General features: G+C 43.3%; 1 protein-coding gene across 3 annotated transcripts; it reads left to right on the top strand.

The window, feature by feature from the left end:
- Positions 1-31,428: 31,428 nt before the first annotated feature.
- MINAR1 (membrane integral NOTCH2 associated receptor 1) lies at positions 31,429-52,749 on the top strand. Of its 3 annotated transcripts, XM_074966456.1 has the most exons (5): positions 31,431-31,816; positions 37,617-37,769; positions 39,214-41,562; positions 43,132-43,386; positions 49,902-52,749. In XM_074966456.1, the coding sequence occupies exons 3-5, from the start codon at positions 39,265-39,267 to the stop codon at positions 50,097-50,099; spliced, it is 2,751 nt and encodes a 916-aa protein (XP_074822557.1). In that variant the 5' UTR covers positions 31,431-31,816; positions 37,617-37,769; positions 39,214-39,264; the 3' UTR covers positions 50,100-52,749. The 3 variants fall into 3 exon arrangements, with proteins under 3 accessions (XP_074822558.1, XP_074822557.1, XP_074822556.1); XM_074966455.1 differs by lacking the exon at positions 37,617-37,769 and having other exon boundaries at positions 31,432-31,816; XM_074966457.1 differs by lacking the exons at positions 37,617-37,769; positions 43,132-43,386 and having other exon boundaries at positions 31,429-31,816.
- The last annotated feature ends 19,340 nt before the right edge of the window (positions 52,750-72,089 follow it).

The raw sequence follows: 72,089 nt of genomic DNA, 5'->3' as shown, positions 1-72,089 counted from the left end.
GAGGCCTCATCTGGAGTACTGTGTCCAGTTTTGGGCCCCACACTACAAGAAGGATGTGGATAAATTGGAGAGAGTCCAGCGAAGGGCAACAAAAATGATTAGGGGTCTAGAGCACATGACTTATGAAGAGAGGCTGAGGGAGCTGGGATTGTTTAGTCTGCAGAAGAGAAGAATGAGGGGGGATTTGATAGCTGCTTTCAACTACCTGAAAGGGGGTTCCAAAGAGGATGACTCTAGACTGTTCTCAATGGTAGCAGATGACAGAACGAGGAGTAATGGTCTCAAGTTGCAATGGGGGAGGTTTAGATTGGATATTAGGAAAAACTTTTTCACTAAGAGGGTGGTGAAACACTGGAATGCGTTACCTAGGGAGGTGGTAGAATCTCCTTCCTTAGAGGTTTTTAAGGTCAGGCTTGACAAAGCCCTGGCTGGGATGATTTAACTGGGAATTGGTCCTGCTTCGAGCAGGGGGTTGGACTAGATGACCTTCTGGGGTCCCTTCCAACCCTGATATTCTATGATTCTATGATTCTATGAAGGAGGGTGCAGGTAGCTGCTGTTAAATGGATTGAGCTTGGGGCTAGAAGTCAGAAGACTTGGGTTTTATTCCTGACTGCCACTGACTCACTGTATAACCTTGATCAAGTCATTTAAAGTAACCTCCCTGTGCCTCGGTTTCACCATCTGTATTCAAATCAGCAGGGCTGGATGCTATTCACCCCAGGCTGCTAATGGAATTACCTGAAGAAATCTCAGCATCACTGGCAATAATATTTGCAAACTCCTGGATGACAGGAGAGGTCCCAGAAGACTGGAGAAGGGCTAACACTATGCCCAACTTTAAACAGGGGGGAAAGGAGGAGCCGGGGAAACTATAGACCAGTTAGCCTGATCTCGATACCTGGGTAGTTACCAGAGCAATGTATAAAACATTCAATTTGCAAATACCTGGAGGATGAAGGGGTGATCACTAGCAGCCAGCATGGATTTACCAGGAACAAATCATGCCAAACCAGCTTGATTTCCTTCTTTGACAAGGTAACTAGTTTGGTGGATAAGGGGAATACGGTGGACACAGTATACCTGGACTTTAGCCAGGCTTTTGACACAGTCCCACGTGACATTCTCATAAGTAAGCTGGAGAAATGCAGGATCAGTAGTATTACCATTAAGTGGATACATAATTGGTTAAACAACCACAAAGAAAGAATAATTATGAATGGAATGATGTCAGGAATCTGTTCTGGGTCCAGTGTTATTTAACATCTGTATTAATGACCTGGGTGTAGGAATAGAGAACATATTGATCACATTTTCAGATGGCACAACGTTGGGATGAGGGCTGCAAACACTTTGGAGGATAGAGCTAAATTTTTTGATAAATTGGAGAACTGGGCTATAGACCCAACTGGGCTATAGAAATTCAACAAAGACCAATGTCAGGCGCTACACTTAGGGAAGAAAAACCAAATGCACAAATACAGACTGGGGGATAACTGGCTTGGCAGCAGCACTGCTGAGAAGGATCTAGGAGTTGTGGTGAATCACAGCCTCAGCATGAGTCAACAATGCAATGCTGTTGCAAACAAACAAACAAACAAACAAAAAGCAAATACAGTTCTGGTTGCATTAACAGAGGCATAGCATGCAAGTCACTTAAGGTGGAGGGGGAGGGATATTTCAGTGGTTTGAGCTTTGGCCTGCTAAACCCAGGGTTGTGAGTTCAATCCTTGAAGGGGCCATTGAGGGATCTGGGCCAAAAATTGGGGATTGGTCCTGCTTTGAGCAGGGGGTTGGACTAGATGACCTCCTGAGGTCCCTTCCAACCCTGATATTCTATGATAGTACCACTCTACTCAGTGCTGCTTAGGCCTCAGCTGGAGTATTGTGTCCAATTTTGGTCACCACTTGTGACCTCTGTTGGGTGCACACAAACCTGAACTCACCTCTCTCTCTTTTCGTGGTGCCCCCTGTCAGCGGTTGTCTTCATTGGCTCAGCCCTCCAGCTAAGTTACATATGGTCTAAATGCATGAAGGAACCCCATCTGGGGTGACAAAAGTCCAATAGGGCCTATCACTGTATCCTGGTTCGTAGCTGCAGCCCTGTCTCTGGGCTCAGTTCTCAGCCCCTTCTGGCCTAGCTTCAAGTCCATCCCTGTCCTGGTATGAAGCAGTGCTCTCAGGGCTTTCTCCCTGGAGACTCTTTACCTTATTAGTTCTTCTCACCCCAGGTCTCCAGCCATGTTACTCATTCAAGGTTGATCCCCTTCCCAGGATAACAAAGTTCAACAAATGGTTGGCCCTCTGCAGGGTCTTCACCCCCATCCTGGAGCCTTTAAACCAGTGGTTCCCAAACTAGGGGTGCCGCTTGTTCAGGGAAAGCCCCTGGAGGGCCGGGCTGGTTTGTTTACCTGCCGCGTCCACAGGTTCGGCCCTGAGATAAGGGTACTCCACAAAAACCATCTCAACTGGCAGTAGCATCCTTTCTGAGCATGTCAGCAGAGATGCTGAGCAGTGAAGGCACAACAAGAGTAAAGCTCATCTGTGCAGGAGACAGAACCTTCCCTGAGGATGGTCCGTGACAGAGGAATGAACTCCCCCAAAAAGTAACGACTATTACAAACCTCACCACTTTCTGTTCCAAGTGCAAGGTGAATTTCTTTGACCGCGTCTTTTTTAATATAAACACACAACAACAGGTATATTAATATAAATACATTTTAAAAAAACCCCTACCAAACAAGACAATCCATTCCACATGCTTCTCCCTCTGGGGAGAGGATGACAGAACAACCAACACAAGACAGATGTGTAGTCACATTGTGTAATACACAACTGGAAGGCACTCAGATACTACAGCGATGAGCGCAGTATACAAGTGTATATAGAATAGACGTGTGCAAGGAAAGTGGCCTCCCATCTTGCTATGAGGGAGGTCCCTCCATGTCACGCTTGGAGCATATGGGGGGGAAGGATGGCAGTATATGGGAAGCCTGACCTGCCACTTACCCATTATGGCTTACCTGAGGATTTTCATCTCCAAGGCTCTCATTCTGGCACTGGTCAAGAGGGCTTCACTGAAAAAGGAATGAAAAAATAAAGTCACTTAAGTAGAGCAGGTGCTTTGACTCTAATAAAAACCAGCAACATGGTGCCAAGATGGAGTAGATCCAAAACCTGTAAAAACCAAGCCAGAGCCAAGATCAATGTCTTTGACGTTCTACTCCTTTCAGCATGGAATCACACAGGACATTCAGTTAACAGGATAAAATGAGGTTAAAATGACTAGCTGAGAAAATAATGAGGTAATTTGCAATTTTTTAAAATCCAAATTCAATTTTTCCTGCTGCGAAGGCTCTTAGTGTTGTTAACATCTGACCAAGGGCCTGGGACTGAACAGTTGCTATGTAAGACACAGATGCTCTACGAGGCCAAACTCAGAAAGGAGCCTAGGGGTCAGATTTTCTTGTTAAGCCACTGTCTTTTCAGCTCCCTTATCCTGAGGCCACTAGCAGTATGTCCACACTGCACCTGAGAGTAAGCCTCCCAGCTCAGATAGACAGATTTGCGCTAGCCACCCGAGCACAAGCCCACTCAATCCCCTAGGCTTGAGTTTGGGTGGCGAGACTGAGTCTTTGCTGGAGCCTCAGTGTCCACACAGCTATTTTTAGCATGCTAGCTTGAGCCCTGTTAGCATGAGTCTGTCCACCCGGAGTGGAAGGCTCGCTTTCAGCTTCAGTGTAGACATATACTGAAGGGTTGGTTTGGCCCCTGGTGCAATTTAAAGAAGACTCAGGGCCATTCTGACTTATGCTCAGTTGCCTGAGTCCCATGAGGGCTGTTCTGGTGTCCGAGGAATGGGATCACCAGATTGTAGCAGTGGTCGGGCCATGGACCCTTTTCTTCCATCATGCCCCCTTTGCTGGGGGGATTATAGGGGAAAATTGAAGTTTAAGATGGTGTAATTCATACATTTTTCTGGCCTTGTCATCATGTAAATTACACTCAGACTCTCTTAGACTCTCACCAGCTTGCCATCATGTAACTTGCACCTTCTTCCAGTCCCCATAGTATGTAATTTATACCAATTTAGGCTCCATTATAAGCCACATTCAGAGGTGATAAGCAAGAGAGTGTAAGCTACTCACCTCTCAATTTGGACCATATTCTTTAAATCATACTGACCCCTACCAAATCTATATTATTTTAACATTGCAATAGTCCTTCAAAGAAAGAGTTACTTAGAAATACTATACATGCCACCATTTACCTGCTACCCTGAGTCACTTAGTAACTTTTGCATTAACTTTAAATGGCATTTCCTTTGATGGAAATCACTGAGGATATGTCTTAATTTTTGTGAGGAGCAAGCCTTGATATCACAAACATTCTGAATAATCAGTGGAAGCATATAACAAAACACCAATACTAAGAGTAAAATTCACATAAGCATAATGTCTCCAATCCATGGTACTGTACGAACGAACCAATACATTTGTAATCTATTGAAATAAAATAGCAGCTAATTAAGCCATGCACACAAAATACATCTGAATATGCCTAGAAATGGGCCTTCATATGGTGGTGGATTCTTCATATCTTGAAGTCAAGATTGGATAACTTTCTGAAAGATATACAAGCTACTAGGCTCAATAGTGGAGTAAGTGGATGAAATTCTATGGCCTGTGTTATACATGAGGTCAGATTAGATTATATAATGATCCCTTCTGGCCTTAAAATCTATGAATCTATGGATATCTCCATCTAATCAAGCCATGTTTTGTCAGTAATAAGATATTTTTCCACAAACAGTCATAAGGGATTTAGGTTTGGAAGTTTCTCAATTTTCACTAAGCATCTACTATTTAAGTTATCTGGTTGCAGTTTACCTGAATTTATCCAAAACCTCAGTGATCTGGGAATCTCAGAAGAACAGACTTTCAAGAGAGTTAAAGTAGTCACAGGCATTTTAGGGTCTAATAGAATGGGAACAGTTTTTCTTATGGTATTGCAATATTTACATGTCCAAAAAGAAGTTAGCAAAGAAAAACCTATACAATTTCAGCTCATTTTTTCCTCAAACCTCATAAAAAATTGGGGATTTGGTTCAAATATTGGTCAAAGTTCAGCACTGGTTATTATTTTATCTGAATAGCTGAAGTTCCAAACCATTGTTCTTCAGTACTGATGACATGACTGCACCTTGCAGGGCAAACAATATGTAGTAGTGTCAGATTTCTAGTTCACTGTACTGTATTTACGAGTCCAAATGGAAACTAGACCTGAACATCCTCAGATTTTCAGAGATGTTTGAAATACTAATCCAGATCCGGGTGTGAATTTGCAAATGGCCTCAAGTGAGAGAGCGAACCAGAAAGCTAGCGCTACAGTTTGCTTGGCATTGCTTGCTTCACATGCCTTAAACCTCTTTCGTTACATTTATACCAGGTTGTAAAAAAGGATGTTTAAATTAATGCACTGCCTCATTAAAAATACTCCTTTTGTCCCATGTGATAGTCACCAATATAATCCACAATTGGTTTTCAGTGATTTTTGAGTGTGCCTTACTGCTTTGATTGTGGCTAATCTCTTTTACTCCAAAATAACAGGTTTCTTTTGAGCGATCTTTCAGTCACATTATACATTTAAGAACAAAATTGTTCCAACAACATATTGCAAACCCAGCTGAATTCTCTAATATTGCTTCCATATTGTATCTTTTCTCTCAGTTTAACAGCTGTTTCTTCATCCTTGTGAAATGTTTACCCAAGAGAGAGAACCTTTGTAAGAACCACCCAGACTTCGTTCATTTCAAGGTTTTATTAACCCCTTCACTGCCTTTGAATCTGCAGTGTCCACTGAAAGGTAATGTGGCAAATCCTTGTAGTTTTATACCTGCTTACCTCTCTGCTCTCACGTCTTCCTACTCCATGCTCTGCGTCATCCTCTTTTGTAAGGGTTACTCCTTTCCCCACACTAATTCTTGCCCTCTCTTGTGCTGTCCTGTTAGGCTTCAAACATCCTCTAATTCTTCTCCACCAAATGCCCTCCCTTTACTCCTTCAAATCCACGCCCTTTGTGAAGCCTACCAAACATGGATAGCGTGCTCCTCACAGCCATCCCTGTCCCCATGCCTGTTCTGTGTTTCTATCTGTTACATTTGATTTAGGCTGTAAACATGCATCTTGAACCCCAGCTGAGGATCTGGGCCCATGTCTCTTATAAAGTGTAAAGCACTATGTGTGCATGATACTCCATTAGCAATAATAGCTTTGCAGACAATTAACTCGTTTATGTTAATAAAATGTGAGCAATCCCTCCAGAGGTAATAATCTCTGGTGGTTTCCCTCAATCAGTTTGTAAAGAAATATTATAGACACCACAAGCTACTGAGACACCCTTACTTTCAGCATAGGGGCTACATCTGTGTGAGGTAGAGAAGGCAGCTAGAGCTATTCTAGTGAGTTGTAGTAAAAGAGCAAAATGCCATTACTGGCTGTTTCAGGGAGACAATTATTTATCAGGCAACAAGTTGTATGGGTCTTGATGTAACCAGCCATCAGCATGCAATGGGTAATGTTTTCAAAAGTACCTGAGGGACTTAGCAGCCAAAGGTGCATGGGACTTGCAAGTGCCTAAGTCACCTGAAAATGGGACTTAGGTGTTTTTGAAAATGTTATCCTGCAACTAGTAGTTTAGATATCTGGCTGTGGCTACAGAAGCAGCAAAGCATCTTGGCTTCATTCGAATGCAGGGATGGCCTCTTCCAGAAGGGCCAAAGACTATCTGGAGAAAACGGCACTGGTAGCCTTGACTTTCTTTGTGCGGTTTAGATATGCTCACTTTTGGTCTGTTTGTCGAGGGTGCGTCTTAAAGGAGCGAGAGGAACAATTGCACATATGTGACAAATTGAGCTTTGACAGGCTCAGCCATCATATAAGAATGATTTGTGACTTGTGTGTGTATAGAAGTGCTCTGGACTTGAGCTGGCGGCTGGGAGTTCTGTTTACTACTGTCAGCTGAATAGTTTATGAGAAAATGGGTGTGTGTGTGTGTGAGTGAGAGAGAGAGAGAGAGAGAGAGACACACACACACACACAGAGACAGACAGAAAGCTCTTCTCTCTCTCTCAAAGTGGACTGAGAATCTGTTAATGACAGGTTTAATCACAATGGGAAAAGTGGCAGTATATATACCAGCTTCGTGCTAGCTCTCTTCCCAGGCTTGGCTGGAGTTGGTAGAGCATCTTATAAGAAAACATACTGGAGGCCAAAGGAGACAGATGGCCCAAATCCAGTAACAGGTTCTGATAACAGAACTCCTAAAATCATTTTGTTGAATAAAAATTGATTATTTTTCGTTCCAAGTGAAACAGAGAGAACAATAGAAAATGAGCCCTTGCTCCCACAAATCCTTTGCAAAGGAACAGTACAGTGTGTATTGGTCCTTTTTAAAAACTTTAAATATATCATTCTAATGATCATTTTAGACAGATCTATATTTATTCTGAATTCACATTATTTTTTCCTTTAAGGTGCTGACATAATTTTTCCCTTTAATAGAACCTTTATATCATGCAAGGGGAAGAGAAGAAAGAGCCAGTAATCCCCAAGTGGCATCTCACTTACATTACACACCCTTGTTTTCTATACCATGGATTCCCATTATAACAAAGTCATTTTTTCCCCCACAGTACAACCACATTGAGCTTTTCATTTTGCAGTGTATTGGGGAAATAATGAGGACCTGGATTTGTTATACTTGCTTTCAGCTTCATTCTCAAATGAACGTCTCTATGTCCAATTTCCCTATGGGTCAGATCTTGGCCCCCACTTAGATCAATAGCAAGACTTCTCTTGGCTTTGTGGAAGAAGCAGCAGGTCCTTTAATCAGGTTCCAATGTATTCCATGACAACGGAAACTTTTAGTGCTCTGACTATGAGCCAGGCATTCTAGGGTGGGATTTTCAGAAGGGCTATCCGTGCTTTGAAGTCAATGGGAGTTTTGCCCACGTCAGTGACAATAGAATTAGGCCAATAATGGGCACTTTGGAAAATCTCAACCAGCGTATTCTGGGCTCCAGTGTTAGCTGCGTTAGCATCAGTGATATTTGTTATTTTCTTGCTTTGCTCAGTTTGGTGATACCAGAATAAAAGATTTGTGTGTGTGTGTGTGTGTGTATTTTGTTTGCTTGGTGACTTCAGTTCTTGTCAACGGGCACTGCCCATGTGAATTGAGAGCAATATATGGCATTGCAATTTCCACTTTGCTCACTGCATTCCCTCATTCTACAATTAGATCTAGAAGGAAACTCCAGACACTTTGGATCTTTTGGATTCCCTACTGTCTGCTGACACATGGCAGCATTGCTGCATATCTTGAGGCATCAGACACTACGTATTTAGCATATTTAATCATTAACCAAGATGCCCATCATGTATCCTATGTGTCAGAGAGTAAGATCAAAGGGCAAAAGTTTTGGAACAAATATCCTGCCCATTTTCTCCTTTCTTTACATAGAATAATGTGCATTTTGATGCCCAGAGTAGGTGTTTTAATGGATATATTCCTTTTCCAAGTGTTTGTTAAGTGCACAAATAAAATCTGCTTTCATACACAGGAAATCTGGAGGGTTTCAATTGAAAATTAGTTGTGTTTTCTGAAACACAGTATGATTTTGCATAGAAATGCACTGGGAAAGATCACGATCTGCATAAAACACCATACAGTTAGAAACATCAGATGCAGATTCATTGACTGGCAAAAATATAAATGTTACCCTTGATTTATTCTTGGGATAAGATTAATAAAGATCAGTTATGGTCTGTATTAAAGGAAATGGCTCAGCTGGTGCAAATAAAAATAAACTTAATGATAGAAATGGTAATATCAACCCGAAAGATGATACAAACAGTAGGAAGCTATACAGAAATTAATTGTTAATGTCCAGACTAGAGGACTACATTTCCTATGCACATTTAGGACTATGTAATTTCATTTAGATATGCAGCAGAGTTCTCATGCAAGATTTAAAATAAGATTAATGAGACTTATGCTACTATCACCCCATTCTCTGAAATGGCAATACACCCCAAAGTTTGTGCTTATAAGGTTGGCTCATTCATTGCCAGCAGATCAGAAGATGTTACCCAGCTCGTGATGTTCAAGAAATTAAATGCACATATCTCAGGAGTTATGCATCTAATTTTACCACAAATTGCAATGAAAATGGAAATACAAAATCCTGCATTTATCACGTGTCACTGAATCAACTCTGTTCCAATAATGGAAAAATACCCCAGAACATGACGCGATTGTCCCAAGAAAAAGCTGTTCAGGGAAGAGAAGATGATTAAATACATTGTCTGACAAAGAAGGAGATTTTTAGCACTCAGTGATAATTTGCTGTGCTGAAAGCTTTAGAACCACTTTAGACTAAAAAAAACAAAACAAAAAAAAATGACTTCCCGGACTGTTGTGGTAACCCACAGGGAGGCAGTGTGGTCTAGTGGTTAGAATAAGGACATGCTGAATCAGGAGATATGGAGTCTATTCTTGGCTCTGCCACTAATTTGCTGTGTGACCTTGAGCAAATCCCTTAAGTCGCAGCCCTGTAAATCTTCAACAAAACAACCCAACTGAGTAACAATTACTAACATCCACGGTGCAGAACAAGGGCCATCCGCTTTCTTGCGCCTCAGTTTCCCAAGAATTAGCACTGTGGTAAGAATTGTGTACTTTTGTAAAGTGCTTTGAAATTCTCATATGAATGGTGCTATATAAGGGCACCTTTGCTTATAATGTTGCAGAACATAGGGGAACCTCAAAAAACATTCCTGAAATGTAGGGTTCAAAGGGCTTCATGCAGAATGATTTCCGAAGTAGCAGCAAGAGGAATTACACCCATTAAACATGGGGCTGGACTATATCTTCCCGTGATCATAGTTTAACAAGGCTAACAAATACGTTCAAGTCATCAGGCCTTTTATAACACTGCAGGCAGATACCACAACAGCTGCAGTGCTTGTTGTTTTCCAAGCTGCATAGATGTAGCATAGCTTCAGTATATAGTGTAGGACGGAGTCTCAGTGGTTGCACACACTGCCACCTTGAAAAACAATCCTGGAGGGTATTATACAAAAGCATAGCTAGTAGAATGCCTGCAGCAGGGTTTGCTGTAAGCCAGCACAGAGTAGTTTTGTATCACTGAGAGGACTTGTAATTAAAGTGGAGTATCCACCGTGTACATACCAACTTGCATCATTCTTCAAAAGCTGAGAGGCAACAACTGAACTAGTGTGATAGATGACTGCATTAGAATTGAATTAGCTGGGAAGTGTTGACTTTTTGATGTATAATGCCTCTGAATGTGAACAACAAATACAAACTAAGGCTTTTATGAATTTGCTGCGTGAGTGAGTCATCAACTGACTCATGATAAATAAGACATTGTACATTCCACTAAATAGAAAACATGTTTGCAGGCTTTACGGTCAATTTTCTGAAAACTTTAAAATTAGCTCCATTGGAATGCATTGCCCATTAGCATGGGGAGACTTGGTGTGGTTTGTACATACTGAGCCTGGATCCGAACACCAAGTCAGAGCCTCAGAGGACATTACACTTCCTAGATAATGATAAGTTGAGCAGCAAGTGTCCCCTTTTAATTGTTTGCTTCCTTACTGTGCGGCCATATTAGCTGACAGTCACCTGACGAGCCTTCTGCTCTTCCTATAACACCTCTTCTTGTCAGAGTGGATGTAAATCAATAGATGTTAGCTTCTCAAGCAATGGAAGAAATGTAATTAGATGAGAAATATAATTAAAGGAGATTAAGGCATCTTCAAAGCATTCATGCTGTCGTTGTTACACTAAGTGGTTCTACTTCCTGGTTTATTTAGTTTAGAGAATGGTGAAGGGAAAAATTACTCTTTGCAGTTGGTTTATCTTCTATTTCAATTCAGATTTGACAGAAAAACTACTGTAGCTCTTGTGGGACATTATTGTTAGTGTTTATTTGACTATGAATCCACATCATGCTGCTGGCCACTGGAGCAAAAACAAATAATGTCCAGATGGACTGGGTGGGTGGGTGTCAGTGCCTTTTACCTCCTGGGTACGGAGTTCAATATGCCCCTGTTCAGAAAAGCCTAGACTGAATGACATCTGTTAGGTGGTCTCATGCAAAATGAATTGTTGCATCTCAGCCCAGGTCCTTGTGGCTAGAGATCCACCTCCTGAAAGCCTCTATCACAATCAGCACACAGAGGCATATGCGCAGAGCAAAGAGGTCCCCGTGTTCATGCTACTCCTTGTGACCTCTTAAACTTTTCCCATGACATCAGCAAACTGTAGCCAGCAAATTTATGGCACCTTTGGGAACTGGTGCCTTCAAAGCACTGCTCCAGCCTAGGTCCCTTTTTACGCACACCCTGCTTCTGCGCTCCTTCCACTTCTCTCACCAGATCTCAGAGGTTCCTTTCCTCTGAGACCATACCTCAGAGTTGGAGGTAATAATTCCACTATTATCTTCAATACAACCTGTTTTAGTCAGGTTAGAGGAGAGAGAGAAAATCAAAGTGAGTGGTATAAGCACATATCTAGTCTAAGGCCTGGCTAAGAGTCTCACGCACAGGGTGGCATCTTGTAGTTATATTGATTTAGGCAAAAGTATAAGAATTACAGTCTTACAGCATGAATCTGTCTGTCTTTACCTGACAGTTTCTCCCTCCATGGGAATCAATTACCTTCTTATTCTTAAAGGTGGAATCCAGAATCTGAGGCCTGCTGGTGGGTCACTGGAAGACAGGAAGTGCCAGAATGGACCATCTAGACTAGTACCTTGTCAGCAGCCTTGGCCAGTAGCAGATGTTTCAGAGGAAAGTACAAGAAACAATTATAGGAAGAAAGTTCCACTTTAATTCCCCCAAAGTTAGAGGTTGACTTAAGCCATGAAGCATTTGAAGGGGTTATAGCTAGATTTACAAAGGTATTTAGGCTCCTAAAATGCAGATAGGCACCTAGTAGGATTGACAAAAGTGCCTATGTGAGTTAGGTACATAACACCCATTGACTTTCACTATCAGACTCATGGCCTTGGCTATATATTGTGGCAATGAGTTCCACAGGCCAGTTGTTCAATGGTGTGGGGAAGTTTGCACTGCTGATGTCTGTGCTGTCACTGGAGAACTTATGTCTCCAAGGTAGTCTTTCGGAGCCCTTTCACAAGCTCTACATCCAGTTAAAAGATTTAAAAATCTCTCTCTAATACACAACTACAAATTTAGGGGCAGACTGTGCCTGGCCCTTAGTGTGGGTATGTAGTGTGGTGGGGCAAGTAGGGAGCATTCCTCTCTAGTGCAGCCCGCACGTAGGTTAGGCAGAGTAGCAGCCCTTGTGCTCAAGGCAGCATAAGGAATGTTCTCTTCCTGCTCAGTCAGGCCCAAAAGGAAGGAAGGAGGTGGGACCATAGCTCTGACTCTCCTAGCCAGCACCAATGGAAGAGGGTGGGGCTATGGCTCTTTCCCACACAGCCAGCCCTGGTGGAGCAATAGCAATTTACAGTGATGCCCATGGAGTATCATCTGTCAGGAGCAATATTTTGCTCCATGTAGCTAATATGGCCCTGATCCTGCAATCAGCTACATGCAGGTAGCCCCCTGCAATGTATCCATACGGAGATCATTTCCTATATGGAGATCATTACAGGATGGGGCCTAAATATAGTCACATACAGGCACGTCAGATCCAACAGAAAGCAGTGGGATTTTGCCGTTCTTTGTTTGTACAGAACTTGATGACAGTGAGCTCATTAAATATCATTTCTTTCCAGCCAAATGTGCCAGAACATTTTGTGTCAAAGCTGTCATCCAAAAGATGGTTATACAAGGTCCCTATTGATAAAGCAATTATGGAAGAGCTGTACACTTCAGTGTGTTTTATCTTCAAAGGGCATTTAATTCTCCAGATATTAAAGGAAGAGTTGTAAGAATTTAAAATAACCCACCTGGGGAGCAAACCTTGCAAGTACAATTAAATTCAGCAGAGATACAGATAGAAGAAAGGTCCATTGATAACAGGGGTAGGTGGTGGAGGAAAGGGAAAGGAAAGACTAACTTTGGAAAGGCTCTCAGCTACTTATATGACATATTGTACAATAATCTGTTTATTACATACTACCCTGGTGATCTATATTAAGTAAACAAAACTTTATTTATATAAAGCATATGGTTTCATGACACTTATTGTATTGTTTAATGTATCAAGCAACAGCTAGGTCAGGGCTATAACACAGCAGGAAAGAATACTAGAGAAAGAAAATTCAGGATGAAATTCTATAGCCCGTGTTATGCAGGAGGAAGCCAGACCAGATGATTATGATTGTCCCTTCTGGCCTTAAAGTCTTTGAGTGAAATTCTGACCCTAGTGAAGTCAATGGGAGTTATGCCATTGACTTCAATGGAGCCAGGATCTCACTCTATGAATCTATGAAAATCCTTTTAAAATTGCTAACTCCTTCCAAATGCTATGACATGGGATTTAGGATTTCTCCATCCTGCATCAGATTATTGGACAATCTGGTCTAGCATCCTGTCTTGGACAGTGGCCAGCACCAGCTGCTACAGAGGAAGGTACAAGATGGTCTGAAGTAAGCAGTTATGGAATAACTTGCCCACAGGGTAGGTTCTTCCTAATTTCCATTATTAATTATTGTCTTATGTCCTGCAGCATGAAGGTACATATCCCTTCAAAAACACCTTGAGGCAGATCCTCGACAGCTTATTTGAAGTCAATGGAACTATACCGATCTATGTAAACTGAGGATCTAGTCCTTGCATTCCCTTCCCCCGCCTCCCCAGGCTTTACTATTGTAATGCAAGAGCAAGAGTAATCTGCAAGGAGAAGGAGAAAAATTGGTCTCAGGCAGATCCAGAGGTTGCTGTTAAAACATTATTATTTGCATAGTGATAGTGCCTAGGAACCCCAGCCATGGACCATGACCCCATTGTGCTAAGTGCTGTAGAAACACAGAACAAAAAGAGAGTCCATGCCCTAAAGAGTCTACAGTCTAAGAAGCATATGGGTCATGCCCCCAAGTCCGTTACACTACCCTAAATCACCCCTCAGTGACTCACTGGGCAGAAGGTCAGCAGAATGTCACCCCTGCAGGAAGGCTTGGCATAACAGCCATGTGCCACATTTCCTTTTGACTATCTTTTTCCCCCCTTGAATGATACATGATGGAGCCATCTGGACTGTGGCCTTTAATCAGGGAGAGCCTGATATCTATTCTAGGGCATCTGGGTGATGCATGAGGTGGATTCCCACAGGTTTAGATGCAGATGATGATGCAGGAAAGGTTATAAATAAAATCAAGGAAGCTAGAAGACTGATCTTAAATGATGAAGATTGGCAGGAGCATCCCTGTTCGCAATCATTTATGAGAGGCCCAATTATACAGAGATGGGGGACAGGCTTTCTCCTGCAGCACCCTGCAAGTGAATGGTAGGGAGGGTATCAGGAAACTGTTATGGCTCCCTGATTCTGAGGGCCAGTTTGCATTGGCCCCCATCTGCCATAGAGCTGCCAAGGGGCTGCTCTGACTGATGACAACAACACATGGTCCCATGCCAGCTGAACAGCAGTGTGGTAAAGCAGATGTCTACCCCGCCTCTTCCTTCCCCCTATGCTGTGGGGGGTAGTTAGTGCAGGCAGACCCTACTTTGCAGCTAAGTCACCCCATCCCCAACTAGGGGAATTCTCAGCTAGCCAGTTATGGCCAGAACCGGACTCCTGTGCACTACCCGGGTGGCACAAGGGGGATAGACCCTAACCGAGAGTCTGGCCCAATATCTCTAGAAACAGTGTAACCTCCGAAGCACATGGCTGAAGGTATCTGGAGGGGTGCGAACCAGTTTATATTTAACAGGTTTTAAAGACAGTTCTGAAGAATTGGCAAGATCTGTTTCAAGGAGGGAGTATCATTCCCAGACTGGGGTGTCAGCTGTGGTCTTGTCCAGCCTGCAATATACAGAAAGATGATCAATAAGTGATACTAACACTTGGCCCTTCTATCATGCCTTTCAACTACAGATCTCAGGGGATGACCAATTAGTTTTATTCACAAACACTGTTAATGAATTGAAGTAAGACTGAACACTACTATATTGTAAGTATCACTGTCCACATCTTTCGAGATGGGGGAATTGAGGCACATGGGCCTGTGTCTGAGTGGTCACATAGGAGGCTTGTGTCTGAGGTGGGACTAGAATCCAGCTCTCCTAACTCCTTGTGCTTCAGCAGCAAGATGAGCTTCCTGCCAATGACAGAGAGGGGAGAGGAGCCCACAGACAAGCAAGAAAGCAACCCTGGGAAAAATCATGGTGACTACCATATTCATCTGCTCATTTGCAAAGACATTTTCTCATCTACTTAAAGGCAGGACTTAAATCAGGTGGAAAGGAGCCTGGCACTCATGTCAGCAATTGCAGAATAATCCCAAACTTTTCAGTGCTGTCATGTGAAGCCTAATTTTGAAGACATAACTCTGAGAGAACACAGAGTAGTAATGCGTCTGTTAGCTATTGGAGCCTGTCATGGGGTTCACTCACTGGTGGTGCCTCATGCTGACTGTCATGGGGATTAGTTTGCTCAGCCAGCATGCCCCCTCCTGGTGGTGCCTCACCCATCCTTATCACCATCTGCAGACTCACCTCAGTCCAAGTACTGCAGCATCCTCTTCATGACATAGTCTTCTGGCCACATCACTGTCCATGTTTTCCCCCCTTCGGGGGGGGGGGAAAGAGAGGGAGAAGTATCTTCCAGTCCATCCACTTTCACAGTGGCAAGTGGGGGAGACCCAGGCCTACTCACTAATATGGGTCCCAGTCCAGGGACCCTGTAGCTAGCAGCTCCTGCTGCTTCTTCTTAACTTCTCCACTAGTGCTGCTTGAAGTTCCCTGGGCCATTTCCCTACAGCCCCAGCACATTCTTCACCCTATTCTCAGGTCCTCAACCTGCAAGTCACAGCAGCCAGCCAGGAGCTCTCTCTAGCTCCCCTGGTCCCTGTTAGCAGCTTCCCTGTCCAAGGTGCAACCTTCCTGCAGCCCACTAGGAGCCCAGTCCTCTCCCTTGGGCTCCCTACTGTAACTGACTATATCTGGCCCCACAGCTCCCTTTTATATTAGCCACTGTGCCCTGATTGGCTGCTCCATGCAGCCTCTCTCCAATTGGCTGCCCCCTGAGCAGCCACCCTAGGCTGCTTTTAAACTCTTCCTTGCTGGAGTAGGGTAAAAATCCTATCACAGAGCCCATCAATGGAGTGGTTATATCAGTTTGAATATTTGGGGTATTCTGTGGTAAATATATTTCATTTTTAACCATGAAGTTGCTTAACCAGTAGAACAAACTACCAAGGAATGTGATGGATTCACCAAGTCTTGATGACTTCAAATCAAACCTGGACGCCTTTCTGGAGTATATACTTCAGTCACACACAAATTATTGGTCTCAACAGTGGGGTAACTGGATGAAATTGTATAGCCTGAGTTATATACATGGGATCAGATAGATGATCTACAGGTCCCTTCTGGTGTTAAAATCTATAACTCTTGATGATCATCTTAAGGTAATTCTATAAAAAGTTCCCAATAAATGATTAAAACAGGGCAGAAAAAGATCAAGATGTTTGTAAGGTTCTAGGAGACCACAGGGCCTTAGAAAACTATTTACTGGTAGCTCCTTTATGTGGTTGTAATGCAGTAACATGCATTTGGGGCCTCAAGTGGCTCTCCCACACGCTGCTGTAGTTCACAGGATGAGCCTCAGATTTCTTAGGGGTGATCCTACATATGGCAGCTGAATTATAAGTGGCATTAACAGGCTCTGAAGGGGCTGTAATCCAGTCCTCCTTAAATGGTTGATGACCATAGGGCCTGATCTTAAGTCCACTGAAGTCAATGGAAAGACTCCCATAGATTTCAATAGACATTGGCTCATCCTCATAGGGCAGACAATTATGGGAGGGATGAAGGTGTGGGGATGATGAACATTTCATCTGCGGCATGGAGGACTTTCCTGGAAGTAGTTGCTTCCTTCATATTTTAACTTTCAGTGGACTGTTATTTTTATTTTCTTTTAGAAGATCTTGATGTGTAGTATTTGGCAATGAGTCAGGAAGCCACCGGGAGACAGATTGCAACAAAAATTCACCTGAAATCAACTTCTACTTTACACAGGTTAGAAATATCTTCTCTCTCCAGTCCCCAATATGGAGGTAATACCCTCCAAAGTCCTAACAAGAAACAAATATGTCTGTTTCAAAGTAACAGCCGTGTTAGTCTGTATTCGCAAAAAGAAAAGGAGTACTTGTGGCACCTTAGAGACTAACCAATTTATTTGAGCATAAGCTTTCGTGAGCTACAGCTCACTTCATCGGATGCATACTGTGGAAAGTATAGAAGATCTTTTTATACACACAAAGCATGAAAAAATGGGTGTTTACCACTACAAAAGGTTTTCTCTCCCCCCACCCCACTCTCCTGCTGGTTATAGCTTATCTAAAGTGATCACTCTCCTTACAATGTGTATGATAATCAAGGTGGGCCATTTCCAGCACAAATCCAGGGTTTAACAAGGACGTCTGAGGAGGGGGGGTAGGAAAAAACAAGGGGAAATAGGTTACCTTGCATAATGACTTAGCCACTCCCAGTCTCTATTCAAGCCTAAGTTAATTGTATCCAATTTGCAAATGAATTCCAATTCAACAGTCTCTCGCTGGAGTCTGGTTTTGAAGTTTTTTTGTTGTAATATCGCAATTTTCATGTCTGTAAGCGCGTGACCAGAGAGATTGAAGTGTTCTCCGACTGGTTTATGAATGTTATAATTCTTGACATCTGATTTGTGTCCATTTATTCTTTTACATAGAGACTGTCAGGTCTGGCCAATGTACATGGTAGAGGGGCATTGCTGGCACATGATGGCAAATATCACATTGGTGGATGTGCAGGTGAACGAGCCTCTGATAGTGTGGCTGATGTTATTAGGCCCTGTGATTGTGTCCCCTGAATAGATATGTAGGCACAGTTGGCAACGGGCTTTGTTGCAAGGATAGGTTCCTGGGTTAGTGGTTCTGTTGTGTGGTATGTGGTTGCTGGTGAGTATTTGCTTCAGGTTGGGGGGCTGTTTGTAGGCAAGGACTGGCCTGTCTCCCAAGATTTGTGAGAGTGTTGGATCATCCTTCAGGATAGGTTGTAGATCCTTAATAATGCGTTGGAGGGGTTTTAGTTGGGGGCTGAAGGTGACGGCTAGTGGCGTTCTGTTATTTTCTTTGTTAGGCCTGTCCTGTAGTAGGTGACTTCTGGGAACTCTTCTGGCTCTATCAATCTGTTTCTTCACTTCCGCAGGTGGGTATTGTAGTTGTAAGAATGCTTAATAGAGATCTTGTAGGTGTTTGTCTTTGTCTGAGGGGTTGGAGCAAATGCGGTTGTATCGCAGAGCTTGGCTGTAGACAATGGATCGTGTGGTGTGGTCAGGGTGAAAGCTGGAGGCATGTAGGTAGGAATCGCGGTCAGTAGGTTTCCGGTATAGGGTGGTGTTTATGTGACCATCGTTTATTAGCACTGTAGTGTCCAGGAAGTGGATCTCTTGTGTGGACTGGACCAGGCTGAGGTTGATGGTGGGATGGAAATTGTTGAAATCATGGTGGAATTCCTCAAGGACTTCTTTTCCATGGGTCCAGATGATGAAGATGTCATCAATATAGCGCAAGTAGAGTAGGGGCGTTAGGGGACGAGAGCTGAGGAAGCATTGTTCTAAGTCAGCCATAAAAATGTTGGCATACTGTGGGGCCATGCGGGTACCCATAGCAGTGCTGCTGATTTGAAGCTATACATTGTCCCCAAATGTAAAATAGTTATGGGTAAGGACAAAGTCACAAAGTTCAGCCACCAGGTTAGCCATGACATTATCGGGGATCGTGTTCTTGATGGCTTGTAGTCCATCTTTGTGTGGAATGTTGGTGTAGAGGGCTTCTACATCCATAGTGGCCAGGATGGTGTTATCAGGAAGATCACCGATGGATTGTAGTTTCCTCAGGAAGTCAGTGGTGTCTCGAAGGTAGCTGGGAGTGCTGGTAGCGTAGGGCCTGAGGAGGGAGTCTACATAGCCAGATAATCCTGCTGTCAGGGTGCCAATGCCTGAGATGATGGGGCACCCAGGATTTCCAGGTTTATGGATCTTGGGTAGTAGATAGAATATCCCAGGTTGCGGTTCCAGGGGTGTGTCTGTGCGGATTTGATCTTGTGCTTTTTCAGGGAGTTTCTTGAGCAAATGCTGTAGTTTCTTTTGGTAACTCTCAGTGGGATCAGAGGGTAATGGCTTGTAGAAAGTGGTGTTGGAGAGCTGCCGAGCAGCCTCTTGTTCATATTCCGACCTATTCATGATGACAACAGCACCTCCTTTGTCAGCCTTTTTGATTATGAAGAGTTGTTTCTGAGGCTGTGGATGGCATTGTGTTCCGCACGGCTGAGGTTGTGGGGCAAGTGATGCTGCTTTTCAACAATTTCAGCCCGTGCACGTCGGTGGAAGCACTCTACGTAGAAGTCCAGTCTGCTGTCTCGACCTTCAGGAGGAGTCCACCTAGAATCCTTCTTTTTGTAGTGTTGGTAGGGAGGTCTCTGTGGATTAGTATGTTGTTCAGAGGTGTGTTGGAAATATTCCTTGAGTCGGAGACGTCGAAAATAGGATTCTAGGTCACCACAGAACTGTATCATGTTCGTGGGGGTGGAGGGGCAGAAGGAGAGGCCTCGAGATAGGACAGCTGCTTCTGCTGGGCTAAGAGTACAGTTGGATAGGTTAACAATATTGCTGGGTGGGTTGAGGGAACCATTGCTGTGGCCCCTTGTGGCATGTAGTAGTTTAGAAAGTTTAGTGTCCTTTTTCTTTTGTAGAGAAGCAAAGTGTGTGTTGTAAATGGCTTGTCTAGTTTTAGTAAAGTCCAGCCACGAGGAAGTTTGTGTGGAACGCATTATTAAGGATCTATAACCTATCCTGAAGGATGACCCAACACTCTCACAAATCTTGGGAGACAGGCCAGCCCAGGGGAGAAAACCTGGATTTGTGCTGGAAATGGCCCAACTTGATTTTCATACACATTGTAAGGAGAGTGATCACTTTAGATAAGCTATTACCAGCAGGAGAGTGGGGTGGGGGGAGAGAAAACCTTTTGTAGTGGTAAACACTCATTTTTTCATGCTTTGTGTGTATAAAAAGATCTTCTATACTTTCCACAGTATGCATCTGATGAAGTGAGCTGTAGCTCACGAAAGCTTATGCTCAAATAAATTGGTTAGTCTCTAAGGTGCCACAAGTACTCCTTTTCTTTTTGCAAATATATCTGTGGCACTGAGGCTCAAGATTTTATACAGCTTGCTGTTCAGCTGTGGTCAAATAAATCTTGCAAATGGTTACCTGTCACTCTAGCCACTGATTTCACCCATCAGTCTAAGAGGAACCAATGTCTAACCACATAAAGCAATGTCTAAACAGATAAATGTGAAACAGCATTCCTTTGTCTGGGCAGCTTTTCAGTATTCAGCTAGACTCTCATTCCCTCACAAGGGCTGAGTTGGAAAGACAGCCCCTAATTTGGTAGGTTCAATTTTTCACCTGTAATTAATTGCACCAGTATTTGTGTGCCCACCTGTTAATTGTAATATGCTGCTGATGTAACCTGATTGTACCTGACAATGAAGTGACTAAATCCTATCCTTCGTACACACAGTTACCTGTGGGTGCAAAAATTATGCCCAGTGTGGGGCTCATTTATAAATGGACTGTTCACCAATATTCAGAATATGAGCTGTGCAGGGTCAGCTGTGATTGGTTAGACAATTCACATTATAATGATTCTCTGCCCTGACAGGATCAGCCTGCCACCACTTTTGGTTCAAATCCTTGCATGTGTGAATTTTAATTTCTATTCCTACAAACACTTACTCCAGAAACATTGTGGTTTGCTTTCTGCAGACATTTGTGCCACTCAATCAGCTGACTGTGGGAAGTAAATACAAAGGAGAGTCAACACGGTAGAAGGAAACACATTCAATTGACACTGATGTTCTCAAAAATGTTTTTTGTTATTCACCTAGCTCTAGAGTTATATCCTGCTTTGTTTATAAATATATTGGAAAAAAAATCACTCTTGCCTAGAGCTGGCACGAAGTACTGTACTTTCAAGAATTTGGCATATTCTTCAATCAGCACATCTGGCAGGGGCGGATATCATTCAACAGATTGATTTTTCAAGCAATGCTATGCCAACAAGCCTTTAGCTGAACAAGAACTTGTGCCCATTATCACTCACTCGCTGATTGCCATTGCCAACTCTAAGACACATCTTTCTAGGGGATGGTCTTATGCATGCTGGTCACAAAAGCCTAGTTAACAATATTGATACCCTACAGAGATTTCAGAGGAAGTGCAAATATGAAGTGCCTGATAAAAATAGCAAGCTGCAGGTGAAATATTGCTAAAAGCTGCTTAACCATATAATCCTTGCAGGAAGTTTGAGTACTTGATTTCAGAGACAGGCAAAGCTCCTGCCCTTACTGTGAAATGGAGGAATAGAGAAGAAAACCAGGGGAGTTGCCCAGGTGTTGATGCTGGGGCTTCTATCATTTGTTTGGGGGAGTGAAGGACCTCTGGTATAGTCAGACAATCCCCTTCTCTTGTTCAATAAAGTGTTAATCCACTGGACTTCTAGCATGGAGCCATGCTTTAGTTCCCAGCTTCCTGAATGTCCTACAAGTGTGCACAGAGACATTCAGAGGAGCCATTATGGCAAGCTGGCAAATATCAAAACATCTTTTTACTTAGATTGTGATCTCTTTAGGGCAGGGATCTTCTCTTTGTTCTGCATTTGTACAATGCCTAGCACACTGGGGTCCTGGCCCATGCCTGGGGCACCTAAGTGCTACCACAACACAAATAATATTTAAGAATAACAGAGAGACAAGGTGGGTGAGGTAATATCTTTTACTGGAACAACTTCTCTTGGTGAGAGAGACAAGCTTTCGAGCCCTCATCCTCCGAAGAAACCAGCAGAACACTTTCAAAAGATGAGCCTGGGAGCTTAAATTCATAACTTTGTGAGAAACTAAAAATTATGGACTGAACAGAGATACTGAATTTATGGCTTATTACAACAATCTGCAACCCACTAACAACCTTTCCCCACCCACCCCCTGCAAGCTTCTTCCCTGCCCCCTTCCTTTCCTCCCTCCCTATGACTGGAGGGGTGTTAACAGGCCACTTCACCTTGAATGGTCCCTTGAAATATATATTAACTATTTATGCTAAATAATCTGTTCCACCTTCTATTGAGCTGTGACACTCTGAGTAAGTTTCCCAGACCTGAAGAAGAGCTCTGTGTAGCTCAAAAGCGTGTCTCTCTCTCACCAGGGGAATTTGGTCCAATAAAGGATGTTACCTCACCCACCTTGTCTCTCTAATATCCTGGCAATGACATGGCTACAACACACTGGTTTAAGAATAATAGCATTTGATTCTCTTTGCTGGATGGTTCCTAGTTAGGATGATGTTTGTGCAGATACAGTAGTTGAGTACAGTAATGTCATGGTAATGCAAAAACTGTTCTCTTGTACAACATAGTAAAAGACACTTCTCAGGAGCTGGCACACGGTTTTAAAACTAATTTCATCAGGTCCTCGGAGGGCTCCTGGGACAGCTCTGCAATTGGTTGGGGTTTTTCAAACTTGTGTATATGCGCCTAGAGATTGCAAGAAATTGAAATAAATAAATAAAGGCTCTGCAAAGACTTACACAAGGGCTTATCTGTGACGAGTCTCTTTGGAGTCAGTGGCACTACTAGGCACTTCTGTAAGTCTTTGCACGGTTGGGGCCTAACTTACTGTGTGGTACCTGTGACACAGGGGTCCAGTGGTGGTTCAATTCTCTGCGTCAGCAACTCTTGTCAGGCCTGACAGAATCACTACACGACACTACACTACACTACACCTACAACCTACAATCACTACTCTGTGGTCACAATATATACTCAAAAGGTGGCGTGTGATATATCACTGGAAAACTAGTAACTCCTTGATCATTAATATTCCTGTGTGATCTATGTATGGGGTGTATACAAAGAGTTATGGATGTGTGCTAGAATCACATTCTTAAAATGTGTTCGGCAAACGATGCATAAGCCCAACTAGGCCTAGACAAAGGAACCTGTATTTGCTTGGTCTGACCTGCCCGTCATCAGGCAGAGTCAATGAAGACACATTTACATGCAAGCTAAACAAAGCCATCCACAGAGCAAGTGGGGAAAGATGGCCACTTAACAATCTCGAGGGAGGATGGAGACTGCACCCCCAGGAAGCCTTCCTGCCTCTTGAAGCAGGTTCAGTGAACCCTGGGAAGATATAAGCAGAGGGAAAAAGGCATTTTGACATCCATCACTTGAGGGACTGAAGGGGTCAGAGCTCTGGAAATCACAGAGCACTGGCTCCTTCAGCCAAGGGGCTGAAGTCTCTGGGAACTGAGGATAGGTGAGAGGCCTGTTTAGGCAAAGATTGTAACTTGTTGAAATTAAGTTTTGGTCATAAAGTGTATTTACCTTTGTTTCTTTGTAACCCTTTCTACCTTTATTCCTTATACTTGGTATCCTTTAGACCTATGACCTTTTGTTTAATAAAGTTTTACTTTTACTATAAACCAATCCAGTGCTTTGACTGAAATGAGGTTTTGTCAAACGCCAGTTAAACTAATGAGCTGCTGTTTACTGTCTCTTCCAAGGAGCAGTGAATTTAGTGATTTCTGTGTGTTCCAGGAGAAGGCTGGACACTACAGGACAGCCAATTATGGGGAAGTTCAGGACTGGGGGATTTGCGGGCTCACCTTGCAAGGCGTAACCAAGGTTGGTGGAAGCCAAGGTGGGGTTAATGAGCTATGAGCATGCCTGAACTCAGGCTGCAAAGCACAAAGACACCCGGGGTTCCTGGGGAGGCAGTAACTCAACCCCTTCCTGGTCTGGGTTGAACCCCCAAAGTGTCACAGTACCACAAATTCATACAGAGAGTATCTGACAATAGAACTGAAGCTGGAAGCATTAAGCTGTAGCTAACTGTTGACAACATCAGTTCAGTGCTACTGATGGTATTAGTAACAGTGGGAAAGTTTTGCAAAATTGTATAGACAAGACTTCAATGAAAAAACAAGATTCCGCAGGCTGAAAAAAGTGATCAACAATGACATGGAACCAGAGCACTTAAGGCAAAAAGCTCATGAGGGGTTTTGTGGGAGACTGCAATGATGCTGAATAAGGTAGATTCTCGCTGGAATAGCCCATCCTCAACAGTCACTTCCACCTGTGCCAAGTACGGGCACTAGAATTGCAAAATGCCACCACTGATGTGAGCCCGGGAACCTCTGGTCTGTACGCCCACTTTGGGTACGCGGAAATGACTACACACGCTACAATGCAGGGGAAAACCAGGCCCCATGTGAGCAGGATCAGGTCCTTAATGTCTTTCCTATGGAAACCTTTGCACCTTCCTCTCCTGACCATGCCTGTCTGTGCATCCACTACAGCCCAGCATCGGGGCCAAAATCTGGTAAAGAGATTTTTGTCCCATGAAAAGCAGCATGTACAAATTGAAAGGACATTTATGAAAAAATATGGCGATTAATATTCATTAATTAATATTAACATAATGGCTGTTACACTTGAATAAGAAGTAATATTCAATTATATCAGTACCAGAAATGCCCTCCTTTTTCCTTATTACACTATGAGAATGTTCAAAGAAAATACAACTACCCCTTGGAACCCTGAATCTGTTTGTCTGTTAAGAATGGGAATCAGCTGTAAAGCAACGTGCTGTCATTTAAAACTTATGAAATAAAGGTGTATGGATCCCAACCTCAAGGTGGACATCTCATCCATCAAGTGTGTGTTCTATTTAAGTTGTTACAAGCCACTAAAGGAGAATAGCTATAAAAGAGGTGACAGTAGCTGCTTATCTGAGCTTAGGAATATGCTAAGGAAGATCGGAGGAAGGAAGGATTCCAGAAATGAGTGACAGAAGGAAAAAAAAAAAAAAGAAAATGTACAAAGTGATCGCAGGAAAGAGGCAAACGGAAAGTAGACCAAGGCAGAGATACAAAACAAAGTGGGGAAAGGAAAGAGAAGATGATGAAAATAGAATTAGCTTTAAAAGACAAAACTCCCATTGAACCCACCATTGGATTTGGGCCGAAGGAAAACACAAAAGTGGGAAGCAGGCGTTAGAGAGTTAAGGGAGGAAAGTGAGACTCATTACGAACCTTCAGACTCACAAAACGTTATTGAAAGTGGTGTTTAGGGATGACATGTTAAATGCTCCCGAACTTGGAATTGTAGCTCCCACCTTTCCCCCTAACTTCTCCTCCTCCAGGTCTCTGACACAGCCACAAAGAGACACTATTTATCCCCACCCTCTCTTGAACTTCCCTTTCCCCATGTAGCTGGGAGGACCTTGCTGGCATTGAGAACATTATTCCTCCCCACTGCCAGGAACTTTTGTAATGATCATATTGCATGTACAAGTTCAAAGCATTTTTAAAGCATTTAAAACCAATTTTTGCAGGTGCTGAGCCCTATGTACTTGAAGGCCACGATTAAGTGTGCCTTTTGAGTACTATAGGCTAGAGACAAAGGGAAGGTGTTCAGAGTTTCCTCAAGCATGAGCCTGTATTCAGAGTACCACCTCTGTCTCCATTTCATTCTCTTAGGGGAAAGCAAATTGACAGATGCTGGAGTGGCTGAGAGAAAAATACTCTCAGTTGCAAAGCATGTAATTCAGAAGGCAAAAGAAGCGTGTTGAAAAGCTGCAGCTCAGGGAACCTGCCAGGTAACATCCTAAGGCCAGAACTTCAGTTTCAGATAGTGATGATACAAAATACCACTTGACAAATTTAGAATTGCCTGCATCTGTGACCACTGTACACAACTGGGCGCAATGTTATTGGATACAAGCCATAACCTGAAACATCTCCCTCTACCCTATCCTGGGAAAGATATTGCAGATAAGGTTCTTTATATCCGTCCCATTAAAGCCTTACACTCTCTAAATCGCTGCAAATTCAGGCGAAGATTTTGTTGTTGGCTGTTTGGTAACACAGCTACAATTCTCAACAGGCAAGTAATGCAGGGTACTGAACAACGTGTAACAAAAATAAACCCTCACAGGAGTCAAAGCAATGCTCTTAATGGGAACTGTAGGTCATGCTAAGATGTTGTGATTAATCTTACCAGTGTGTTCTCAGTGTCTTGCAAAAAAATTACAATCTATGCAACATGATACATTGACAAGAGTCCTGTCAGGCTAAGGCTGAGAGTAGCAGTGATTAAAGCGAGTATAAATTACAAACCACAATGCATACCGCAATATAACTGAAAGGCCTTTTTTGATTTGAGCCTTCTGCTGCCCCGTGGACTAGCCCTGCCATCTACTGTTGTGATGGTGCCTCTGGTGCCATGTGGATCACGTACATGCTGCTGTGTCTTTGCACTTTAGTCTAAAGGCGTTAAAACAATTTCAGATGCCACCTTTCCCCTTTTCAGCGATCTCATAGTTGGGTTTGTGAATTTGACAAGTGGTAGCCAAGAAAGTGAGAGCGTTTAAATATATAACCATTTACTAACCCCCTCCTCCCACACATGCATTTATAAACATCTTCAGATGGATGAACTCTCATTTTTCTAACTTGTTAAATGATTTACATGAAATGTTTTGGATAAGACAATGGTTCTTCAATGTTACCCCCTTCTATTTCCCTCAGCATGGAAACTGATACCATTTGGTTCTAATGAAGTTCATTCAGTACAGTATAACGGTTCTCAGGCTTTCCCTGTGAGCCAAAGGGACTGGCTACATCCTTTATTAATCTCTTCCCTGATAATTTTCTACTGACAGGATGCCTGTCCCAAATATCGCAATGGGTGAATAGATTCTCATTCAAACTACCTCCGGTCTCCTTGCACGATCAAGTGTAAGGCCAATTCTTCAAGGCTGCATGGCTAAATGTGTGTTCAGTTTTACTCATGCCTCACTTAGGTGTGCAACCCCTTTTCCTCCAATGCATGTAAGTCAGGGTAGTGCAAGCACATCAGGGTGGGGATTGGGGTTTGCACACCTACAGTAAATCCAGCCATGAACTCTTAGACTTATACTTTTCTGAAAATGTCGGCCTTAATTTCCAGCACATGCCAACCTGGGGTACAGAGGTGAATGCTTGAACACTAGGTATGTTTTACTGCATTCATTGATATTGCTGCTGAACGGGGGATTTGTCAATGATTAGAACTTTTCTGTGCACAGGGCTCCTGGGCTAGGACAAATCTGACCATCTAGCCCTTGAACTGGGAATAAAGGCATATTTTCTAGTTTCTGAGTGCTTCCAAATGCTCTCCTGTGTGAATGTGGTAACGGAGAGACCCTTAAAACCAGTGAATTGTTCACATTCTAATTACCTGGAGGCATGTCCTGTAGGAAGTGTAATAGGGCTAAAGTCCCCCGACTGTGCAATTTGCAAGCAAATGGTTGTTTATACACATAAAACAGCCTTAAAAGATGGCTTGGTAAAATGGTGGCCAAAGATGCAGACATTCCCTTTATAATGATTTTAATTGATTGTGATAACTAATATCCAATTAATACCCTTTTCTTTGACTGTAGAGACTTATTCTAGCATTTATTTTCCCCTAACACTGTTTGTTTCATTGTGCATGATCATCTTTGTAGATATCATAAGTACTATGTGCCTGATTCAAAGGCCAGAGGCAATGGAAAGACTCCCCATGGACTTCAGAGGGCTTCCGATCGGAGCCCATAGCTTTCTGATTATTTGGAAAGCAGAAAGATGAAAACAAAGATTAAATCAGAATATACTAAATTAGTAATTTTACACCAGGTTGTCCAACAACATTTGTACGTCCTCTCTCTGGACATCCCTTTTAACGTACTCTGTGTATGTGTGTTGGGACAGAGGAAGCTCAGTATTCTAGTTTCAGAATAAAAGGCAGTAAGGATGGAACATGTTTTAAAACATTGCCATAAAAAAGGCTCCCCCTTTAAATACTAGAATTTTACTCAACTCACATCCCTTCTAATAAAAAGGGATGTGATTGTCTGAGTCCCACGGTTTGCTGAGCTTACACGACAAAGACGTAATGCTTTTCACTTCTGTACAAAGTGTTTCATCCAAGGGTCTCATAAGTGCATTATGAACGTGTGTAAGTATTACTGTAGCTGTGATATCCATTTTAACTGTGAGCTCTTGGGACAGGAACAGTCCTTTTGTTCCGTGTTTGCACAGCATCTAGCGCAATGGAGTTCTGGTTCACGACTGCGGCTCCTAAATGCTACTGCAGTGCAAATAAATAATAATAATTGTGACGGGATCCCCCTGGGGTGCAGCCTGGGATCATGGGACCGCTGTGCCCTCTTAACTCTCTCCATCCTGGGCTGTCTCTCACAATGCCTTGCTAGTGACCAGCAGCAACCCCTCCAGGCGCTGTTATCACTCAGCACAACCACTTGTGGAGACCCCACACCCAGCTAGATTGCATGAATGCTCCCGGAGCCACTCATGAATCACACAGAGAAAGGCACCAGAGACAAATTCCCCCAGCTCACAGAACTGTACCCCAGGAATATACCATCTTGCACTGCTCAAGATGAGCAGTGCAAATTTATTAATTAGTTCACCACTTCAACAATGGAAAGTGGAGATACACCAGCCTTTGCACCCTGAGCAGATTTGCCCCACACATCATAAAAACTCACTGGTAAAGATAAACAGTAAAACAAAATTATTGACTATAAAGGACAGATTTTAAGTGATATTAAGTATTAGGCAAAAAGTCAGAGTTAGTTACCAAAAGAAATAAAATATAACCACGCAGGCTAAACTCTCAACTCTGTTAGACTGGGCAACAACTAGATTAAGCAGTTTTTCTCACCCCACTGGATATTGCAGTCCTTAGTATACAGATTTCACCCTTGAAATCTGGGACAATCTCCTCTGTTGGAGTCTTGTCTTCTTCTCAGTGTCTTAGCTGCTTGCAGCATAGGTGGGGGATGGAGAAGGGCCAAGCCTGGGCCCCCTGTGTTCAGTTTTATACCCTCAATCCACTCCATGTGCTTGTAGAACACAAGTCCAGGCATGTCTGGGGGGCCCTGCTGAGTCTGCAGGCAAAGTTGAGCAATCCCCCTGGTGTGACCTCATGCAGGTGAGTCATTGAATTGTAGCTCCCTTGCTGGACAATGGTTGTTGATGGGTTGTTTCATACCCCACCTGGGTGTTGGCTACTTTCCTTGCTGTTGCCTCTGGGGAGCGAATATCTGGCTGATCCCCCAATTTACAGCATGTTTTAGTGACAACCATACAACAAAATTCTCATAACTTCACATGCATTAATGAGATACATTTTTGGATAGAGAAATGACTTTCAGCAGATCATAACCTTTCCCCTGATACCTTCCAAGGCATGCTTTATATGTAATATCACAATTATATATAGATGAGGAATGTGGAGGTTATAGCGTGCTCCCCCAAGGTACAGAATGTCACAATAATTATCCCAATTTTACAGATAAGGATACTGTTTACAGAGGCTAAGTGATTTCTCCCAGGTCACACAGTGGGTGTCAGAGCTGGATATAGAACCCAGAGCTTCTGATTCCCAGAGCCATGCTCTAAGCACCATGACTTCTGCACCATTATCATCAGGGTTCTCTAGGGCAGTGTTTCCCAAAAGGTGGGTCCCAAATCACCAGTGGGTCACAGGAAGGCTCTAGATGGGTCACCACATGCAGGGCTAGATTAACTCATAAATGGGCCCTGGCTAAGGTAAATGTACATTTCTCCTGGCCCAGTGCAGAAGGGAGGCCCCCATGTGGGGATGTTGGAGAGTGAGCCTGCCCTGCACTCATCCCACAGGGGAAGTGCCAGGGTACAGGGCGCATATATGTAATGGTGGGTCACAAAAAAAAAAAAGATGAAATGCAGCTGGTGGGTCTCCTTAGTAAGAAGTTTGGGAACCACTGCTCAAGGGACTCCAAAAAATGGTCCTATTCTTAGTAGGGTCTTTTATCTGTTACTCTGACAGGGAGACAAGAAAATGTAGCACACATCCAATTTTCACTTGGTGGAAATGACTACACTGGGGCAATGCAGTGCAGTGTAGTGGTAGCCATGTCGGTCCCAGGATATTTGAGAGACAAGGTGGGTGAGGTCATATCTTTTATTGGACAGCGGAGAATGAGGCCCATTGACATCAATGGAGTGACGTGTAATTTACACCGCTGTGGTGCTGGGTGAATCAGACCCACAATATGTAGTTTTACAATGCAAATGCACAATCTGATTCCTGATGCTCGAGATGTGGAACTGCTCACTGTCAATTCATTTTTGCTGTATTCGCTGATTTGAGAAATCAGCAAAAGTTCACTTACAAGCAAGCAGCTGCACTCACCGGGAAAGACTAGGAAGGGCTATGAAAGCAAGTGTGCAAAAGGAAGCTATTCTCTAGCATGTCGTTGTTCTTTGGATGACTAGGGTTTTTCTTTGTTTGCACAGCTAAATGGAGTGCTGCTGGGCTCTGAGATTGAAATTAAATTAGGTTCAAAATAATCTGGTGGTCAGTGGATTAAGAGACTCGTTAGTATATGGCCCATGGCACTTCTTGAAAGGCCTTTGGATGCCAGCTGCAGAGCTAGATCTGTTTGGGTGGTGCTGCACACACAGAGCGGTGTGATTTACAGTGAGTTGCACCTGCCTAATACACGGGCTCTTACTTGGAAATCAAGCCAGCCTGCCCTGCATATTGGTGGGGGAACCTTGTGGTCACGTGACAGACTCTCCATGCAACCTGGGTACCAATGACAACTCTAGGGGCCGGCAGGAGGATTCGGAGCCGGTTTGCCTGGGGGATTCCAGAAAGGATGGGGGGGCCCTGGACGAGCTGACGATACACTCTGACATCCCTGCCGGCTGCAGATCCCTGTGGGCTGCAAAGGGAGTTAAGGCTAGACAGACAAACAAGGATTTCTTTCCCCCCCCTTCTTTGCGCCTTACACACCCGATGTAAGTGACCAGGAGAGCCTGCGAGTCCGCACTGCCTGCGGACAAGCCCCCCAAGGCGGGGGCTCGTTCGGCCCCTGGGGGGCAGCAGCCTGGATGCCGCATCCCTTGTAGCTGCCCCTCTGCTGGGGTTTTGTTCAAACTCAGCCCGGTGCTTCCTTGGCAGCGGATTTCTGCCCCAGCCCAGCCCCGCTTGCCTGGCTGAGCCCTGGGAGGACGAAAGGGGGGTGGGGTGGGGTGGGGGGAGCGGCTCTCCAGCGGAGGGGGAACGGGCTGCGTCCTCCCCACCCCCTTGCTCTGCCTGCGATGCTCCGGCTCCCGGGCCCTCCTAGCTGGGGAAGGTCCTGAGCCGCTGACGTCTTCCACACAAAGGCAGCGGCAGGAGCAGCAGCCGCCGCCGCGTCCGGCGCTGCCCGCAGTGGCGCGCTGTGCAGGGCGGGGGGCGCTTGGCCAGTGCAGCCGCCCGCCCCCCAGTGCCAACCTGCTGCCCCCTTTGCAATCTCAGCCTGGCACCATGGGACCCTGCGGTGGCTTCCAGCTGAAGCTGTTCCTCCTCCTCCTCCTCCCCGCTGGAAAGTCTCTGCTGCAGCAGACAAGCCTGACATGAAACGGAAAACACACACACACACACACACCCAAACAAGAGACAGGTGGCAACTTCAAGGTAAGCGATGCGCCGGCCGGCCGGGGCTGTTGCTTGGCAGAGCGGGTACGAGTCTGGAGTCCTGGGCGCTGTGGGACGTGCTGCCAGGCGGGGGAAGAGGGGTTATTTGCAGGGGATTGAGAGGAGAGGGACTTGCCAGAAAGAAAAAGGGGTCCAAAGGCTGAGCCCCCCCCCCCCATGGCACCCCATTGCACAACGAGGCTGATCCCTACTATTTCCAGCTCATAGGAACGTATCTAGCTCTCATTTCTTAGGGGTAGGGGCAGGGGAGAGGGGGTGAGGGTTTTTGGGGAGTAGTCCCCAGTGTTTACCTTGACCCCCCCCTTCTGTTTCCCTGCTTGGGATCAACAACATATGAATCCCAAAGTCTAAGTTACAAGCCCTGCAGTCTCCCTGGCTCATTTTAGGCATCATTTCCCTTTGCAGCCTTGTAGGGGAAAGAGAGAGTCAAAATGTTGAAACTCATCTGGCGACTTTGGGGACAGCTCCACTTCGAATCCTGCTACAAATCAGTCTATTGAGAAATGGAGGGAATAATGTTCCAACCACTTTGCCTTTTCCCAGGTGCCACTGTACCTAGCCCCAGGGAGCTCAGCAGGATTGGAAATAATGGGGGTTGGCGGGGAGATGAAGGGGGCAATAACTAGTCCCCTGGCTAGAGAAGCAGAGATCACTGGATCTGCAAAGCAATTTGTGCAAAGTCGGCTTTGTTAGCTCTGTACCTTGCAAAATGGAAAAGCAAAACCCAGGTTGGCCAGAGACAGGGTGAAATATTTTGGGGCTCATTTGTAATTTGATTAGCTATTTCAGTGTCTGTTACAGTTTGCAAGGATGCCTTGTTATGTGCAAAAAAATTTACTTGAAGGAGTTCTGATATGTTATTGACAGGTCAGTAATTCCATGTGTGTATATTGCCAATGATTGCTGAATAATAACCACAAGGAGTGATGCAGTAATAAATCAAGTAATTCATTCCAGTTTTAGAATGATAACTTGCACTTTTCCATGTCACACTGAGGATCCGAATGCAGGGTTTCAGTTGCATAACTGAACAATGTAAGTGTGAATCTGAGCATTATTGTGAAAGGAAAATCCTGTATCAAATGGCAAACATCGTTCAACTTGAGCTGTGACACGGCCTTGAGAAAATGCTGGCTTTAATTTGCAAGTTCAAACTTAATTTATGCACTGGTGGACTTCAGTAGGTGCTGAATTTTGTGGGAGTTGTTGACTGAGTGCCGAGAGTTGTACAACATCCATAAAACAGCACATCCTGCTTTCTTTGGGAAGCCAGGTTTGTAAATGGAATAGTTTATAAGGCTTGTTTCATACACAGTAGCCAAGAAACAGCAACTTCTTTCCAAGCCCATCTAAAAAAAGCAAAAACAAACCCAACTCCAGCTTAGATTTGTAGAGAGGATGCTCTATGTATCACAGAGCACAAACCATGCTTCATTTTATGCAGAATATGCAGAATTACAGAAAGCCGTTGGCCACAGCTAGTGAAAAAGCCCCAGGCTGTATGGCATTCTTCTTCTTAGAGTCTAGAGGAGTGAATAAAAATCACTCTGCTGAGGCACACTGCCAGCAGAGAATTTCTTACCTGCCCCGGAGGGTGGGAGTCAACACAGCTGCTGAAATCACAAGGTGACAGTCTAAATGAGACCAACATGTCAGAGGCTGGTTGTGAGCAGGATTTGGTCTTGTGAGTGGATGGAGGAAAGGAGCAACTACGAATTGCATGGACTAGGGTACAAAAGAGCTGAGGAGTGAGGCAATAAAGCATTGTTTCCAGAGTATGAGATCCTGAGAGCGGTTGGGGTAGGAGTCAAAAAAAAAAAAAAAAAAAAAAGCAGCTGGAGATGCTTTGTGCTGCAAGGTTTCTGAATGCTGTGACATGAAGATGGGTTTGTGAGCACAAGAGAAAAGGCAAATGACAGCCCATTTCAGCATTCTGTGGGGGGGCTGTGGCAGTGTGGGTTATAGCCGGCACCACTGGGACAAACTGAAGATTTATGAGTTCAGATTAATAGTGAAACAGCATAGTGGCGGTGGGGGGGATTTGAATTAATGTTCTTCAGCACTGAAGTAACTAGCTCAATGTGTGTGAATTTATGTGACTATAGCTCTGTCTATCTCTCTATCAATCTATCACCTCTGCAGTAGTATTATAGGGTGGCCCATTAGTCACTATAAAAAAGCAGAGAGGGCTGTTTTTCTATTAGCAAATTAACGGCAGAGGGAAATGATGGCTGTAGCAACTGCATCTGTGCATTAGCTGCACCTGCTGTGGCTAGTGGGAAAGGGGCAGAGCAAATGTCAGAAACACAAATAAGAAGGAAGGAAAGAGCTGGAGAAGAATATGTGGATTGTCAGTCAGTGGGCATAATTTAGGCTCAGCTAAGGAACCCTCCTATCCGATAATTATTCATGACAGTACAGTGGTGGGACTCTGTCAAGCCACACGTGCGATTCATCTGCCACAGCCAAGCCCTCGCACAATGGACATGGGCTTTTACAGGCATAACAGGGGGCAGATTTGTTTACACATGTGGGTGCTGCTGAATGTAGTGGCAGAAGCAGTAGTGGTTCTGGGAGAACAATCTACTGGAGATTTTGAATTCCCAGTGTAGATAAATTAGCAAAATCTGAGTCTGAGTACTTATTTGGGAGATGAGGAAAAAGAGAAATATATTCTGGCTCCTCCAAGGGGAAGGACAAAGAGCAACGTACACAGATTTCCCACAAGGGCAGAAATCAGAGGAGAGAAACCGCATGGAGGAGTTAAGTCCTACCACAACTAGAAAATAGGCAGAACATGCCCACTGCAGAACAGAAAGTAGTCTTGGGAATGAAAGATGGAATGTTAATACTCCAGGATTGCTTCTGCAACAATGGGTTAATTTTTTCTCACATTAACATGGGAGATATATTCAGTGTTACTCCATGTAGGGTGAAAAAGGATTGATCTGTGGTAAGCCTGGAGCTCATTTGAACACATTGAGACTCAGCCCCCATTGACTAGCGGTGCCATATGATACTAAATGTATCTGTGCGATGGTATAGGTGTGCTATTAGGGCTGAGAAAACTGACTCTTAGGAGAGAAAGCTCTCTAGCTCAAAGTGACCCTCCCAGTGTTAACATTTAATCTTTTATGACTTGATTTTATTAAGTAGCTCGTTTGGTCAGAGCCCATATAGCAGAAAACAAACTACCGAAACCATCTACCTCTGACACACCATACACGTAGATTTACCCTTGTGCACTAATCTAAAATATCTTCTTATACATATTTTGGATCCTTTACATTGCTGCATGTATATGTACCTTATACAATCAATCATTCCATATACACACACACATATACATATATACACATTATACAATTGTGTTCCACATCCTGCCTTGAGACAGAATGAACGGACAACTAAGACAATATGTGGACAAATGCTTGGTTACTTAGATTTGACGGCTTACTGGGTGTCATTTCAGAAAGCATCTGTCTCAGGTGCTACAGGGAGTTACTGGTGGGTTTTGCCTTGACAAAGACCACACATTAGCTAACATGCTATTAAAAGGTGTGAACACCAAATAAAGATGTGGTTTATGCCCAGATTCTTTTGCCTGGTTTTATTATCTCAGACAATGTGAAAAAGGGGTACAGAATATGCTATTTTACACAGGACTTGAAACATTATTTTCATTGTCAGAGTCTGCCAGTGCATGGTCTTTCTAGCAAGGATGACTGTACTGATAACATTCTTCTGGCACAAGCTCACAAATTCTGTACTCATTTTAGTACCTCCGATGAAGTCTGTATATTATGAGGATCAGTACACAAGATAAACAATTTGCCCAAATTAAAACCAGATGAGCCATCGCAATGCAGCTCTGTTACACGCACGCCAAAAGGCCATTCATATGACTGCATGGAGAACAGGCAAAGGAGAACGTGTTCTAGCTCCTAGATAGTGCACATTTACGGAAAGCCTCAGTCAGATTTTGCAGCCTGTCTTTTAGACCAGAATGTTATTACTTGAATGTCTAAAGCTAGGCTCCTTAATCGGTACAACCCCCGTAAAAAAACAGTATCCTGATTATCAGAGGTGCTGAACACGAAGACTTCCCAGTAACTCAGTAGAAGTATGAAAATCAGGCCAAACTTTGATTTTATTAATATAATACTTATATCAATGTTTGTCAGTAGATCTCAAAGCACTTTACAAATGAGGCCACTATCATTACTTCAGTTTTACACAGGGGGAAACTGAGCCACAGAAGGGTAAAGTGACTTGCCCAGCATCACAGCTGGGAATAGAACAGGTGTGTCCTGGGTCCCAGTCAGATGCGCTATCCACTAGGACACACTGCCTCTGCTTATATGAAGAAGGATGGTTTGGGAGCCAAATTTTGGCTTTGGTCATCTGTATAGAGGAAACCAATACCTTGGTGCTATTCTAATAATAGTTAAGTGCCAGCTTTGTGCTATGTAGCCCATGACACAAAATATAGCCAATCTTTACCCTGAATACCTTACTCCTCAAGACAGAGTAGGCAGGATGTATTCGGAACTAGAGGAGTGAATGGAGTGCGACTTTCAAGCAACTTACCATTAGTGACTCACTGTTTGCACGCATTGGGAAGGAAATGAGCCTGTAGCAGGGGCCTGTATGGAGAGAAGGCAGTGGCATAACGGGGGGGGGGGTATTCTGTGTATTTAAATGTGAAAATGCGTATCCACACGAGGGCTTGAGAGAAGCTGTGAAGACTTATTGAAGATAAGGTTTTGCCTTTTCTGGTCTTTTGCATATTGGTGGTGAAAATGGCACATTTCAAGTCTGCCGGGCTGGCAGAGCAGTGTGGCCATATTTGACTTTCAACACCAGGCATCCCCATGGCCTCTTGAAGAGGCAGCTTTCCACTGGGGATTACATTCCCCCCCTCCCCGAACTGTTCCATGTGAAGTAAACTCTCCAAGTATGTTGTATTTTTGCTGGCAGTTAGAATTATTTGGGCCCAACACTTCATGAAAGTCTCACTTTCAAATGGTGACACATCAGAGGAATACAAAGAAGTGTTGATGAAGAGGTTGTGCCGTGGAGCACACACTAATGAAGAGAAAAGGGATGTACCCATCCTCCTGTAGCCCAAAGGGTATGTCAACACCCCAAATGAAAGTGTCATTGTAGCTTTAATCTAGCTAGCATGGTAACAAAGTGCCGGTATGGACCCGAGCATGGGCCAGCAACCCAAGTACAAACCTGGTTTCCCTGGCAGGCTTGGGGGAGAGATAGCTAGGCCATAGTGAAGCCCATACTGCCACTTCCTCACTACCATCGTTACCCCATCTGCTAAATTAAAGCTAGTACAGGTATGTCTACACACACTTAATGTGTGGTGTAGAGCTGAAGTATTACTTTCAGCGCTACTCTCTTGCCACCCAGCTCTTAAAAGCAAACATACAAACAGTAGCAGCCCAGGAGAATCCCCAGGTCTATGGGTCTCTGAAAGTCGGGTTTGCGTTCAGCAGGACTGCTGGCTTGTACTGCAGCTGCGCAATTTCCAGCATATCGGGCCAGCTGGAAGGTGCTTCTTAAATCAACAAGCAAGTTTGAATGTACATTTGATTCATAAAGGCAACCTAGACTCTTCCTTTGGAAGATGCTGCTGTGGCATTTGCTACTGATGCGGATATATGCTGGCCTCTGACACTGACAGTGGATTACTAGTGTGTAAAAAGAAAAGGAGTACTTGTGGCACCTTAGAGACTAAGTCCTCCCTTTCTCTTTGCGAATACAGACTAACACGGCTGCTACTCTGAAACCTGTCATTATACTAGTGTGTAGTGTCAATTCAAGATGAAAGGCTACAACACGCTGAAAAGAAATCCCGTGTTCTAGAGCAGCATTCAAAAGTCCTGACATATCTGACTGGGAGATGACTTTCTTATAGGTAATTTAAAAGAAAAATACCACAAACCTGACTTCATAACTTTGATGCTTTGCCATTTGGGTAGATACACAGCAGTTTATATGGTGGGGAGAATAGTTTTAAGGGCTGGACTAGAGAGGAGAGAGAATGGGGAGATACCACAGCACTTTGGGGAAGGATTTTTGCCATTCCTGTAAATAAGAGTAATACAAAGATTGTGACCAAACATAGAAATTGCCAGATTGGATCAGACCCATCCATGGTCCATCTAATCCGGTATGTCAGCACAAAATATTCAGATGAAGGTGCAAGAAACCAAAGAGTAGGCAGGTGTGGAATAATCTGCCCCCCCCATGAAGATCTCATCCTAATCCCTAATAGTTAGAAATTGGCTTAGGACCTGAAAGCACAAGGCTTTATATCCCTTCCAACATGTTTGTTAGTTTTATGTACGATAAGTCTGGTTATTCTGGTTATCCATATAAGTGTCCATTTCCACCATTCTCCTGCCATTTATGGATGGCAAATGGGGCTCCATTCCCCATGTTTCTCTGGTAGTATGTCATAGTCGAGGACGTTCTCTGCCCTTGAAATAGCCCATTCTTCAAACTAAGCCAATTGGCAGTCAGCCATCTCTCATTTCCTGGATGGGTTTCAAGATCTAGTGGGAATATATTTTTAAACTATTTCTTCCCCTTTCTAACATTAGTCCACATTTTATTCCTGAAGCAAGCTTCTCCTAGGCTTACAAGTGTGGTGGGTTATCTTAAACTCACAGTCCTTGAGTCTCAAAGTTAGGAAAACCCATTTCTGCAAAGCACCAAAAAAGATAATAAAAATACACAATTCCATGTCAGGATTATTTGCTCAAGTAAACTGCTCAGCTAACTCCTCCCAACATCTCATAGTTTGGTTACCTGAGCCTTCCTGAGTGTCACTGGCAAATCAGATGTGGAAACATCTGTGCTTCACGTAATGTGGGGGCTGCTTTTTGATTTAAGAGTGAGGTACTGCAATTATAGCCACATCTGAACCTTTCAAATCCTCTTACAGATTCATAAGCCATTTTGAGAAAGTCCATTAGCAAGTATGTTAGGATTTTATGTCAGCAGCTTTCTCATCTCTGTGTAGCTTGTGTTGATATTTTAGGGATAGATTGTGCAACCCTTACTCATGTCGGTGACTGCTCACATATGAGCACACCCATTGATGTCAATGAGATTATTTGGGTGAAATCCTGGTCCCACTGACTTCAATGGCAAAACTCCCATTTACTTCTCTGGAACCAGGATTTCACCCTTTGGGTGTGTGTGTAAGTGCTCACCAACATGAGGACAGGTTGCACGACCTAGCCCTAAATTTGTATGGCTGGTTAGTCAAATTCCGTGTATGGCTGAAAGAATGTCCTGGATTTGATCTAAAGGGGATTTACCATCTTTTCTGTTTGCTGTTGTGTGAACTGCAGAACTGGAGTACCGTTTTCAGGCTAAACAAGAAAACTTAGCACACATCAAGCATGGAGACCAACCAGGAATCCTCGCTCTTTTTGGTGAAGATTCTGGAAGAGCTGGATACCAAGCAAAACACCGTTTCTTATCAGGATCTCTGCAAATCGCTGTGTGCAAGGTTTGATTTGTCCCAGCTAGCCAAGCTCAGAAGTGTGCTCTTTTACACAGCTTGCCTGGATCCTAATTTCCCAGCGACTTTGTTCAAAGACAAAATGAGATGCACTGTAAACAATCAGCAATCAAAGAAAATCATGGTTGCAGCAGATATAGTAACAATATTCAACCTCATACAAATGAATGGGGGAGTGGCCAAGGAAAAACTCCCTGTTGCACGACAAAAAATGAGGAAGAAAGAATCAGTTGAGTCCTGCAGGTCTGACACAGAAATATGCAACGTGGTGGATTGTGTGACTAATTGTGAGCTGAGAGACAGAGAGTTTAACAGGGGCTACTCAGGTAGAAGGTCTTCCAAATGCAGGAAGGTGGATTGTAAAGATTGTCAACAATTTGTACCTACTTCAGAACCTAACTTTTTGCTTGGTGTTAATAAGGAAATGAAAGGCCGAGCTGCCTCGCTTGATAGGCTGCAGGCACTAGCATCCTATTCCATTGTTAACTCTCCGCCCTGTGAAATGCAGAGCACATACTTCCCAATGAACATTGAGAACGAATCAATCTCTGACCAGGACTCATTGCCTATCAATGCAGCTATAAAAGAGACTTTTATTTCAAATGATGAGCCATTTGTGTTGCAATCATGTGTACAGAAAAGGAACATATTCAAGGAAGATTTTCATAATCTTATCACAATATCTCCCAATTTAATGCTGCCCAATAAAAAACCAGAAGATGGACATGTAGAGCCTCAGAACAGGAAAGAAATCTCCAAACAGGGTTTCTTCAACCACAGTTTTGAAATGCCGTACAGCAGCCAGTACTTGAACCCAGTTTATTCTCCGATACCAGACAAAAGACGAGTAAAACACGAAAGCTTAGATGATCTCCAAGCTTCTACATACTTTGGCCCAACCACTATACTTGGACCCCAAGATACAAAAAGATGGGCAGGAAAACCGATTAAACAAACTGCATGGCCAGCAAAAAGCTGGAGCTTAAACACAGAGGAGGTACCTGATTTTGAAAGATCCTTTTTCAATAGGAAGCAAGCTGAAGAGAAGCAGCGATATCAGAGTTCAAACAACCAGTCACCAAGTTTTCCTGCAGCAGACAGGCACCAAACCTATCTCAATCCCAAGGATCAAACACCGATTATGCAGGCTAACTATGCCGTGAAACAAAATGGACACAAACCCAAGGAAATTCCCTCCATCGTAGACATGGAGAAACACGAGCCAATCAAAAAGTTTAGGGATAAAAGCATTAACTGCACTTCTGTTCAGCTGCTAAGCATTGACAAAACCACCAGTGTTGGGACACAAACAGAGCAGCAAGGGTTGGAACACAAAAAATGCAAGGAGTTATGTGCTCCAAGCCAAACTAAGTATGGTGAGAGGCACTCTCTAAAGCAATCAGATGATGACTCTGAAATTGTGAGTGATGATATCAGTGACATTTTTCGGTTTCTGGACGATATGAGCATCTGTGGATCTACAGGAGTTATGCAATCCTCCTGTTACAACAGCACTGGGTCACTGTCTCAGGTACGTAAATCTGACTGTGAAAGCTCTCCTGAACACAATTTAACTAAAATAACCAATGGGAATTCTAGTAACAAGCTAGATAAAGTGGTCCGGGCAGATATCAACAATACAGATGATGAACTAAAAACTAGTGTCTGCAAGTTAGTTCTCAGGATTGGCGAAATAGAAAAGAAACTAGAATCTCTGTCAGGCGTCAGAGAAGAAATCTCCCAAGTCCTGGGAAAACTAAATAAGTTGGATGAAAAAATTCAGCAGCCAGAGAAGGTCAATGTACAAATAGATCTTAATTCCCTGACGAGTGAGGTTCAGTCAGATGAGAGCACCTCTCCACGGGTATTTCAGTGTCATAATGCTTCTCACGGAGGCAAATTGGAGAATAACCCTGACTGGTGCTGTTCTGATGCCAGCGGAAGTAACAGCGAAAGTCTTCGGGTAAAAGCCTTAAAAAAAAGTTTATTTACCAGGAGGTCCTCACGGTCACTGACTGAGGAGAACAGCGCCACTGAATCCAAAATAGCAAGTATTTCCAACTCTCCTCGAGACTGGAGAGCTATCACATATACCAACCAAGTTGGCATGACAGAAGAGGAGATGAAAGACAGAGGTGGAGTTGAAACTAAGGACTGGCACAGGAAATCCAAAGAGGTAATTTCTATTTAAACCTACATAATAAGCTTTTTTTTTTTTAAACCACTCTAGCTATGATTGTCTTTGGTGATATATGAAGCTTCAGGGCTTGGTAATACTCTGCCTACTATATTATGCTAGTCTTCATAGTTATCATAATTGAATGATTTCTTACCTATACTTCCTTGGCAACTGCACAGTATGAAATGGTCAAGCTGTTCCTGAAAGCAACCAGCTCTTTAGAAAGGGACAGGTTTGAATGGCAGGTTCAGGAGAGAAAGTCATTCATATCATGATCACTGGTGGTATAAGGACACGGAATAATTAAACAAGTGAAAAGAGCATAAGGAAAATTGTGACCATCTGCAATACTCTTTTTTTTAAAAGGGATATAGTAAAAAGTCCATTTTGGTATCTTCTTTCAAAAATTATGTATTTAAAAAAACCAGAAAAAGATATGACTTGCTCTGACTCTCCTAAGAAAAAATCGTAGTATGCGTACACTAAAATACAAACTGTTATTACACCTCCTTTTTCCTCTGACTTTCACAGTCATTTACATCTCTCCTAACATGTGTTTTAAGTCTCCATTGTCTAGACTACACCATTGCTGCGGTTCCATTTCAGTTACCCAGGAGGACGTGGTTCCTTCCTCCCTGCAACTAACCACTCCCACCTTTGAAAATTCTATCACTGGTCAGCAGCCCCTCTGATTGATGCTAAATTTAAACCTTGGCTCCTCTACTGAGCAATTTGTATTTCACTGAGATTAGACAGGGCTGCTGGGTCTTGCAACATTTCTTCAGAAGTCAGGAACACATTGCAGGGTGTGCTGTGGCCTGTGAAGGAGGAGTTCTTGGAGGGAATGGGGTGGGGTCAGAGACTTCCTGGGGAGAAGGGAGAACCAGGGGTTTAGTGGATGTGTGTGAAATGAGGGAGAAGAAACCAAAGCCTTATTGGAAGGTTGTAGAAACACGGTGGGGAGGGACCCTCAGTAATTTGAAGCATCCAAACTTTCACAGGTTTATCAGAGCCAGCGTGATCCTCTGGACCTTTAGAAATGCCCTGATCACTCATCAGAATGTGATCAAATGAACATCGCTAACACTGGAGCAGCATTGTGGAAAGTCTGGTGTAAGGGTGATGGCTCATGTAGTACGGTTCCCCTTCCAGTCAGTGTCAGTGCAGGGAGCAGAGTTCCCTTGGTAGGGGAGTGTCTTCAAACAGCCCTCTAGTCCAAAGGCTTTCCAGTTCAGCGAGTCTTCTCTACAGCAAAAGCATCCCAGAGCAGTTTGTCTAACCTGTAAGCAGTACTAGGATCAACTTTGCAGCTGCTACCTCTAACTTTGTGCCCACAATAGTGCGAATGCAGGTTTGTGCTTGTGAAAATCAGTCTATTGGTGAGAGCAAGGATGGAGATTGGATTAAGGCCAGCTGAAAGCTTGGCTCTGGTTTGTGGGTTTGTTATCATGGCTTAGGCAGTCTCGAGCTGTAGAGGTGAAAAAAAAATCTCTCTCCCTTCTCATATTTAACCCCCCCCCCCAAAGTCCTCTTTATTCTCTGAAATTCTTTTGAACCTCGTTGCAGGCAGACAGGCAGTATGAAATCCCACAGCCACATAGACTCTCTAAACAACCAAAAGATGCTTTCTTGATTGAACAAGTCTTTAGTCCTCATCCCTACCCTGCATCACTCAAGTCACATATGAAAAGCAACCCACTCTACACAGACATGAGGTTGACAGAACTGGCTGAAGTTAAACGTGCCCAGCCATCATGGACCATAGAAGAATATACCAGGAACTCAGGAGATAAAGGCAAGCTTGCAGCTTTGGATCTACAAGTGAGTCCTGTTTGTTTCATTTTAGTGACACAATTGTGAAGGATGTTTACCAGAATGTTTATTTAATGGGGCATTTGGATAGTGCAGGAAGTTAAGCCTTCAACTTTTACATTGCTGGCTCAAGATCCATCCCAGACCAGTGGTGAAGAACAACTGTTAACGTTCTATCACTGTTCTGTGACCTTTGAAATAGTTGATGGTTTCAGTCCATTTCCTAGTGGACAGTTGTCTATAAAACCACCACCACCACCACCGTTGGAACCTCATTAGACGTCTCGCAAGAGCTGCTAAAGAATGAATGGAGGTAGAGAATGAACTGAGCATTTATCCCCCAAATGGTGGTTATTCTAGGTCAGTTTTGATGTGCGTTAGTAAGGTGGGGTGGGGCAGAGAAGCTGGCATTGCTGCTGATTCGACTGTACATGTTCTGTGCATATTGTACATAGAGAACGAGCATGTAGGGCTGTCAGTCTAGCCCTCTTCACAAGCATGAAATTCACTAAAAATAATGAAGGGAGACATTTTAAAAACTCTTTTAAAATTGAACATTGTTGTTATGGCATCTGGAGTGAATATGAGAACAATAGTCTCATGAAGAACTGCTTCCTAGATCTTGCTAGAGAACTACCAGCATGCACTCTGGACTTGTGTACATGCAACAAACAGAGCAGGGTGAACTATTAAAGGACATGGGTCCAAAACCCAAACATCGATCCAAACATTCTCAGACCCTGGGGTGTTTGAAATCCGAACCTGCATGGCACATGGTCCCTACCTTCATAGCAGACTGAACCAAAACTACGGAACTGAGTATTCCCGAACTTTGGGATATTCTAAATCTGGATCCAAATTTTGATCCCACCTCCAGTGAAAAGGACTGAAATGTAATTAGCAAGAAAACGTTTGACCACTAATTTCACAGAGAAATGTATAAAATGCCATTCAAACCATGCTAAGGCAGTCACACAGAGACTAACATTTGGTGACAAAACACAAGACAGACTGTTACATGAGAAATCAACTTGGATTTCATGAGTGTAGAACATGGGATAAGCAATTTTTTAGACCAAAATATGGATTGTTTCCCCATATGGAGCACTGCAGGGCTAAGAATGCCACCAGCATCACTTCATGTACCTTACACAATCTGATATCAAGAGTGAGATAGCTCTAATTCTCCACTGTGTCTGAATTGTGCTGTAGTGGAGAATGATGGCCATGGGGAGCTGGTTGAGTTTCTCTGATCTTTGGCTGCCTGGCCCCTGTGGAATTTAAAGCAGCAGGGGGTCACTGGCATACGGGTCATATTGGAAAACCGGGGAGGTGGGCGGGCACAAGCCCGCCCACTGCTAACGGCCGCTCCCCCAGCCTAGCGGGAGGGACCACTGGACCCAGGGACCAACTGATTGCGGGGGACAACTAATGAAAAACAGGGGTCGGACTGAAGGTCATAGGTTCAAAATGAGGATACCGGATGGGGACACTGAGCAGAGAACCCCAGACAACCCCCACTGCTCCTCAAAGCTGTCAAGGGATCCAGTGGACGCTGCCCAGTGGAACTCTGCCCAGATGCGTGAAACTAGAGAGGAACAGAAATAGGCCCCACTGTTGCAGAGCACCCCCTCGTCCAACATCCTCCTCCTAGTATTATAGATGGAAACTTTGGCCAGGGCCAGGAGGAGGTTGACGAGGAGGTCTCGCGACTTCTTGGGGCCTCGGATAGGGTGTGCAAAGAGGAACAGGTGTGGGGAGAAGTGCAGCCAGAACCTCAACAAGAGGTTCTGGAGGAGCTGTAATAGGGGCTGCAACCTGGCACATTCAAGATAGGCGTGCGCCAGGTTCTCCTTCACACCGCAAAAGGAGCATGCCTCAGGTATGGGGTGAACCACGCCAGGTGCATGCCCGTGCTCACGGCTCCATGAAGGAGCTGCCAACCGATGTCCCCAGTGGGCCATGGGATCAAGGTGGAATAAAGGCTGGCCCCCCGGGGCTCCTCACCCTCTTTAGGTGGAAGATAGTCCTACCACTTGGTGTTGGGGTGGGACGCGAGGGTGAGGAGGTACAGTGTGTGGAGCACAAGAGTGTATAGATGGTTTCTGGGCACGGTTCGAAACCAGACCAGCTGCAGGGTATGCAGCCGGCTCGGGGTATGGGAGCGGGGAGGCTGTGGGGGCTCGCAGAACAGGGGCCGAAGAAAAATGTCTGCAGGGCCAGAGGTGAGGGGTGGGTGGGGAGCACCCTCTCGCAGCGTTCGCCGCAGGAAAATGAGAGAATTGGGTGACAAGGCGGCCTCCACCTCCTGGAGTACGCTCCTAGGGGTCGGAAGGGTGAAAAGCCCCATGCGTCAACTGAGCACGCGGGGCGCCACCCAGTCCCCACTGTCGTAGTCCAGGAGGTCTTCAGCTCTGGTGGTTTCTGCCAGGAACAACTTTCGACACATCGAGGGAGACGCCGCCACCTGCACACGTAGATCGAGGTTGTGTAGCAGGGGCTCTGCGAGGAGGTCCAGCCCCTCGGTGGCCACAAAGGACCTGGTTGCCGAAAAAAGCTTCCAGGTCCGGAGGAGGTCCTGGTAGAAGACCGGCAGCTCGGAGAGGTCTCGTGGAAGACCTCTCGGATGGGGAAAAAAGAGCTGCCGGTCATATCTGAGCCCTCGGAGGGAGCGGAGGAAGGCGTGTGCCAACGTGCTCCGCGCCGGGCTACATGCATCATAAAGGAGCCTCTGCAGGGTCTGGAGGTGGAAGACATGGACCTGGCTTCACAGGCAAACCAGGCCCTGTCCTCCCTCCTCCAGGGGAAGACTCAGAACCCCTGCAGAGACCCAGTGCAGCCCTGGCCAGAAGAACTCCAAAGCCATCCTCTGGAGCCTGGCCAGGATCCTTGGGGCTGGGCTTAGCGTGTTGAGCCAGTGCCAGAGCATGGACAGGACTAGCTGGTCCAGCACCAGCGCTCTCCCTCGCAGGGAGAGACACCGGAACAGTCCTGTCCATCTCCGCAGCTGCTCACCCACCCTGGCTTCCAAATCCTGCCAGTTCTCCGGTGGAGAAGGATGCATGGCGGATAGATAAACGTCAAGATAGAGCAGTGGACCCGTGCTCCACCAGATGGTTTGAAGCATACAGGCATACAGGTGGCATAACAGACCTTACATTAGTGGAGGATCAGGCATGGTGGAAGACCCCAGCACTACACTCCCACCCCCAGAATATCCCTGACATGAGCCCTCCTCCCACTGTGCTGGGGGAGGAAAGGGCAGTGTCAGCTGCCACAGGACTTGACTCTCTTTGCATAGGGGAAACTCTCTGATGGCAGAGTTCTCCACCAGCTGTCTCTGGCCATTTTAAGGCTACTTAAGTGATCTTAGCAGACCAGAGAAACCAGTCAGTATATTTTGACAGTCACGTGTACTTTGTATTGCCATGACGCAATAGCAACAACTTGCTCCTCTGCCTCCAAAGAACTGTCAGATTACTACGTCTGCTCTGCAAAGCCCATGTCTAGACCCTATAATGAAGCTTACTGACAAACTTAACCTGGAAACAGACACTCACTGATGTGTGTTTTCTTCCCAGCGACTGACTTTATTAGAACTGAAAGTAAATACATTATGCTTTAATCAAAATTCTTATGGCTGGCAATGAAATGGAAAAAGAGCTGATTAACAGTAATGGGCTTTTTTTTTTACTAATGCTTCTTCCTCCTGAGGTCAGTAACAGGTCAATATCAAGGTCGGTAGGTCCAAAATTAGTTGCCTTGAAAGTACAGCACAGTTTTGTTTTAATTTAACATGCCTTTCAGAGCTTTATAAACCTGTCAGACCTCCTCCCTCTATAAAACGAAGGCTTCAGCTTCCTCTAGGTGAAGATTCTCAGCCGGCTGACCCACTCACAAGACTGTTTTCAAACTCCAAGGGAGACCATATGTATATTCCATATGACATATACGTTGGGTGTCCATGAGATCCCACTGCTCTGCTATTCTTATGAGGAACCAGGGTACAAGAATCCTACTTTCTGAAGCCTTCAAAGAACAAGTCACATTCATTTTTCAACATCCTATATGTTCAGAAGAACAGAGTAGGCAGAGCAGAGAAAGAGTACGCATGTGCCAACTCAGACTGCGCCAATAGTCTGATTTGTGGCTGAGTGGCACTGGCAGATAGCGCTCCATTAAACAATGTTAACTGTTACTTGATTCTAATCGTCTAAGTGTTGCTATAGTAGCTGTAAAATCACTGTTTCCACAGGCCAAAGTAACTCAGTGCATAAAGTGCTTCCAGACATTAGCTGCAATGCCTGAATTAGCCAATGAAGGGCTTGATCCAAAGTCCACTGAAGCCCATCGGAGTCCTTCTGTTCAGTGAGCTTTGGATCAGGGCTATAATGGAGTACAGAACCTGATACAACTATAACATGAGGATCTCACTAGAAATTTGAAAAAGCATCATTTATTTATTTATTTATGTCTCAAACAAAAGAGGCTTTTTTCGAAGCTTAAAACTTGTGCAAAAAGCTTTCATTTTTTTCAGAATGTTCGATTTTTCCTCAAAATGGTTTTAAATTTTGAAATGTGTTTTGTTTTCCCTTTCCTGCCTTTTTTTCTTTATTCCTTTTTACAGTTGAGTGTTATGGAAGGAATGATGCCTAGGGCTTTTCCACTTTTTCCTTTTGCCGCTTTGTAACTTTTTAAAAATTTCCTCAACTTTGGAAAAGTTACCATGTGGCAGAAAGAAAAATGGCAAAGTAGGTGCCCCCCTTCACCACCACCAAGAAACCTGGACATTATTCATTTTACTGCACTCACTAGCAAAAAGGAGAGGAAAGGGAAAAAAGAAAATTCAGATTTGTTCGTATATATATATATATATATATATATATATAAAATACACGCCAAACGTTCTTCCATTTTGAACCCTGCAAAATGGAAACCCCTCTGGAATTTTGCCATTTTTCACAAAATTGTTTTCTGTTTTTCAGCCAACTCTAGCTCTCACCTTTTCATTCAATCATATTACATTTAGAAGAAACAATGAGTATGTCTACATTGCAATTAAAAACCTGCAGCCCAAGCCTGGAAGTCTTCATTGTAATGAAACAGCCCTGAAGCCCAAGCCCCACGAGCCCAAATCTGCTGGCATGGGCTCACTATGGTTGTCTAATTGCAGTGTAGACGTACCCTGAACGGTTCAGTGGCAAAGTCTATTAGTTTTTAAATGTACTATTAGAATAGTGTGAAACATAACAGAAATTAAACCATTAAAACATGAGCAATCAGCACTGTATATTACTGCCAGTGAAACATACAGATTGTGCCCTAAGGATCAAATACTGGGGTACAAAAAGGCATCCACACATGAAGATGGTGAAATTCTGAATATGAAGGTGTGATACATGGGAGTAGAATGTATGCTGCATGCCCACTTCTCCTCCCCTCACCACCAAGCATGTGGAAACTCATAGTGAGCACCAGTATAGTTGTGGGTCTACATAATTTTGGAGGATGTAGCTGGGTAGAAAAGGTAGAAGCTGGGAAGTAGCCACACTGCCCTGCATGATCACATAGAAAACCCATGGTACTTGTTTAAAATTTCTGCTGATAGTTGCAGTATTATATATTCAGATCTTGCAAGGGGGAAGCAGTCTGCATCTGTGAACTGGAGGGCTAATGGCAGCATGGCCACCAAGCCAAATGTACAGTCATGGTGGGGAGAGGAGCCTGAAAATCACAGGAAAGAGGCTCACCTTTTGTGGAGATGCCCTGAGTTCTCCTAATGGTCTGACTGGGCTCGGCCATGTTCCGAAGGTTCACATGATTGGTAGCCCACCTCTAGACATTACTGTACGCTGGGGTTTCTGTGGTAATTTTTGTCTTGGTTTGGTACATCCTGTGGGTTTCTATCTGTAAAGGGGATCATTGGGCTTTAAAAGGAGAAGAGAAAAATGTGGTACATTATGATGGAGGTGTGTCTTTCTAAAATAAAAACACGCACAAAAACTTCTACCTTACTTGGACCATTATGTACAATGCACTGTTCATCGCTAGAGAATAGCCATCCAAGAAATTGTATGAGGAAGATGAGGAGACTTCTCTTGTCATGCAGGTCCTAGTAACGAGGTTAGGGTTATCTCTGTAAAACTGAGTTTATGAGCCAGTTAAGAAAAGTTTTCCCATCAAGTAGGTTTTAATAATCTTACAAATGATAATAGACTAATGACCACCTCAATTATTCAATGGATTAAAGAGGTTTTACTTAGACCCAACAAAGTTTCCAGGAACCCAATAATACATAAGAGACTTTGGAGCCACGGGGTGTTGTTATGACTTGGCAATATGTTGCCATCTGTTTCAGCGAGTTTATGAAGCTGGTAGAGGGAAAGATTGTGACAGTGAGACAGCAGCATTAACCTGACTTTATCTCTACAGTAGACACACAACCAACCTTGGAAAGCTTCAGTCCTGCCTGAATTATTCTGACAGAGCCCAGAGAATTAATTTTTTTTCCTTTTGACTTTTAGACTCAAGAATCTTTAAATCCAAACAACTTAGAATACTGGATGGAAGACATTTATACTCCAGGCTATGATTCCTTATTAAAACGCAAAGAAGCTGAGTTCAGAAGAGCAAAAGTCTGCAAGATAGCTGCCCTGATTGCAGCTGCAGCTTGTACAGTTATCCTAGTCATTGTGGTTCCCATTTGTACTATGAAATCATGAATCTGTGGACAGCCCCGTGAATTCCAACTGTGTATATACATTCCAGATATTTCATTATGTATTTTAAACACCTTGTGGCAAAATTGTAACAATTTGCTGGGGAAGAATGTGCTGAGATATCTGGTGAATAGTGTAAATGACAAAGATAAATTTTTGAAGAGTATTCTTTTAAATAACAAAACACCTGGCAGAGTTATGGTAACTCAGTTCAAATTTTAGAAGTGTGTTCCCCCCCCCCCACCCCGAGAGAATCAATAAATCATTTTACAAAATTGGAAACTGATGGGGATCCAGACAAAAGAGGAAAGTTGTCTCAGCTGTGTGGCATTTAATGAAGATATGGATACTTGGCAGTTGCACTGTATAGAGGGGAATGTGCTATATGCATTTCATTAGGAAGCCAAGAGAAATATTAAAGCACTCTACAATGTGAAAAAATATGAATGTATTTTATTTGCTTTGTAGTATTTATGTATTCCTTGATCATTTGATTGAAAGCAGATTGTGTGATCATGAAAGCAGCTCATTCCTATGTTCAGATTCAATGAGGGCTCTTTATTACCTGGTCTTGCCCTGAGACCCGTTTTATTATCACTGAGTACTTAGGTGAAGTGCCATGTGCTGCAGACCAAAAAGATTATGTTTTAAAGCAATCAACAGAGGTTTCAGTTGCTTACATTGGAATAACATTTGTGAAGAGTTGGCAAATGCTCCCTGCCAAAAGGGTATTCTTTACCTCCACAGACAATGAAAATGTCTTGATTTCACTCCTTCCAGCCAACTGAACTGGCAAATCCAAGTGACACCTATTGCTCTGTTGCAGTTCTTGCGAATGTAATCTGAACAGTTATAATTTTGTCACAAGTCTTCGTGCCTTTTAGAATGTAGATTAATAGAATTGATTAATTTTGATATTTTTAATCCATAATATAAATCACAGCATAGTAGGTAACCAATTTGGATTATTTTCAACACGCCTTCTTTACAGGTTTGAGTGCTTACCAAATAGCAGGCTACTGAGCACTTATATTAAGGGCACAGTTTTTCAGCACTAGTGGAAACTTGCTATTAATGCAATACATTCTACACAGGGGTTATTTAGCTTCAGTATGAATATTGAACTTAAAGAATAACATTGTGACTCTATTGTACAGCAGGCGGTCTACTTGGTCAGCATGTCCTGCCAGAAACATTGATTTAATGCTTTAGCCTGAATCAGGGCTACAGGTTAAGGGAAGACTCAAATTATGACCTAAGTAGCTTATTTAACCCATGCCTAAAGAAAACAAATACCTGTACAATATTTCTCTTGAGTCAGATAGGAATAAATAGACGTTTTAAAAGCTCTTTTCAGAAAATAACATGATCCTGCCCTTCCTATTTTAAAAAGAGGAAACTTTTCTTAATGAACACCCATAAATAGAATACTTTGATTTATTTAGAAGCAGTTCCCAACCTGGTTATGCAGGTGTGCCACATTGCTCATCGCTGGTGGGTATTTCAGGTGTGCCACTCCCTCACCTTTGGTGGTTGAAAAAAGTGAATGAAAAGCTGAGCGGGAAGAGAAGATATATGACCATTTTAAATGTGCATCAGTTCCTCCTCCTCATTGGAGAACTATTCATGCACTATGTTTTATTTATGGATAGGAGACATCAGCCACCATTGATCTTTCAGCAAAAAAACCACTAATTTCTTATATATGATTGGGTGTCACATCCATGTATATCTTATAAAGATCAGCCCCTAATCTTAGTCTTGGATCTGCACAACTCTGAATTTTGCAGGAGTGCAGATCATGATCCAAATGTTCTGGTTTGGGCCCTTTTCTAATATCAAACTTCTTCCTTGGACTAAGGTGCTGCGGGATGGAGACAGTGTGGTAACAGAGGGCTGCATTTTTCATTGGGTGGTATCTAGACTTTAGAGATTCATGTTAAAAAGTGATAATTTAGAAACCACAGCATTTGTAACAGTATTACCAGCACTGTTACAAATCTGGCTAAGAGCTATTGTCTTAAAATAATTAACATAATGCAGTGAGCCCTGACATGTTTTACCCAGCATCCGATTCCGTAAGTACAGCAGTTCATGGCAGGTGGATCCATAAAGTCCTACATAGAGAATATACGTTAGGTGAAATTTTGACCGTACTGACCTGCAAGAATATGGTGGTCAATCTTGTGAACCAGTTACCACACTAGTATATACTGTATACTATATGATAGACTTTTGTATTTAAAAAAATTAAAGATATAGGTACATTGTAATCCTTGGTGTAATTGAATAAAGTGTACTAGACAGTGTTACGCAATTAAAATAACGATGAACATATTGAGCTGTTTTTCGTATTTATGCCTTATAAATAAAATTGTTATATACATTATGAAATGAGACTGCAAGTAATATAAAAGAAATTACATTCTGGGGGGATAACTCTGCTCCCCTTACTCAGACAAAAGAGTCCCACTGCAGTCAGCTGGATTACTCTTGTGAGTAAGGAGAGAGAGCAGGATCTGCCCCGGATAAAGTTTATAGGGTTTTCTTTTTTAAAAATGGGGCATTTGGTTAATGTAACATGTAACAAATGATTTTCTTTTATAAAATTTATTGTACAACATTGCCTTTTGGTTCATTTAAATATAACACGAAATAAATGTGAAAATTACAAGTGTCCTTCTAAGTCTTAATGAAATATGTAAATAATATTTGATCACTATGTCACTTTTCCTTTTTTCCCCAGGGACATCAAGATGCTCCCATGGTGTGAAAGTCTCAGCGCTAGAAAACTAACCATTCTATATAGTTTTTGGCAGGATTTTTAATGGATTTCTCACTTATGAAATAATAAGATGGAAAAAGATAATGAAAAATTAATTTAAAATAATAGCTCCTTTGTATAAAATTCCCAGGGTTTATGGGAGATTAGCTCTCTGACTCTAATAATATTTCATTTGATAGGTTATTTCATGTCTGCGTTATGCTATATCATCAATTATTTTAACAGGGTCATAGTTAATATTTTGGTGTCTACTCTCCATGTACATTTACACAGATACTGTCTGTTGTAAGTATTAATGCATACATGTAGCATATAAATACTCACACATCAGTAACTGAAGAAGAAGTCTGTGTAAGCTAAAAAGCTTAATCGCTCTCACCAACAGAGGTTGGTCCAATGAAAGATATGACCTCAGCCACCTTGTCCCTCTAATGTCCTGGGGCCGACACAGCTGCAACAACACGGCATACACATATCAGCAGGCAGTTTGTTTAGGAGCTCTACAGAGATTTAAATGCTGCTGGATTTGTTAATAAAACCTGGACGTTTAAGATTACCTGGTTTTAAAGAGATAAAAGACAGTGCTGCACCACATTGATGATTTTCTAGCACCAGACTGTAGAGAGGAACTTCAAAAGATACCTGACAACATTGAAATTAAAACATATCACAAGTTCTTGGCCACCTCCTCTCTAAGAAAATACCCCCTTTGAAGGCTTATTTCCAAATTAGCTTAGCCTAATAGCAGCAAGGTCTTCAGAAAAAACTCCTTAGAGATCCATTAAAAAAAAAGTTGTCTTACAAACCCTGTGCAGGATGGAGGTTACTGGTGTGGTGGAATGTATTCATTTCCATTCCCATCTTTGCAACTCATTCAGGGCCTAATCCTACAGATGATGAGGACCCTCAACTCCCAAGAAAGTCACAGCGTGGAGAGTGTACAGTACGTGGAAGGTGGTGCTTAGCACTCTGGAAAATCAGGCCTGAAATCGATCACTTCAACACTAGAAGAAATAAATTGTATCATTTCACCTATTCTAATGGGGCAAATCCTGCCCCTTCCTTCCAGTGATTGCACGCAGCCTGAAGTGCAGCAGAACTGGCATGGGGGGGGGGAGGAGAGAATGGGAGAGCAAGATGTGGAGAGTCCCATGTTGTCTCTGTGCAACCCCTGCAGGTCATGGAGCTGCATGGCACTGGGCTGCATCCCCTATTTCCAAAAAATGAGATTGATTTGAAAATCATCATACTTTTATAAAATAACTTCAGTATCATTGTATTGGTTTTTTTAGCCATTCAGGTGAATCCAGGGTATGTTTTCAGGTTTTGCTCTGTAACCACAATGGCTAAAAACTTACTTTTAAAAAAAATTAAGGTTGAGATTCTCACACAATCACATGAATCCAGGGGCTGGAGCTTTAAGAAATACATCAAATATCACAAGCCTCATGATAACAATCACAAAAGTTGGCCACATGACATCTTTGTACAGAATGGAAGGGTGTTTGAGGGGATCTACGCTGATTTAAATCCCCATTCAAAGGGCATTATGCTATGGAGCCTATAGCAGCTATCAGGTTTTAGTAGTGCCACTAATTCTCACATAGTATGGGGGGAAATGCTGCATGCAACCGCGCATCTGTGCCAAGGACACAATCCTATGGATTTTGCACTTTGAATGTATTGTTCATAGAAATCAATTGTTCTGGATGAACACACACTTTATTTCAGATATACTTGTTCTGAATATCCCTTTATAACTCATAAAAGAGCCACAAGAAAAAGTACTGGGTCGTAGGGCCAGATCCTGCCCTTTCATGTGCTCATGTGACTGCATCCCATTGAATTCACACATCAGAGGACAAAATTTAACCCCCAGCCTGCTGAATTGTCTACCATATTATTCCTGTACGAAGTAAAGGTCAGTTTCATCAGTGTACAATTTAGAAAAACTCCCACAGATGCTTGTCTTTCTTTAAAGGGGCACCTGCTTTCAGCTAATTTTCTCTTTGTTGTCTTCACAGGATAGAATGTTAAATCTTACAGTATTGCTGGAGCATTAACTGTAAAACCAGCTTGATTGCTTTGATTCATTATCGGAAATATGGACTCGCGGTAGACTGCCATGTAAACATTCCATGGCCACACCTCTACTCTGCCTAGTACCTGGAGCCAAACGCTCGAGAAAGAGAAGTGAACGGTCTCCATGCAAGTCTCAGTCATGCTTTTCCAACAGGTAAGTCCCCCATTTTTTTTGTTTATTGGTTTTTCCTGGAATCAGAGATTGCCATTTTTCAGCATAAGCCATGACTATGAGAGCCACAGGCATGAGTCAAATGATCCAAAAGCGATCCTGGCTTATGCTTTTTTACAGGCAGAGGTGGAATGGGGTCTAGTGGATAGTGCACTGGATGGTGACTCAGGAGATCTAGGTTCTATTCCCAGCTCTACCTCTAGTCTGCTGAGTGACCTGGGGCAAGTCACTTAAAATCTTTCTGTGCCTCATATTGATATTTGTAAAACACTTTAAGATCTACTGATGAAAAGCTCTGTATAATAGCTAGGCATTGTTAATAATAATACTGCTTAATTAATGGGAACGGGTATCCAAATCCCTTAGCTTTGAAAATTTCACCCTGCATGCAGCTTTTTGTTAGACCTTGTGTGGCTTTACTGTAGTTTCTATTAAATCGTCTCAGATCTGTTTGAACCAATCTACTTTCACTTTCCATTTGCCCCAGGCCTTCAGACTTTTGTAACAATTATGCCCCAAGATCCATGCACAAAGAGGACCCAGAGTTTCATAGATCTCCCCATGCTGTGGGTTAGGGAGCCATCTCTGCAACAAGGAATGCCTTTTCCACCCAGATCCCCTGAAGGACTCTTTATGGGTCCAGGTATCCATGTAGCAGAGGTGCAAGTAGTAGATGGGGTTAGAAAATGTACATGGTTCCCCAACGGGTTCATAGAGGTTGCCTTGGACACGTTACAGCACTGGGCTGTGTGTTCATTTCCATTCTTTCTCTTAACTGTGGGAAACCTCTTAAGTTAGAGGAGAGAGGGCCCTGGGGACAACATCACTTCCCAGGAGTGGTGAGAGGCAGCTGGGGACAAGTATGGAGGCAAAGGACTTTTGTGTAGAAGGGCTTGGCCTCCAGTTGTCCACCGTGGGAGATGCAGGTTTGTGGGCAGGCCCCAGAGCCTGTTCTGGAGGCACTGCTCGGGTCCTTAGATATTTGGTCAGCGGTGAAATCCTGCCATTCCCCAAAATGAACACAGTTTTCCAAGAGTGAAAATGTGTAGTATGGAAGGTGAGGGGAGAAGTCTGTTTTGGGACAAGCTGTAAGGGTATGTCTACAGAGCGAAGAAAAATCTGCAGCTAGCCCTGCCGGCTGATTCAGGCTTGTGGGACTCAGGCTGCGGGGCTGTTTCATTGGTGTGTAGACTTCTGGGCTGGAGCCTAAGCTCTTGGACCCTCCCACCCCACAAGGTCCTAGAGCCTGGGCTCCAGCCCAAGCTTGGAAGTCCACACAGCACTGAAACAGCCCTGCAGCCCAAGCCTGAGTCGGCTGGCACAGGCCAACCATGGGCATGTAGTTGTTGTGTGCAGATATATCCTAAATGTTCAGACCTTGGCCATGTGTGTCAAAATTCTGCACAGGCACAAGGCCTATATGTCACTCATGCAGTATCGCCATTCAAAAATAATGAGTCAGACCCCAGAAATCAAGAGACTGCCTTAGGAATCATGAGATTTATAAACAAATTGGGTGTTCTTTTTATTTGCTGTCTGGTGTTGGAGTATTTAGGGCTCACATTTTCAGGCTTTTCTCCACAACCAGGAGGGCTAGAAAGTTACCTATTTAAAAAACAAAAGTTGAGATTCTCAGGTAATGCCGTGATTCCAACAGCTGGGGCTTCAACAGCAAACAGCATTAGATGTGTGATAAAACTATGAGAGTTAGTAACAGTTCTTAAGCCCTATTTTGAGCAGGTAAGTGGTGCACAGGGCCCCCTTATGCCTCTCCGGACAGGGGAGGATTTTACCTCACTTTCATTATAAACAACAGACATTAGCTTAGATTTTTCCCTTTGTTTTACTGTGAGTGAAAAAATGGAAAATGCCCATCATGAGACAGGCAAACTCACAAACAGTACCCAAGAAATGCCAATGAACCTGCATAGATCTGGAAAAAATGTCAGAGGAGAAGGGATGGCCAGTCTCTGCAGACAAGGTTTGCTGTAAACTCTGCTTCAATGGCAACTAAATCTCTGCTTATGTTGAAAATCTTTTGATCTGGCTTCCTACAGTGCCGACACATTTGCTGCAATAAAACAAATCTTTGTTCTGGTGAGTGTTTTTTAACCTACGTAGAGAGGGAGGAAAAGAACCAAGCAAGTAATCTGAGCTATAGCTCTTCTTTCCTTGACCGAATAATGAATTATTGCTGTTGAACTTTAATCAGCCTTTCCTATAACTCATTTTTTGAGATTGTTACCTTTTAAGAGGCTTGTAAAATTGCATCACTAAAAACTATTAGTGCATTGAAAATGTGTCTGCATGCATTAATTCAGTTTGGGGCCACAGTCTTGCTATTTCAAAGTTTATAATATGATGGTGAGGTTTATATTATGGCAAGTGATTGTTCAGTAAAACAGAGCTTGGTGTTCTCTCACGCTTGCTGTATATTTAATTCCTTGAAATGGCAATTCATTAAAGAACATAGTAGATGCCTGTTAAAAAAGAATCCATACTATAATATACATACACAGAGAAAAAGATATCTATAACTCCTCTAAAATACTGATACTATAAGCTGGTTCACAGAAGGATGTCAGTTTCTTTGTATGTTATTTCACCTACAATTTCAAAGGCAGACGGTCCTTTTGTATGCAATAGGTTAAAACTGCAGTTCTTGAACTGTGGCCCATGGGGCAATTATTGGTGGACAACAGAGAGCTGGCATAGGCACAGATATTACCACGTGAGTTACATAGGATACAACATGAAGTTTTGAAGCTGCTGAAGATGAAGAATTTTATCAGTGCTCAAATTAGTTGAAATTACCTGTAGTTAGCTCTACAGTTTAATTTAGTTTGTGCTCAGCAAAAAAATTAAGCGAGCTCATTTTATAGGTTCAATTAATATTTGTAATCATTTTTAGAAATCAGAAAGGCCCACAGACCTGGCATTTCAAGTAATGAATGAGTCTAGGTTTGGGAACTCATAATAAATTAAGCAAGTTTGCTTTTCTGCAGTTTGAAGAGATCAGAAGCTTCTGGGGAATATTCTTCCGAGAACAGAGATGGGAATTCAGGAGATACCTTGTGATGTTTTCCTTCTTCTGAAAGGCTTTGTTTGATAGCCAGAAGTAACTCAGTGGTCACACATTCTTGTACAATATTCCAAGGGGTTTATCAGATGATATCTGATCACTTGGGACTCAAAGAAAGTGGTTGAAGTGTCAAACAACTGAGCGTGCACCTGTTAAACTGAATTACGCTATACACTAACTGTATGGTACAGTTAAATTGGCTCAACACCATAATCTCCACCTTGCTTGCTCGCTCGATAACATAACTCAACAACACAATAAGTCACAGCAGTCTCCATGGAAGCAGATACATGGAAAAAGAGTAGTTTAAAGAAAAACCCTATACACTAAAACATCTACCTCATGTGTCTCCCCAGGGCCAGGAACCATGTCAGTGACAATGGCATTGCTTTCTGCCTTCCCTGGAAAGCACTAGTGGATAAAAATAACTCATCCATAGATGGGAAAGGTAGAAGTGGAGGAAAGATAATATTGTGTTAAGGTACTAAAGGCTCTGCCACAGACAAAGGATCTGGGCAAATCACAATCTCTCTGGGCCTCAGTTCCCTGCCAGTTATTCCACCATTTGTCAGTTTAGACTATAAACTCTTTAGGGCAGTGACTGTTTTGCCCTAACACAATAGAGCCCAGATCTCCGTTGGGGCCTCTTGATACTACCATAATACAAACAATGATTAATTACAACAATGGGCCTAATTCATCTCAGGCATAACTCCATTGGTGCTGGTAATGTTACAGAGCCAAATTCATCCCAGGTGTATGTCAAAAGTGTTTCAATAGCACGAAGCATAATGAAGGGGACAGAAAATATTTTAGCTGAGGAGAAAAGAAAAGAAAAGGATGAAGTGCAGTGTTCAGTATCTTAGCTGCTTAGATCCCAGGATGAGGAGTGTGGTATAAATATTGAGATAGACAACCAGTGAACATCTGCTATGGGCCATAGGATCAGAGCACAGCAGGAACAAGAAATTCTTGGATCAGTTATCAGGGAATTGGAAAACCCAGGATGCTGTACTCTGGGGCCGGGGTGTGTGTGTGTATGTGTTGGGTTTAATACCCAGACAGCTGTTGGATAACAAATACGGCTAATCATGGCAATAATGTACAGTCCTAATTCATTACAAATTCACTCCCATATGTTTAGACTTGTACTTACAGTAGGAAGTGAGTGAAACATCCTTATGTGTGAAACAATGGAACGGAGTAGCTAGCTGCTCATCAACAAATAGCTGGTACAGGGTCAGCCATGTCTTGTGTAAAACAGATAATCTTTAATATGGTATAGATTTTAACTGAATACTTCAGAATACATGGAAACTTTTCGGGCAGCCTCAGTGAAAAATGTTTCAGCAATTGCCATGTTTAAAAAAATAGTCAAGAGATGCTGATTCAGACCATGATTTGTGTCCGTAACTTTTGCTGATCTCGAAAAAGGAATTTACAAATATAAACTCATTCTGTTGTACTGAATACACTTAATATGGCTCACTTCTGCTGATCTAGAGGTGGGAAAGGGTTTAAAAAAAAAGCTTAATGCATTCTGGAATTAATGTATTCTGGAAATGAAAGAAAGGGTGATAAGGTTTTCGTTGATATAGCTATATGGCTTTTCCTCAGTCACAAACAATCATTTTGTAATCATTTTTAGAAATCAGAAAGGCCCACAGATCTGGCATTTCAAGTAATGAATGGGTTTAGGGTTGGAAGTTCATAATAGCCCCAGAAAAGTACTGAGAGCTCAAAATAGAGCGAATATTGTTCTGAAAAGGAACTGTCCCAGCCACTCAAACTTTAGGGATGCTGCACAGTTAGCTACTGATCATTTCAGTGCAGTTTTCTCCCATTTATGTGATTCTCTGCTCCCTGAGTATGGTTATGTGCACTACCTAATCATCCTATGGTTATTTGTCAATAACTATGCCATAAGCGGGTCACAAAATCATTCTTAACCTATCAGAATGCAGGGATTTGCATAATTACAGTACTATTATTCCTCAGTTACAGTCTTCTGAATATGCAAATGTATCTGCACTGGCTATTATAATCCCTCTGCTCTGATTTGCTCCCCTGCGAAGAATTTTTCGAGCTATTTGCTAGCAACAGAGAGATTCTTGCCTTAGCATCTTATTCCCTGGCGCGGTGGCAGAAAAAACTTAAAAAGTTATGTGAGCTAGATCAAGAACAAAAAGCAAAGGGAAACAGAGCCACGAAACTGATGAAAGGGAAAGTTTTGTTTAGACACAATCGCCTCTTGCCTTATAATTCCTCCTTTAGGAATATGTTTGATATCACTGAAGTCAAATAGAGCAGGACACCACGCAGAGCATCACTTCTGCCCTCCTTCCCCCCTGTAGAACAGCGGGATCTAGCTGTGCAGTATGGATCATATTTCTGTTTCCATGATTGTTTCCCCTGGGAAATTACAGCTTCGAACCATGATATAGACAAAAAATAGTAGGCCAAATCTTCAGCTGGCATAAACTGGTAAAGTTTCATTGATTTCAGTGGAGCTATGCTGATTTAGATCTTGCCCTTGTAGGTATCCGAGGGAAAAGCCTATACAGGGGAATGGAGAGGGGAATAACCGTACTTGCAGCTAACACCACCTCAGCCCTCGGTCTCTGGATTTATTCAGCCCAGGCTACAGTTGCTACTTTGTACATAAGAAGGATCAGTGAATGGCTGTGTCTTAAGTTGGTCTCTGTATTGTAGAACATGGCGTTTGTGTGTATATCTAGGGCATGAGATGTTACCTTAACCCCCAAACCTATAAGTAACCTTGTTTCATTTCAATTAGCAACATTTTTCTACGCTGATGTTTCTTAATTCTAATATTTAGTGATTTTTCTCCCATCTCTTGCTAAAAAGTAACTAGGGTCTTTATGTCAAAGAAGAAATCATTGACATGGGAAAATATCACTAGAATAGTAACATTAGGGCCTGTTTAACTTCCTCTGCCTAATTTGCAAAGCATAGGTAAAATTCCAGTCCCACTGAAGATAGTGGCAAAACTTCCATTGAGTGCAGTGGGACCAGGATTCTCCCAGTGTTTCCTGCTTGGTAGAGAAGAACAACCGTTTGGAGGTATTATTAGCGATTATCTTTGAAAAGTCCATTAGTGATTATCTTTGAAAAGTCACGGAAGACGGGAGAAATTCCAGAAGGCTGGAAAAGGGCAAATATAGTGCCAATCTATAAAATGGGAAATAAGGACAACCCAGGGAATTTCAGACCAGTCAGCATAACTTCTGTACCGAGAAAGATAATGGAGCAAATAATTAAGCAACCAATTTGCAAACATCTAGAAGATAATAAAGGTGAAAAGTAACAGTCAGCATGGATTTGTCAAGAACAAATCGTGTCAAACCAACTTGATAGCTTTCTTTGACAGGGTAACAAGCCTTGTGGATGGGGGAAGCAGTAGATGTGGTATATCTTGACTTTAGGAAAGCTTTTGATACTGTCTCGCATGACCTTCTCATAAACAAACTAGGGAAACGCAACCTAGATGGAGCTACTATAAGGTAGGTGCAAAACTGGTTGGAAAACCATTCCCAGAGAGTAGTTATCAGTGGTTCACAGTGATGCTAGAAGGGCATAACGAGTGGCGTCCCACAGGGATCAGTTCTGGGTCTGGTTCTGTTCAATGTCTTCATCAATGATTTAGATAATGGCATAGAGAGTACACTTATAAAGTCTGAGGACGACACCACGCTGGGAGGGGTTGCAAGTTCTTTGGAGGATAGGATTATAATTCAAAATGATCTGGATAAACTGGAGAAATGATCTGAAGTAAATAGAATGAAATTCAATAAGGACAAATGCAAAGTACACCATTTAGGAAGGAACAATCAGTTGCACCCATACAAAATGGGACATGACTGCCTAGGAAGGAGTACTGCAGAAAGGGATCTGGGGGTCATAGTGGACCACAAGCTAAATATGAGTCAACAGTGTAACACTGTTGCAAAAAAAGCGATCATTCTGGGATGTATTAGCAGGAGTGTTGTAAGCAAGACACGAGAAGTAATTCTTCTGCTCTGCTTCATGCTGATTAGGCCTCAGCTGGAGTATTGTGTCCAGTTCTGGGTGCCACATTTCAGGAAAGATGTGGAAAAATTGGAGACAGTCCAGAGACGATCAACAAAAGTGATTAAAGGTCTAAAAAACATGACCTATGAGGGAAGATTGAAAAAATTGGGTTTGTTTAGTCTGGAAAAAAAAAGTAAATAAAAAGGTTGTTACAAGGAGGAGGGAGAAGAATTGTTCTTCTTAACCTCTGAGGATAGGACAAGAAGCAATGGGCTTAAACTGCAGCAAGGGAGGTTTAGATTGGACATTAGGAAAAACTTTGTAACTGTCAGGGTGGTTAAGCACTGGAATAAATTGCCTACGGAGGTTGTGGAATCTCCATCATTAGAGATTTTTAAGAGCAGGGATCGCTCAGTGGTTTGAGCATTGGCCTGCTAAACCCAGAGTTGTGAGCTCAGTCCTTGAGGGGGCCATTTAGGGATCTGGGACAAAAATTGGGGATTGGTCCTGCTTTGAGCAGGGGTTGGACTAGATGACCTCCTGAGGTCCCTTCCAATTCTGATAGTCTATGATTCTATGACGTGGAGAAGAATCATTTTTCTTTATGCAAGCAGGATCCATGTTTGGCATTTTAGAACATGGAGTAAAAGGAGAGAAATGCAACATGAAATTTTACTGTAAATACCTTCCTTTAGGAGAATCCTACTAAAGGAAGTGAAGTTTGCTGATCAAGAGGTGCCCAAATGACCACACTGGAAACTGAAGTCCTTTGTTTAGTCACAAAGTAGGTTAAGTCCAGACAGCAGCAGTGCAAACTTCTTTGTACTATCCTACCCCCCCAATGCAGAGGAACTCATCCACGAAGCTTTAGGGTTAAGAGGGTTAGTCCGGCCTTCCTCAGTACTTGACCTTCCTGAATAACCAACCACTCATTCTGGTTTACGCTGTATCGATCTTCAAGCCACTGCACAAATCAGAAATGAAAGAACAGCTATAGGGACGAAACCTTTTTGAAAACCACGTAATGGAAATATTCTGGTTAAAAAAAGGAAAATAGGCTAGTCAAACAAACATGCCTTTTGCCTCTTTCCATGTCGATTACTCTTTCTAGGGCCCATGGCCCTCACTGAGCAAAACACTTAAGCATGTGCTTACCTGTAAGCACAAGTAGTCCTGTTGAGGTCAAAGAGATTGCTCCTACGCTTAAAGTTAAGTATGTGGTTATTCATTTTGCTGGACTGAGACCCACATGAACACAGTAACAGAGTTAGCAGCATGTATGCAAGTTGACAGCAAAGCTGGAGAATCCCAACAGTGCATGATATGACTTCACTACTCTGAAAGAATGTGTAAAAGCAAATAAAATGGTTGCATGATTGCCATTTCCATTCTGTTCATTCAGCTGAACTCATGCTTCATTAACACTGCAATATGGATTTCATTTTAACCAGAACCCTACTGGGCATATGATGTCATTTTACTTGTAAAACGAATCCTTACCAAAAGCAATACAATTCCTTTCACGGACATGCCACGACATACATTGTGCTAAAAACATACCAAAAGAGAAACCTTTGCATTGCACTTGCTTTCCTTAATGATCAGGAGTAGGCATTTCAATGAGCAGGTTATTATATTGGGATCTCATGTTGACGGATACCTAGTTGCATTGTTTAATTATACAGCAAAATCCCAAGTACCCTCTTGAACACCACATATTAAACTGTGGTGCCTTCCTTCTCGCATTTTGTATCAATGACACTTTCAGAATACAGCTGAGCGTTAAAGTCTTTGTTTCTCAATATCCTGGGGCGGGAGCGGTGCAAGGGGAGTGGATTTTGCACATTAGCAATGCTACGTCCCTGCAGCAGGAATGCAGCAGCTGGAGCACAACCCGCACTCCACAGTACCTGGCTGCAGCAATCATAGAGCAATCACTGATTGAACAGCACCGTGAAAGCTCGGCAAAGGAGAAGGGAACAACAAACAGTATTGCTGACGACCCGTGAGGAAAGAGGACACTCCCCTACTGTATCGTGAACAGCGTATGTAACTTGTAGTCATATCACAGTAGATGCTGAATTGGCAGTACTGCTGTTTTGCTAGAAGTACATTAGGATTTTGGATAGAAAAGGAGCTATCACAGTTCAGGGCAACTGCACCCGGATTCACCCTCAGTAGTTCAGTAAGGGCTCCCACTCTCTGGCTTCCAACTCTCGCCCCTCTTGGGTGGAGAGCTATGTCTGTCTCCCTTCGGACGGAGGCATTCCCAGGCTGGACAGTTCCCCGCCTATGCTGTCATTCCTTGCACAGACAGGTTGTCCTAGGACAGTGGTTCTCAACCAGAAGTACGTGTACCCCTCGGGATACGCACGCAGAGGTCTTCCAGGGGGTACATCAACTCATCTAGATATTTGCCTAGTTTTACAACAGGCTACATAAAAAGCATTAGAGAAGTCAATACGAACTAAAATTTCATACTGACAATGACTTTTTTATGACAGGTTTCAGAGTAGCAGCCATGTTAGTCTGTATTTGCAAAAAGAAAAGGAGTATTTGTGGCACCTTAGAGACTAACAAATTTATTTGAGCATAAGCTTTCGTGAGCTACAGCTTATGCTCAAATAAATTTGTTAGCCTCTAAGGTGCCACAAGTACTCCTTTTCTTTTTGTGAATACAAACTAACACGGCTGCTACTCTGAAACCTGTCATAGAATCATAGAATATCGGGATTGGAAGGGACCTCAGGAGGTCATCTAGTCCAACCCCCTGCTCAAAGCAGGACCGATCCCCTGTCATTATGCAAGGCACTGCATTTAGCTGTATGGAGTGGAAATCTATCAACTTCATGAAAAAACTCATACAGATACAGACAGACATCATCTTCCTTTCCAACTGCAAACAGATGGACATCATACCAAAAGGACTGAAGGTAAAAAATCCATTACAATCTACATACCCCACAGACTATGCTGACAGCTTGTGCCACACGCTCTCAAAGAAACTGCGGAACCACCTGATCAACATCCTCTACAGCAAACAGGGAAAGATTAAGAATGAGCTCTCAAAACTGGATACTCTCATAAAAAAATAACCTTCCACACAAACTTCCTCGTGGTTGGACTTTACAAAAACTAGACAAGCCATTTACAACACACACTTTGCTTCTCTACAAAAGAAAAAGGACACTAAACTTTCTAAACTACTACATGCCACAAGGGGCCACAGCAATGGTTCCCTCAACCCACCCAGCAATATTGTTAATCTATCCAACTGTACTCTTAGCCCAGCAGAAGAATCTGTCCTATCTCGGGGCCTCTCCTTCTGCCCCTCCACCCCCACGAACATGATACAGTTCTGTGGTGACCTAGAATCCTATTTTCGATGTCTCCGACTCAAGGAATATTTCCAACACATACTAATCCACAGAGACCTTCCTATCAACACTACGAAAAGAAGAAGTCTGGGTGGACTCCTCCTGAAGGTTGAAACAACAGACTGGACTTCTACATAGAATGCTTCCGCCGACGTGCACGGGCTGAAATTGTGGAAAAGCAGCATCACTTGCCCCATAACTTCAGCTGTGCAAAACACAATGCCATCCACAGCCTCAGAAACAACTCTGACATCATAATCAAAAAGGCTGACAAAGGAGGTGCTGTCGTCATCATGACTAGGTCGGAATATTGGATGAAGTGAGCTGTAGCTCACGAAAGCTTATGCTCAAATAAATTTGTTAGTCTCTAATGTGCCACAAGTCCTCCTTTTCTTTTTGACTTTTTTATACCGCTCTATATACACTAAAGCGTTAGTACAATATTTATATTCCAATTGATTTATTGTATAATTATATGGTAAAATGAGGAAGTAAGCAATTTTTGAGTAGTAGTGTAGGGTGACACTTTTGTATTTTTCTGTCTGATTTTGCAAGCAAGTAGTTTTTAAGTGAGGTGAAACTTAGGGGTACACAAGACAAATTCAGACTCCTGAAAGGGGTACAGTAGTCTGGAAAGGTTGAGAGCCACTGTCCTAGGATACCTGCTTACTTTCCTCTTCAGAGACAGAACAGTGTAATTGCTACACATAAAAGTACCCACATGGTTCTCTCTCAGCAAGCAAGATGGCTGCTCTGGGAGAGGCCTCTCTAGGCAGGCTTGGAGGACCTAGCTGCAGGGCTCCATTTCTTCTGCACAGCTGGAAGGGTTTAGTAGGACCCCTGGGCCTCCCATAAGGAGCTTCATAGGCCAGGTGCACCCTGTCAGAAGTATTTAGCACAGAAACTGACTTATCTTGTTGCTTTGAAACTAAGGGTGCCATAAACAGTACTTTTCTAAAGAAAAGCACTTACCAAAGTACATGTATCAGAAGTAGAGGGCCCAAAGCCTGGCTTGATTGCACAGAAATGCACTGAAAGTTAAGTCAGCAGTCCAGAATTTCAGGAGGTAACTTCTTCGGGGAACTCTCCAGACAGCAATTTCTCTAGTGTAACTCCTAATTTTTGTGAGTGATTTCTCTAGTGCAGAGGTGGGCAAAGTATGGCCCACAGGACCGTCCTGCCCGGCCCTTGAGTTCCTGGCTGGGGAGCCTAGCCCCCGGCCCCTCCCCTGCTGTCCCCCCTTCCCCACAGCCTCAGCTCGCCGTGCCGCCAGCGCTCTGGCCTGCCGCTCCTGCTGGTAAGGGGGAGGGGAGCTTGGGGGTTAGATAAGGGGAAGGGGGTCCCGGGGGGCAGTCAGGGGACAGGGGTGGTTGGATAGGCATGGGAGACCTGGGGGGCAGTCAGGGAGCAGGGAGCGGTTGGAGGGAGCGGAGGTTCTCGGGGGGCGGTCAGGGCATGGGGAATGGGGGGGTTGGATAGGCGTGGGAGTCCCGGGGGGCCTGTCAGGAGGTGGGGGTGTGGATGGGGTTGGGGTAGTCAGGGGACAGGGATCATGGGGGGTTGGATAGGGGGTTGGGGTCACGGGGGGGGTGGTTGGGGCAGGGGGTCCCGGGAGGGGGTGGTCGGGGACTAGGAGCAGGGGGGGTTGGATGGGTTGGGGGTTCTGAGGGGGGGCAGTCAGAGGGCAGGAAGTGGGAGGGGGTGGATAGGGGGTGGGGGCCAGGCTGTTTGGGGAGGCACAGCCTTCCCTACCCGGCCCTCCATACAGTTTCACAACCCCGATGTGGCCCTCAGGCCAAAAAGTTTGCCCACCCTGCTCTAGTGTGTTGTTCGGAACAGCATTTGAAATAGGCTTCAGAAATGAAGCCTATTGCCTATAACCGCATTACTGATCCTGTTAAGCATTGCATCCTGCACAGGCATCTACACAGAGTTTCATTATGGAGTCAATCACTTCTGAAGTACCCAGACCTACATATAAAAGATCCACAGAAAGATTCCAGAATGTGCTTTTGAATGACTCAATCTAATGAATCCACTCAAAAAAAAAAATCCCAAAGGTTGGGATGGAGCCACAACTCCACATTTGGAAACCCTCTTCCAGACTTTTAGTGGCACTTCATTTGGAGCCCCTGGATCAAACCCAGCCCTGTGGTTTTGTTTCTAGAGTCCTTATTTCCAGCTCCAGTTAGTGCATGAACCAAAATCTCTTGAGATTAATTTCTCATGGTATTTCTTTAAGAAAGATATAGAAAAACTGGAGAGACTCCAGAGGAGAGCAACAAAAATGATAAAAGGTTTAAGAAAACCTGACCTGTGAGGAAAGATGAAAATCTGGACATGTTTAGTCTTGAGAAAAGATGACTAAGGGTATACCTGATAAGTCTTCAAATATGTTAAGTGCTGTTATAGTTACTCCCCTGGACTCTGTAACTGTTCTCTGTGTCCACTGAAGGTAGAATGAGAAGTAATCAGATTAATCTGCAGCAAGGGAGATTTCAGTTTGATATAGGAAACGTTTTCTAATTTGGAGGATAGGTAAGTACTAGAATAGGTTTCCAAGGGAGGTTGTAGAATCCCCACCATTGGAGGTGTTTAAGAACAGACTGGACAAACACTTGTTAGGGATGGTCTAGGTATATATAGTCCTGCGTCAGTGTGCGTGTGCAGGGAATGGACTAGATGACCTCTTGAGGCCCCTTTCAGCCCTATCTTTCTATGATTTCAGCCCACAGATGGTAGAGATATTGAGACCCTAAACACACACACACACACACAAAACCTGCAAATGCGTTGTGTTGTTTATTAACTTTTGCAGGTATTTTCCCCACCGAGATAGGTGGTCACAAATGAAAATCTAGACACACACTATTGCCCTTCCTCCCAAGCAGACAACAGAGCACAGGCTTAGAGTATAAGATGACAACGATGTCCAATATGTTCAGCAGAAAGGATTGTGACAGCAGCTATTGAGAGCTGACACTAGCTAAGATAAGCTTCCGATGCGCCCTCCACTGACACCCAGCCCCGACATGTCCCACGATGGCAGGCAGGGGCGGCTCTACCCATGTTGCTGCCCCAAGCAGTCGCCGCCGAATTGCCACCGCCGCAACAGTGGCGGAGCTGCTGCCCAAAAGCCACCGCCCCGGGAACAGCAGCGGAGCTGCCGCCGAATTGCCTCCGCGGGACACGGACTGTCGCCCCATTCTCAGAGCCAGCCAATGCTCCGAAGAGAAGCCGTTTCTTGCTGAAGTGCCTGATTACAGGACATGTTGCTAGGATTTTCCCTTCCCTCTCCCCTGAACTCTGTGTCTGGGCTAGTATGAGTGTTTCGGAGAAGGCCCCACAGCTTGCTAACACTCTCTTAGCCCACTTCTCTTTTGTAATGGGGAGGAGGTATAGAACTTCTTCAGACCTTCCTTCAAAAGCTACTACTTACAGCATCCCCCTAAAAGTATCCTCCTAAAATCTGCTCCTTCACCCCAAAATTAAGCTGCTAGTGATGGGAGAAATCTCAAACTGACAGTAAAACAAAGAACATGCCATTTCTGGGTGCAATAGCAGGTTTTAAAAATAAATTGCCCTTGGGTACAAATAGTTAATTTGATTGTGAAATTTTGCTCAGAGCCAATCTGCAACAGTCTCAGGAAACACTCCATCACCACCAGGCAATACTTTGCTACTATTGCTTTCAGAGCCAGCCATATTTTTATATAGTTCATAATTAGGACTAAGCAATAAATAGCTTATTGGAAGCTGTGTTCTTCCAGTGAACTTGCAAACCATGTGAAAATGCAGAGGATGAGATCAGCCGTGCGCTTCGTAAGGCTTTAAGAGCCACATTCTGATACCCTTATTTTGAATAGCACTTTATTCAACAAATGTTCGCATTTAAATAAATGGAACTACTTGTGGAATGAAGTTAGGGTGACCAGATGTCCCGATTTTATAGGGAGAGTCCTGATTTTTGGGTCTTTTTCTTGTATGGGGTCCTATTACCCCTCCTACCCCCGTCCCGATTTTTCACATTTGCTGTCTGGTCACCATAACTGAAGCGGTACCCAAATGAATCATATTAGAATCCAGCTCTCAATTTCTGTTATGTATATGCAGAACTGCAGCAATTTAAATATATTTCTCTTGACAATAGGATGGTTTGTACATTGCAACTTCATGTCAATAAGTGGAATTAGTAACACTGTGTCCCACCGCTTTCCCTGGAGTTCTTTGTGTGGTTTGTTCATAATTCAAGTGTTAATATCAGTATCTCACTCTCTCTCAAATGAAACCAGCTGCATTCAACAAAATGGTCATTCTTAATGGTTTATCCTTAGCCATGTACTGAGTGGGGGCAGGAATTTTTTGGTAGCTCAATGGCCCTGGTTCGTTATTGCTTGGGGTAGGCTGAGAGGAAGGAGCTGTACGGGCACATCTCTTACCATCATCCAGACTTCTCTTAAATATCCCCTTTTAACTTTTCTCTTCTAATAGTACGACTAAAAACAGATTCTTTTTTATTTCCATACCTATACTTAGCAGACCTGAAACACCACTGGAGTTCATAACAGCATGGCCTGATTAGAGAAGAAAATGACAATGAGGTAATGTAGTAAACACAATTGCCTTAAAGAGATTCTGCATTGTTGAGTGGTTCCATTTGCTTTTCTAATTCATGCCATTTGTATCATCAGTTGATTTTGTGGGCCAAATGCATCCTCTAGTGTAACCCCATTAAAATCAATGGAGTTACACAATAGATTAATTGGGTCCAACTGAGACCTGGTGTAAGCAAGCCCAACTTCAGTAAATCAATACTAGTAGTTTGAAGACAGTGGAGTCATACTCATTTACAACCAGCTTAGATTTGGCCCAGTCACTCTAAAACTTATTACTGGATAGGCATAGTCTCAGTAGTTAATAATAGCCATTGACAAAAGGCTGTTGCATAGGAAAAGTCATTTTCATCACCTAAGTGATAAGTGGAAAACTCCGGAGCTCTTTACTGCTGTTTCAGGAACATAAAATGGTTGCACTACAAGACATTTGTCGGGATGGAAAAACAGATCTTTGGGGATCATGACTTAGGAAGAATTCATTGTTTCCCATCCACAGAGGCTAAGGCATCAGAATGTTAATGTTCTCTATAGCTTATGAAAAAGAGAAGAAACCTGTAAATATTTCGCAGCTTGACTGATTGGCTTCCTAGAAATCTTTTCCTGTAGGTTACTGTTACCAGTTCAACATCCCAGAGCATCCCCTCCTGGCCGGTCACAATGTTTCAACTGTGTCCTGCCTCGGTTTCTCCTCTTACCACGGGCGACAGACACCTTGTGTCAAATCCAGTTTGATGCCTTTCCCTCATGCCATTGCTTTATTTTGTGAAAAACAAAAAGTTGAAGCTCTGCTGCCTCATATAGGCTTTTACGTGGTTTTTTTTCCATACATCATAAAATCACTTTTGTTTATTAATAAACCCAGGGTAAGTAATCGTTACCTGGGAAGCAAACAGTCTTTGTATCTCTCTCTCTTTACATTGAGAAAGAGGGCGAATAATATGAACTTATACTATGTAAAACTTTATACAGTATAAGGCCAATTTATCTGGGGTTGAGGTCTCATTGGGGCTGTGCAGTTGGGTGCTGGGGCAAATCCCTTTTAATTGAGCATTCCCAGAGCTGAGCTAATCTTGTATCTGTATTCTGCAGAGGGGTGTGGCCCTATCGCCACCTGAGGATTCCCCTTCACTCAGGGCTTATGGTATAGTCCATTATTCAATAGTTCTTCTTGGGTCATACCCTGAGATAGACCTTTTTGAGTCAGTCCTCTTTTGTCCAGGGTCTTCAGCCAGGCTACTGCCCACCCCTGGATCCATTGTATGTATGCACACATACAAAATGGGAAATGACTGCCTAGGAACGAGTACTGCAGAAAGGGATCTGGTCGTCATAGTGGATCACAAGCTAAATATGAGTCAACCGTGTAACACTGTAGCAAAAAAAGCAAACATCATTCTGGGATGTATTAGCAGGAGTATTGCAAGCAAGACATGAGAAGTAATTCTTCCGTCCACACTGATTAGGCCTCAGCTGGAGTATTGTGTCCAGTTCTGGGCAACACATTTCAGAAAAGACAAATTGGAGAAAGTCCAGAGAAGAGCAACAAACACGATTAAAGGTCTAGAAAACATGACCTATGAGGGAAGATTGAAAAAAAATTGTTTTTTTTTAAGTCTGGAGAAGGGAAGACTGAGAAGGGACATGACAACAGTTTTCAAGTACATAAAAGGTTGTTATAAGGAGGAGGGAGAAAAATTGTTCTCCTTAACCTCTGAGGATAGGACAAGAAGCAATGGGCTTAAATTGCAGCATGGGTGGTGGAGGTTGGACATTAGGAAAATCTTCCTGTCAGGGTAGTTAAGCACTAGATTAAATTGCCTAGGGAGGTTATGGAACCTCCATCATTG

The sequence above is a fragment of the Natator depressus genome, chromosome 10 (assembly GCF_965152275.1).
Source record: "Natator depressus isolate rNatDep1 chromosome 10, rNatDep2.hap1, whole genome shotgun sequence".
Taxonomy (NCBI): Eukaryota; Metazoa; Chordata; order Testudines; family Cheloniidae; genus Natator; species Natator depressus.
This window is presented reverse-complemented; position numbering and strand designations above follow the sequence as displayed.

Excerpts from the sequence above, each read along its gene's own strand:
- MINAR1 (XM_074966456.1), top strand. The coding sequence starts at position 39,265 with ATGGAGACCAACCAGGAATCCTCGCTCTTTTTGGTGAAGATTCTGGAA. Across the intron at positions 41,563-43,131 it reads GGCACAGGAAATCCAAAGAG|GCAGACAGGCAGTATGAAAT; the intron begins GTAATTTCTATT and ends ACCTCGTTGCAG. Across the intron at positions 43,387-49,901 it reads TTGCAGCTTTGGATCTACAA|ACTCAAGAATCTTTAAATCC; the intron begins GTGAGTCCTGTT and ends TTTGACTTTTAG.